General features: G+C 36.9%; 2 protein-coding genes across 3 annotated transcripts in view; one reads left to right on the top strand and one right to left on the bottom strand.

Annotated features, from left to right (window-relative positions):
- Positions 1-17,250: 17,250 nt before the first annotated feature.
- Positions 17,251-49,245, bottom strand: Smp_031040.1 (putative zinc phosphodiesterase; the record flags this gene model as incomplete). Of its 2 annotated transcripts, none has more annotated exons than XM_018800045.1 (18): positions 48,836-49,245; positions 48,733-48,795; positions 48,635-48,699; positions 46,784-46,838; positions 46,617-46,640; positions 44,589-44,656; positions 43,168-43,226; positions 41,260-41,332; positions 39,318-39,544; positions 38,449-38,641; positions 33,794-33,897; positions 31,806-31,936; positions 29,758-29,863; positions 27,881-28,022; positions 25,453-25,728; positions 20,210-20,469; positions 18,364-18,505; positions 17,251-17,475 (listed from the first exon to the last, which is right to left on the bottom strand). In XM_018800045.1, exons 2-18 carry the CDS (start codon positions 48,761-48,763, stop codon positions 17,251-17,253), a joined length of 2,181 nt encoding a protein of 726 aa, XP_018653896.1. In that variant the 5' UTR covers positions 48,764-48,795; positions 48,836-49,245. The 2 variants fall into 2 exon arrangements, with proteins under 2 accessions (XP_018653896.1, XP_018653897.1); XM_018800044.1 differs by having other exon boundaries at positions 48,733-48,803.
- A 15,742-nt stretch (positions 49,246-64,987) lies between these two features.
- The window catches only part of Smp_031050 (hypothetical protein), a gene marked incomplete at its 3' end in the record, with an annotated part of 20,406 nt that continues 13,304 nt past the window's right edge, over positions 64,988-72,089 (top strand). The window contains exons 1-3 of the mRNA XM_018800046.1: positions 64,988-65,104; positions 65,148-65,231; positions 65,265-65,388. Of these exons, the coding sequence (XP_018653898.1) occupies positions 65,064-65,104; positions 65,148-65,231; positions 65,265-65,388 (249 nt within the window). The 5' untranslated portion in view covers positions 64,988-65,063. The remainder of the gene's footprint in view (positions 65,105-65,147; positions 65,232-65,264; positions 65,389-72,089) is intronic.

A 72,089-nucleotide genomic window follows, 5' to 3' on the forward strand; every position in this document is an offset into this window, starting at 1 on the left:
TAAAATAAACCTAGCTAATTATGAAAATTTAACATTGTTTCGAAAATTCGCGATGAATTTAATGTGTGTGTGTGTGTGTATAGAATATGCACAAAACAAAGGCATAAGAATTTGTTTCATGGACATACACTTTTCATTATTTTGAACAAAACAAGAATAAAGATTCAAACGAAGTAATATGAATTCATTTTATTTCATTAGGTTCTCGTCAACTGCTCACAATCTGTAATATTTCAAAATTGAAATTACCAAGTGTGGTAATAATACTGACATTGGTGTATATGGTTGGAAGTTGCTTTGACCAGGCATCAGTATGGTATAGAAAAGATGAAAGTAAATTTAAAAGACTAGATAATATATTGCAAATATATATTATAAGTGGGAGAGCATTCTACAGAATTGGTAGTAGCAAAAGACTTAAGGACTATAAGTAAATAATTTCTTGCCAATACAGTGTTTAACTACACACTGATTGTCCTTGAAACATCATCAATTTTAAATTTGATATGGATGGTTGGTTTTTGTTTAATATTTATAGCAACAGTTAACTTATTGTCTTTAGTTTTTCCACATTTATCAATAGATTTGTGTGGGCACTATTTTCTTATCAGGCACTTTCAAAAGTCAGAAGTTCTTCCAGTCTATTAGTGGTACATAATCTTTCTTCTCTAATAAAATAGCGTTTTCACTAAATGCTCTTTAGTAAATAATTAGACAAAACTATTACGTTTAAAGTATAATCCATTTAAATTAATCTTCCGATGAAGAAAACGATCAACTATATCACTTAATGTCCGTTGTTTATTTATTCAAACATATAAATATTGGTACAATGGGGCACCAGATATATATGCGCCGCACAAATCTCATTTCATTTGTGTGAGGGCTGTGATACTGCCTGGGTATCCAGACCGAAGCAGGTGGTTTTCTTAGGGGACCACACCCCGAGCCTTTGACCTAAAGATCTGATCCACAATGCAGTGGAACAACATGAAGAGATGGAGTCCCATGATAGCCGGTGACCAACAATAAGTTCATGCGCCATTTGTTTCCTCAGGATACTGGAGCCCATGTGCACCATTGGTTTGGAATGAGGGTTTTTCAACTCCCCTAGGTGGACTCGCCGTATCCACCAACCTGGTTAAAGCGCCGGAAATTCACTTTTCATCCTCTCAATTTCTTAAACAACACCCCGCCACGAGAAGGCAGTGAGTAGGACTTTCCTAGCAGAGGCTATATACGCGTGGCTGTGTGAGACAATTTCGAGAGGGAGAGCGAACTCTCCCCATTCTCTGACGTACCAGGGCATTCGGGGGCCTCTCTAAAGAGAAAAAACACCTCATCTTTTGGCAGAAACCCTTAAAATGAAAACAAAAAAAGAAGTGAGCCATCCTCTGTTAAGTCTACTGCTAAATACTGTAGGGCCAGTGAAATGTTACTGAACCCTAGCCAAATCATCCGGCAGTCGGGTCACTAAATATCAAACAGATCATCAATCCCCGCCAAGGTCAAGGACAATCAACGCGCATCAGTTAATCATACGCCATGGACTGGCCCATGCTTCAGTGGTTTTACTTTCGCTTGTATCTACTTTAACTAATATATTCCCATAATAACGTCTTTTGTGTTGTACAGTCTTCAGAGCATCCATGGTCCCTTGATACGTCGATGGGGCAATCCACGTAAGGTGGTGATCACGAGGTATGACTTCGAAGTTAACTTGTTCGTTACACCATTCCCGTCTAACTCGAGTAGGCCTCCAATCATTCGACATAGATCATCAACGTTGATGGTCTACAATACTTTTACAATTTCATTCTAATTAATGACAAAAATTAATTGACTATTGTAAAATTTAAGTGAATAATTGACTGAAATGAAAAAAAGAATCAGTTTCAGTAAACAAGTAGTATTCGTTTTAATTTTTTCTCTCCCCGATATATGAACTTTATTATTTATTACTTGGTAAACTTATTTAAATACAAGAGTTGAACTTGGATATTGACTTAGGGTGTTATTAAACATTTTAATCGATTTAAATAAATCTTGGTGGCGGCATCACTTTCTGTTTGAAAAATCACTCAATGGATTTTATTGCATTAATAATAGCTAAACAATTATATATAAACTTATTTATCTAAGGGAAATTGAATTTTTATCAGAAAGGTAAACAGATGGAATATGTATATATATACATATGTATATTGTAAGCAAATAGGGAATATTGTTAATATGAAATTCAATCAAACCACTCGATTGCCACATCCAGATTCGGTCGAATGAGTTTGAACTTATGACCCAATTGTTAAAATGTAAGTGATTTGAAACAGAGAGAGAGAATAACAGGCTTACTTACAGTGTTAAATATTATATTCAGTAGAGTGAATGAATAAATAAATAAGTTAAAATGAGAATAAAAGATCCCAGTCGCACAATTCTAGTGGGTTGCAAAGATATCTTTGAAAAACATGGTTTTTCCAGTAATAAAACGAAAGACGGAGAAAAAGAGTTCATATTTCTTGTTTATTTGTCAGTCTCTTTTCATGAGATGTTAATGAAAGAATTTTCTAAACTGAGTGATATGGAAGTTCAATATATCTAGTCCACACTTATATAAGATGAAAAGAAAGAACTCTCAAATACATAAATTTATAGTGACAACATAAATGTTTGAGTTTATTGATACAGCTTTTCTAGTTTTGCGTTAATTTAGTGTCTGGATGCGTCATCGAATTATTGAACAAGAGTAAATTCCTTATGAACTGCAAACCATTTTGCTAATGAGTATCTTCATAGTTGAAAGCAGGAATCAATTGAAGCTATACCACCAATGAAAACCTGCAAGCACTAAACGGCCGTTTCGTCCTGTTGTGGGACTCCTCAACAGTGCGCATCCAAGATCTCGCCTCGCGAGATTCCAACCCAGAACTTACTAGTCTCGCGCCAGAGCACTCAACCGATAAACCACTGAGCCGGCATCTGGTGGTGTTAATGTCTAAATTCAACTAATCCACGAAGTTGAGCAACTGTTCACCAATTGTCTTCAGTGCGTTCCTATCTCACAATAGACGTGGTTGAACTCTACTGGTCACTGCCTTTCACTAGAACTGCAGGAAATACCTCTTGAAGTCAGCCTTTAGTGAGCATATGATTATTATTATCAGAAGGGGCTTTTGTGGAGATTTCACTATAGGACGAAACGGCAGTCCAGTGCTTCCAGGTTTTCCTTGGTGGTCTAGCTTCAATTGACTCATGCTTTCAACTATGAAAATACTGAAATCTCCACAAAACCCCTCCTGATAATAATGAGTATCGGCATGGATTAAACTTATGTTTATGGCTTTTTGTATAAAATTTTCAGTCTGACGAAGTTAAGTTTTAACTTATTTACCCCACTAATGTATTAGACGATGAAGGAATATAAAATCATTAACGTGTAATTAAAGTACTTTCATTTGAAATGTTTTCAAGGAGATCATAGCAGTAATTAAATTCAAGTTGAAATATACTAACTTGATGAGGTGATAAATAAGTTTCTAGTTTATGAAATGATCAGTTTAATTCAGCATGAAAGACAGAAAAAATAATCCCACTGATATGAACTCATCTGTTCATAAAAAAGGGATAATTGAATTCTACATATCAAATCCACAACTGCGTAAACTATTGGTTAATTAGTAATTTGTTTGAATCCTATAGTACTGTGACCTTGAAAATAAATTATTTAATCGTTAAAGATAGTCAAGTAGGAATTGTTACAGTCGCGATTGATATAATAGACAGTAACTTATCAGTATTCAAATAGAAACAAGTTTTTTCTGTATAATTGTTAAGTAAATAAACTGTGTAAATTCATATTCCTCTTATCATAAGCTTTATTTAGACCTACAGACTATTATTACACGATTTACCGTTCTAAAGTTATGCCCAGTTTATTAACTTCAGTCCCCCGCAACCCACTTTTGGCTAGATCTTATATAATATTATTTTCTATTTTAAGGTATGCTGTGTTTGATTTTATTGTATGTAAATCGAGTATGTTTGAAATACATGATTCATATCTTGGAGGCTGAGATTGGTGTTGTCGACTCAACAGGCAGGGTTAGGTACGAAAAAGGACCGATAAGCACTCTAGACTGCTCTTACAGGTTTGCGCATCATTGTGTTCGGTCGATAAGTCACTGTTCTCTAATCGGCAGTATCATTAAGCTATATGTTAATAGGCCATAAGTCGTAACATTTGTTTTATTGGGGATTTTACATTATTTCAAAGTAAACTAGCACTAGTTAAAGGATCGTCTTCAATCAAAATGTAACAGACATCTGTTTCGTTCTAGATTAATGCTTAACAGTATTAATGACGATCGAATTCAGAAAAACGTAAGTAAAAAGCTAACAAACGTGGTTGTAAGCTAGTCACAATAGAGGAATGGATTTAGTGTTGAACAGTAAGTATTTTTAAATCCAGTATATTAACAATACTAACTAGCTACTTTCATTCAATGTTATTGAATGGTTACAACATTAGTAGTTAATCAATTAAACTTTAAAAACTTGCAGACAAAGCTGCCACTAAATCTGATTAACTTAAAAGGAAAACTGATAAGGTGTATTGAATTCAATTGAGTCTGGAGGGTCATGTGATTTTATACTGCTAATGGTAATGAAATCACTATTTTCGTCGATTTTGATGGTACTGTTTATTCTTAATTCAATAGGTAGGTGCAAACATAATATGCTAGACAAAATGGGTGGAAAGGTAATATTGTTTTTTATTGATGGGTTTGTATGCTATACTGTATTGCATAATAATAAAACCTATATGATTGTTTTTATTCACAGTAGAGGTGCGTGGAAATCGTCTAATATTAATGAGATTTTCAAATGATCTAGGTTGAATAATTATTATTAAAAACCAGGAGGCAATAAACATCTGTTTCTACCTATAAGTCTCTCGATCAGCATTTAACCTTTAGACCACTGAGGTGGAATCCACTCATTCACGTGTCTGGTTCAAATCGATTTGCGATTTTGGGTAACTATTTTTATTTGTCTTCGGTGGATAACTGTCTCACACTAAGCACGATCGAACTTTACTGATCATGGCTTTTCACAAGAACTACAGGAATTACATCCCAAAATAATTCACCCGTGACCATGTATCAATCACCAGTATTGAGGGTTTATTGATTGTCATTGTAACTAGTGTGGCTCGACCGTGTCACGAATGAGATAGTTACACATCAATGACATCGGAGGATAGTTGTGCAGCATCGCAAATGAATTGAAGCTAGAACTGTAAACCAGTGGATACCGACCTAATGATCTAAAGATCAAGTGCTCACTGCGAGATCTGAAGGTATTGAATTCGATCCCTAGTGTGGCGAATGAGCATTAGTGATAACCTCAATACTAGGATGAAACCGTTTTCCAATGTTTCCTGACATTTATTTGTTGTTTGACTTAGTTCAGTTCGTGACCTCAGCACTTTTACTCATTCAGTAATAAAGTATATAGGAATTCACGCACTGTAGCTGTAAATAATTCCCCAAAATCAATAGCTCTGTAATTGTTCAACGTTGGATGCTGATTCATTTAGCTGAAGGCGCTCGGTCATGCATTCGTACCAGATCACGTTACATAACGGCGTGGGGAGCATTTCCTACGATCATTAGACAGATTAGATCAGTCACTTCTCGATATATTGATAACCCATCAAATATATCTTCCAACCTCCTCGCTTCTGACCTTTGATTTAACTGGGTGGGCGCGATTTGATTACAGGTGTCACTGATAAAGAGTTGTCAAACTACAATACTGGTGGTATCTTCAGCACTATTAGGGTAATACTGGAACGTATTTATTACTTAGTGAGATAAATTAACAATACTACTAATAATAACAGTAACAATAATTTAACTTATACACCAAGTATAAGACTTATGCACTCACCTTTAAGTTATACAGTTTTAACGGGATTCAATGACATAATTCACCTGTTTTATTTGTTTGTTACATTGCTTAAACTGTTGGGCAATATATTTATAATTTACTGAAATATTTATGAGAATGATAGTTTCTTATTTTAATTGATGTCATTTATTATTCTGTTTTAGTTATAAGCTGGATTTGAATCTTCATTTTAAGTTTGTCTTGGTTAAAAGAGAGTACAAAATAGAAATACTAATAAGAATTATAGTTATGGACATACTCTTGGAAAGAAATCCAGGACTCATAACAAGAAGGTATTTTTCAAAGTATAATAAATTAAAGTATCTATTTAGTACTCTATTTTTTTTCCAGCGGTAACGTATTCAGTATTCATTTCTGCTGAAAAAAGGAACTTATTCAGTGTATTTCTTGAAAATATTGATTTTAAAAATAAACCATCTCTTATAACTAACTTGATCTGAGGAATGCATTCTCGAAGTTTCGATTAAAACTTCCAATTTATAAAGCCAAATAACTTTAGGATCACAGTTCATAGTGAACAGTAAATATTGGTGACATTTCTATACTTCGGTACTAATTAAATCATGTTGATATATAATTACTTTTTCGTTTAGCAAAATACATTTTTGTTTTAATTGAATTCTATATAGAAGTAAAAGACATATATTGCTGAAATATAATAAAAAGGTGAATGAGCTATCGATTGCTGTATCCTACTAAACAGACCTTCAAGTGGTACATACTCAGGTAAACTATCCACTTGAAAGAAAATTGAAGTAATTCAATAAAAACAAATAATATTATCGTCAGTTTTTTGTAGATTCATCAATTAAAAAACAAAACATTTGAGTTATTAGACAGTAAAACATAGTTTTAGTCATTGCACAGAAACAAATATAAAATTAAAACATATCTTCATAGTTGAAAGCGTGGGTCAATTGAAGCTAGATCACCAGGGGAAACCTGGAGGCACTGAACGGCCGTTTCGTCCTATTGTGGGACTCCTCAGCAGTGCGCGTCCACGACCTCGCCTCGCAAGATTCGAACCCAGGAACTACCAGTCTCGCGCCAGAGCACTTAACCGATAGACCACTGAGCCGGCATCCGATAGTGTTTATGTCTAACTCCAACCAATTCACATAGTTGAGCAACCGTTCACCAATCTCCACAAAACCCCTTCTGATAATAAAAACATATCTTGTTTGTTATTCCGTATTAATAAAAGAAATGGTGACAGTGAAACCTCCGCATTTTTAAACTTCCATTATATTTTAATAAAAAATTATTTTATTTGTTACTTCATTAGGTTTTTATACATAAGTTATCGTATACTATATCTTACACCACGGGCTAACCATAGACAATCGCTGAGAACTATTTAGGACTAGACAGATATTTTGTTTTAGAATGAGACTCCTTAGCAGTGAGCACCTCAACCCAGTATCTTAAGGTTTCTCAGCAAATGCTTGACCTTTAAATTACTGAGTCAGCACCTAGTGATTTACATGTACAGTTCCTAATAATGTGATATTTCGCAACCACTATCTAATGCCATTGATGAGTAGTTGTCCCACTTCCAATATAGTTGGACTCCATTGATAACAGATTCTGACCAGAACTTTGAGAATTACTTCTCACACGATATAGAAGATATGTGAGGTTGAAATTGTAGCAAGTATTTTCTTTCATTTTATTTATTTCGATTTCAATTCACGTATATATTTAGCCAAAAACCATACTTTAGTGTCTATGTGCCAGTGGTGCTGTTTAGCTGACCAGGTTAAAGTTAATGAATCAGTGTTTAAACAAGGAACCCAGTAGTTAGAAATCAAATGCTTTAGCGAATAAGTTAACTAAATCACAATAATACTAGGTAAGCTATTAACTTGAATAGGTAACTTGATATTTTAAAGTTAATTGCTTTTATTAATAAGCTGTTACTTCATAATAAGAAACATTTCCTGTTGTACTATTGTTAATTATATCCTATATGAACATAAAAGGTGTAGTAAACTATCTTCAAGATAATGCCTAAGACTTCGTATATCAATAGTCCTGATAGCTGTTATTGAATGAATCCCAACGGTATACAAATTTCAGGAGACAATACGAAGCGTGAACTACAGTTTAATAATGAACACCGTAAATCACTGAGCTACAAGCACACAAAGCGAATTCGAGAGGAAATGCTTATGCAAGCGAGCAAATACAGAGTCGAATAGTTTTATAATATATATATATATATATATATATATATATATATATATATATATATATATGATGGCGAATGATTGATCGAGCGATTTAAGCAACTAATACCTAGGCTAGTAAGGGGGGTATGTGTATATGCTGTAACATGTGATCTGGCATGCAGACATAATAACAATAATCATATAAAAATATACAAATTGTTACTGTTCTAATGACGCTGTCTGTTAAATAAGTTAATTGAAGGACTTGATGGAATTAAACGTAAACAGACTTAAGTGTAGGTGAGATGCTATCAGGGGATAAATTACGTAAGTGCTTCTACGAATTACAATTACATTTCAGTTACAGACTATATTGTCAAAATAGAATAAACCTGTAATAGATATTGATATGATACTAGGAGTAGATCGATTTACTGTAAAATATCAGAATTTGCAATAAGACTGTATAAATAGACAACAGTTACTGATATACTTTATTACGATGCATTATATATCCACTGTCCAACAGCATTTAATAAGTTTTCAGGTTGTATTAAACTGTATTAGTAAATTTTTTATACCTTAGCTACTACATGAAGACAAAAGTCGGATAGTGGCTAACAGTGGAATGTATTACTCATGTTTCTTCGTATTTAGGACTAGTCAGATGGATGAACCTGCATTTCAGTGTTTAATGGTAACATAAAAACTCATACAAATATACAGAATTCAGTTACAAAACACATTGTCGTAGTTATATTTGTTTGTTCTGAACTGATAAAATCCTTTCTGAAAGGGAAAAAAGCTAGGAATGTAGAGGATCATTCATATCAATAATACCATCACCAAATTTCAATTTAAGATTTGAGGGCATTAACTAGTACATATTGTTGTACAAATAGCTAAATAATTCGGTCAAACATAAGAAGTTCCACAGAATATTAAATGTATAACTATTATTAAGGTTCTGCTCAATTAACTAGTAATAATTTTTGAGTAGTTTACCGCTGCTTAAATTTAAACTGGATTTCTTAATATGCAGTTAATTACTACAACTCATTTACCAAGTACAGATCTTCAGTACTATTTTAATTCATTGTTTGTTTGCATAAGGACTAGGTGATGCTATTACCCGACTAAATAAACTGATTTATATGACCATCTAGTTCGACCATGAGACTTGTTAACTGGGATCTAAATGATTTAGTCACTAAGCTACTGTTTCACAAAGATAATCTAATTACTTTGTTAATAGGATTTAAACTACAGAATACCATTAATTATTTCCCTATTAGGCTGAAAATAATAATATTGGAATTTGATTAAAAATTTATCTCATTCACTTAAGAATACTGGATAAGAACATCAAGTTAGACTAATAACTTCAATACAATATGTCTGTGAAAATTTTTCTGTCATGAAGCATCAATCAAGCAATCATTAACTAAAAAAATATTAACAACATAGCGCTATTTTCCATATGATATATTTCAAAATACATAAATTTATGGCAAACATTCTACGTTTCATTAGTGCGTCCGAATTCTTCTATGCAAATAACTATGAGGAGTTCCACACTGGGACGAAACGGCCGTCCAGTGCTTCCAGGTTTTCCATCGTGGTCTAGCTTCAATTGATTCATGATCTCAACTATTAAAATAACTATGACTTAATAGGTCCAGAAAGGTACTTTACAAGTGTGTAGTTTTCTATAGAGTACAAATTTAATTATCAGTATAGCGTTAGGATAGTATCCTACAGTTTAAATATTTGTTATAAACATTTCATTTTTTTGAAAAAAAAATATGTGATAAACTATAAATGTATATACAACTGATTTGAGGAAACACTACTAATATCAGTTCGGGCACCTGGGCAATATCACGGCCCTCACACAAATCAAATGAGATTTGTGCGACGCATATATATCTGGTGCCCCTTGTACCAATATTTATGTGTTTAAATAAATAATATAATTTAAACATTCAATAAATAAAAAAGACCTCTGTCAGCTTACTTATTTAATCACATTTATACACGATGAACTTCAATTGTCAGCAACAATATGCAGTTTCTTGAATTGTTTGTTCCAATTAGAAAGAAACTGGGGATATATGAATCTCAATTAAAGGTAAGTGTTTGATCAAATCAAACTTTATAACTTTTACTTATGTGACTGTTATGTATAATTTTGATTTCTGGGTAAATAATAATAATAATAAATACTTTGTATTATTTGAGCCAGATTGTAAAATGTAATTTCCCTGAGTCATGGAGTTACCATAAATATTTCTGATTGGATATTGCAAACGAAACTCTGATTGGCTAATTTATTTCCTTCTAGTTAATTGTGAATTCCGTTACAGATAATGTAAACGTGATGTCAGATAATTTTATTGGAAATCTGTCAGTTATGTTTATGTTTACTAATTAATATATTCAGATATGTTAAAATTAACTAAATTAGGACTGTATTTGAAGAGATCTTAGTTGTTTCAAAGAGTATAACTCATAACAGCTGATGAATTTGAAATTATGATAAGCGGTTCAGGAAAATCCTAAAAGTATCCATCTTTCAGTATAATTCAGAGTTGTACATATGATGTATTCATCTCAATCAATTTATAGAATGGTTATTCTGTCAAGCGATGTAAGCATTCATACTTATATAACTCACATAGAGTTAAAATAATTGATCAGGATAGTTTTAATATAAAATATGACGACACTGATGCAAACAAGATACAAAAGCGTCTTATATTAGAGGAGAAATACCAAGAAGTGGAGTCGATATTTGACGGTGTGCTTTCACCTAGCTAATATCAAGAATGAATACCAAAGAACATTCATTTCAGAGAATTACATGGATCTACAGACAAGTCTGGAATATTTTGGAAAGACCAATTAATTTGAAAGATATATGTATCTGAAAACTGTTAACAAAAACATGATCGCTTGATGTTAAACTCAACGTTAAATGTGATAGATATCACAATCAAGAACTAAAATGAGTAAATTCCAAAAACAACACAACACTGGATTGATTGATTATAATAAAAGTAATATATGTGCAATAAAATAGTGTATACAAAAATTAGCACTGTGCGAATACCTATGGTCGCTTTTTAAAGAAATAAATGAAATTTTCCAGTCAAGGCTAGTTCGAAACGATCCAAACTAGTTTTGACTAAGAGAATATAATTAATCCCCGAAAACGAAGATAAAACTATGGACAACGAAACGGCCGTCCAGTGCTTCCAGGTTTTCCCTGATGGTCTAGCTTCAATTGACTCACGCTATCAACTATGAAAACAATCAAATTGTCACTCAGTAGTTTTCAGGTATCGTATATAATAAGAGTTTTAATATCTCATAATCTACGTCATATTCCATCCTGGATCTACACTGTTGCGACATAAACTGTAGTAGCTACACGGGGACCAACTTAAGCATTTCGGCCATCGTTTCTTCAAACGTTTATCGAATGTTATTTGTCCCTGTTTTAGATTTGTTTGGACTAATATCGCTCTACAACAATAAGTTACCCACCTTCATAAAATATTTACCTGACATAAATCTAATTACTAATAAATTAAAGAAAAACCACTATAGTTATTGATATATTTTCCTTCTTCTCTATCTTTTGGAGAAGCAAAAAAGATCTACTATGAGATGTCATGAGAACAAGACCTATCGTGAACATCTATGAATGGCAATAAGTCGACATTTAAAAACTCTCGATATGTATTTCCTGAATAGTCACAGGTTGAATGTATATAAAAAGGGCATTTTGTTACGGTTTTGAGCATTTTGGCTTTGAGAATTATTTACTACAATCAAACATCTGCTAATGAATGAAGTATTATTTAGTAAACAGAATAACATTAAACATGGATGATCATCGAGATCATGATTTTGTTAGTTTTCTACTGTATTATTAATAAACAGTAATACGTACTTCTAAAATGGACAAAATCCGTCGACTGGCTGCAGTTTTACCGGAAATGTATCCTTTGGCATTTACGTAATTTATTTATTGCTTAATACATGGCGTTTCATCTTTTCTTACTATGTAATAAACATTTTACATTGCATAATACTCTGTGTGTATCGCATATAACCAAAGATATTGTTTTAAAGCTTAAAAAGTTTCATTTCAAACCTCAAGGGAAGGGAATGAGATACTTGTAAGTCAAGAATTCTATGAACAAATGTGTCAACAGCTAAGCCTAATTTATTGGTTGTGTTTATGATGGAAACATTTTTATTATTCTACCAAAATGAGGTGACTAAGAATTTATTATTATTTTGTTTCTCTGAGATGAAAATAGACTTAAATCTGAATGATATATACATAAAATATATAAACAACAGTTATTGTGACCTGAGGGGTAAAAGAAAAAAATCATGGTGAAACAGCATACCGGAAATCACTAATTCAGTTCTTGTGATCGATATCACATTACCAATTCTTTTTAAAGAAAGATACTGCGATTTTTCTCTAATTCCCATGAAAATATTAAAAAGAAGAAGAAAAAGCTTCAATTTAAACGAATTTATGATCAGTCTATACACTAATTTACAACTTAGCAATTAAAAATTCACAGTAATAATGCTGTTCCCTAAAAAATATATATGATAACAGAAATTGTTACCTAAAATATTAAAAGCTTTACAGGATTTTTATGATCAAGGTAGAAAACGTGAAACTAGAATGGATAGAACTCTAAGCATATATAAGTAAGGGATATGGAAGTTGAAGTGTTCATGATTTATATGACATTCTATGGCACTAAGTTGATATTGCATATCGATTACCAGAGTGAACATCAACTCTGAGATGCAGGTACATCCAGCTGACGAGTACCAAATAGGACGAAACGCGCCTTCTGGATTCCACTGTTAGCCCCTATTCATCTTTGATTATATTAGTGTTCATCGGATCCTATCAGCCACATTTATATTGTGACCACTAAATTAGGTAAGTATCACAGTGAACTTGGTTTGAAATATTTAAAAGCTCTTCATAGAAATTACCGGAGTCAGACAAGACTTCTTACTCTATCCCTTCCTCTTTCTTCTGATGGTCCACGATCTTTATGAAAACCTCAACATGTGATAGAAAGAAAAGAATAAAATGGACAGCTTAGAATCAATTAGAAGATTTGGACTTCGCAGATGACCTGACCCTCCTATCCCATACACACGAAAAAATGCAGATGAAGACAACTAGTGTAGCAGCAGCCTCCGGATTATTACGCCTCAACATACACAAAGGAAAAAGCAAGATCCTCAAATAAACACAGAGAACACCAACTCAATCACACCTGATGTAGAAGCTCTGGAAGAGGTAGAATCTTTCACGTACCTGGGCAGCAGCATCATCGATGAACGTGGAGGATCCGATGCAGACGTAAAGGTAAGGATTGGCAAAGCAAGGAAGGCATTCTTACAATTGAAGAACCTATGGAACTCAAAACAACTGTCAACAAATTTCAAAGTAAGAATCTTCAATAGAAACGTCAAGACAGTTCTAGTGTACGGAGATGAAACTTCGGGAACTACCACAACCATCATCAAAAAATTACAAGTATTTATAAACAATTGTCTACACAAAATAATCAATATCCGTTGGCCGCATACCATCAGCAACAATCTACAGTGGGAGAGGACAAACCAGCTTCCAGATGAAGAGGAAATCAAGAAAAGACAATGGAAGTGAATAGGACATGCATTACAGAAATCATCAAACTGCATCGAGAGGTAAACGCTAACTTGGAATCCTGAAGGGGTACGGAAAAGAGAAAGATCAAAGAGCACACTGCGTCGAGAAATCAAAGCAGATATGAAAAGGATGAATAAGAACTGGAAATGATTGCCCAGGACAAAGTTGGATGTAGAAGGCTGTTGGGTGGCCTATGCTCCTCCACGAGGGGTAACAGGCGTAAGTAGGAATTCGTAAACCTAACTTTTGTACCTTAGAGAAGAAATGCGACCTCGAGCGTTTCTCACTTGATGTTGTATTTAGAGATATTATGTGAGTGAATTATGGTGGTGACAAACACTGTAACGATGTGGCGTTGTCTAATTATACGGATAGATATACGTATATGTAGCAGGACTAGGAAGTGAAATGCTTATAGGCAGATTGTAATAAACAGAGGAGAAAGAAAAACAGAGAGCAATAGGAATAACAACAGGAATGGATGAATGATGGGGTATGTGAAAGACAACTCAAGGAATATATGTAAATGTATTTAGTATATGATTTTCATATTTTACAAAGGCAATGTGTGATTTTGTACAATAAATCAAAGTGCGTCACCGCATTTTAGTCTTCGTTTACTACGATCCTACAATACAGGGCTATTTACAACCACTGAATCATATAAAAATGGGTAAGTTGGCGAAAAATAATTCATGTTCATTTCAAACTGAAACCCTTATGAACATGGGGCAAATAATGGTGAAAAATATAAAGCATATCCAGTTAATAGTGTAATCGACGAAAAACAAACAATAAATTATAGGTAATAGTGGTAATAGAAAAAGACTAGTTACATTCAATAACATATTCCAGAAAAAGTAGAATTTCATACTGATTTAGGCTTTCTTTCACAAGCAAAAATTTTCAAATGTATACAAAAATAGATTTGATCGTAACTGTTGGGGAGACGAAAATATCACAAAAGGGCCACCAAAAAGCCGGGAAACATCTTACCCCATCAGCATTCAATATAAGTCCCTTAGAGGCATCTAGAAAGTGAAGTCACGTGTCACATTTCTGATTGGATAATTGCCTATTCTGCTACTATGTTTAGAAGGTTTTCAGAACTTTCCGGAAACCCAAGGTCATCTGAAATGTTATAAATACCCTAGATTTTCTGCCCATTCACTTCCTTTGGAGTAAAAAGTTCTTCCTGTATTTCGTGCCTTTTCTCTCGTGTTCAAGTTGCTTACATTTATGAAAATGGATTAATGGTAAGTTTCAAGGCTTTCTTCCTTCATCTACCGATAAACTCAATAACAGACCATTGAATGTCGTGATATTTCAATATCGTTGCCAAAATTAGTGTAATTTAACCTACCTGGTAAATGTATTTTAACTACACACATGCGGTGACACAGATAATTATAATAGTAATAATGAGCCGAAAAACATAAGACTAGCTTTTCTTAATTCAAGCAGTCTCTTTGTGATGGTTGAAGATACTTAGAGTTCGAAGAGTTACATTCACCGCAATTACGAACTCGGGGTCAACCAACATCAAAAAACTGTTTTAGCCTCTTAGAGTATTCATATAAGAATAACAAATGATTTTACAATCAGCAATTTCTAAGCTACATCTAAGGCGATGATCTTAAAAACAACAGTCAACTCTTAACACAGCAAAGCAAAAAATGATTACTTCAGTATAGGCAGACAAAAAAATTGCATCAACCATTAAGGGAACAGTAATTACCAAATAACAGATGCAATATATATGAGAAATTGTATGGCAAAAACGTGGCTACTTATGAGTAATACTGTTTTTAAACACAAATTTCAGAGTATCAAACACGGTTGTACATGTGATAAAATATATTATTATTTGACTAGACAAACAATGTGTTATATAACAATAGATTAATGAATCTGTGTTTTAAAAAAGTCGAATGTTCAAATCGATCATTATAACACCTTGCTAATATTGAGACCCAAAAAACTATATAATTACTGAATTCGCTAGAGGGTCGTAAACTATTCTAACTGATCCTCAGTTAAACAATAGAATCATCTTAAAGCTTTTTCATGACTAAATTGTAAATATTCACTTGTTGTTTACTTGTATCTTCCCATTGTTATTTATGACTGCAATTGATCAGTCTCTTGTTGATATATGTGTATCCTGTGCGGACTGCCTCGATATCGCCTGAAGTCACAAGCTTTATAAGCAATGATGGATAGTGGCTAGCAGTGGGATCCAGGACGCGAGTTTCGTCCTAGTTGGGACTCTTCAGCAGGATGTACCTGCATCTCAGAGTTGATGTTCACTATGGGACTCGAACACCATTGCACAAGCAGGTGTCAGTAGGTAAGTGGATAACGCGATGGCGTTTGAAGCGAACGGTACTTGGTTCGAATCCCAGAGTGAACATCCATTCTGAGACGCAGGTACATCCAGCTGAAGAGTCCCAACTAGGACAAAACGCGCGTCCGGGATTCCACTGCTAGCCACTATCCATTATTGCTTATAAATTGTGATCAGTTACATAATTGTTATTTCGCTATTAAACAACAGTTACATGCCTTATTTTCGCTAAAACTACCGCAGTATAATTATACATCTCTTCCTATTCATGTACGCGATTTCCGATCAGAATCGTTTATCTAATTACATTTTTTTGCATAAAATTATACAACTACATATACTGACTAACATTTTCTCGTTTAATAAACAACAAATAAATGTTATCCACCAAAGTTGCAATACGTTATTGCATTTTTGGGGCCAGATGAAGTGTGATATTCTTAAAGAAAGTCTTTTTTAACCACACTTTCCTTCCGTTTTGAGAAAATAGTATCGCTGCTTGAAGGAAACACTTTGCTGCAACTACAACCCAGAATTGTCAGTACTAAAACTTTGCTTGATTTCGAGATAAACGCTCTCTAACCGATCTTCCTACGATCATGGAGCTTAATGAAGAACAAGTGTTCTAAACAGAACAACTCAACCGTATTATCACATCACATATGTAGTGGAAATGAGTGTAACCGTGATTACTTTACAACAATTTACTGATCAGTACCGATTCGAATTAATGAGATCGCTTAAATGATCACATTTTAACGTCAAATGTGGAAAAAGTTTGATTCGATCTCTTTCTTTGCATAGTCAAATGAGTATCAGCGATTAGAAAACTCTGTTTATTTTACATGTAATAATGTGATGAATATATGATATTTAATGTTAATAAAGGAAAAACAAGCGAATTCAACATAATGAAAAACTGAAACAATCTATTTTGTTACAAGGATGTGATTGAAAGGGAAATAAAAAGAAAAAAAACATAACGAAACAACCAGGAATCAAATAGGTTTCCGTTATGTTCATTATCTTCCAATTTATCCTTTCACACTTTGTTCATTCAATAAACGGTTATAATCGTCAACACCATCATTAGTTTTTGCACAATGACCATCTTCACTTTCAAGCAATTCATCAGCTTCACGGAGTTTACGATATGTATAAGAATCTGCTTTAGTTCTAGCCATATTCCAATGTTTAGCGAATGCATACTGATAATATGGAATATAATAGGGTAGTCGTTGTAAATCAGAAAATTTCACCTATTCAGGGAATAACGAAAATTCGAATAGTTATGTATGAAAGTGAAATGAATAATACACTGTCAAGAGATTGTAATTTTAAAACTGTAAATGAAGTCAGATATGACATTTTTAGAAACTGGATAAATGTACACTTAAAAAAGAGGCTGATGGAAATCTAGTGCGAAAGTGTCTATTTGATCGAGGTATGATAAAGCTTACAAAGTCAGATACGAACAGTTGGGACAAGTAGTAGTCACTATTCTTAGTGTATAAATTTAGAACTTTGCAAGTAGCATACACAAGACAGTGAATGCAATCTAGAATATGCAGTTTTTCAATGAAGATCCACATTATAGTAAATAAATATGTATTTTTTTATCATGAATAATTATCTAAAGACTAAATGAAAATATCAGTTTATGGGCTGATACAATTAGGATCTCATATTGCTGCCTATTTATTGTGTGTGTTGTAAGCTATAGTTAGTAAACCGGTTTAAGAAGATCAAAGCTATTGAGTATTCTTAATTTTTGTACGATAAAGCGGAATGAGTAGAAGAAAAATTAGTAAACCTAATGGGAGTGAATAAACAAAATCACACATGCCTACACTGTAAACGATTGTCTATTCTTAGCATATCTTGAAGAAAAACCAGATTATTAATAAATGTGCTTCATTTGCTTAAGACTAACGAGACATACATCCCATTCTCACGTATGTTTTGTTTGGTAATGTTTCATTGCAGTTCGAAATTATCTTACAACCTTTAACATTACCAAATTGAAGGAGCAGTGTTTCTTTTTTTGACTGAAATAAAAATTAATGGCGATAATCCTGCTTTGTTTCTTCTTAACGAAATATTGGGGATAAATTTTAAAACACGAAAAGAGAAAAAAAGATATGTACCGTCATAAAATCAAAAGATGCGGCCACATCCGATTTAAATTCATCTATCGGTGGTACACGTCCATATCGCTGACTAAAATGATTCAATAGAATGAACGAAGCATTCATATCACGTCCAGCTTGAATAGCTTGACTCGTTGTGCTTTAATATAACGAGAAATCAGAAACAAAAAAGAAAGATCAAGCAGACTGAAGCGTTTATTGCTAGATATTTAGATAGAAAAATCATAGTCATAGGTTAGTTTGCCGACAACTTGACTACTTTTCTTGATGAAAAATGTTGGATAGCCTGTTCGAATGTCTAAAATGCACATCCTTTATTGGGTTAAAAGCGTAACGTGTGATGAATATCGTCTGACGATAACTATCTGTTCATAATGTTTGTACGGTGTCCAATTCTAATAAGTGGTAAACATGCTTTCTGTTAGTGAATCCAACCAGCTATCTGGATGGGAATATAGATTTTTAATAGCCAGCAGAATCAATAAATAACTATGCACTCATTCATATTATATATATATATATACATATTATATATATATATATATATATATCAAATAGTGGGGTATCTTGATCCTTTGAAAAGGAAGTTACACCTTAATGTGGGGCATATCGTATGGTCGATGTCTAACTAGCCTACTGTATCAGTTCACAACTTGACACGTGAATTCACGTTATATCGTTTGACCGACTGTTACAAATTCAAGTTTATTAATCACCAAGTCATCCAACTCTAATGAGCGTGAGTTACAGATACAGCAATATAATCATTATAAGGGTATACAATTATGCTCATACAAAAAACGTAACAATATAACGGCCATATAACAGATATCTATACATGCATGCTTGGTAACAAATCTTACTCAACCTATCAAAAATGAAAATGCAGATAAGGAATCTAAATATTTGAATACATTTCATTGAAAGTTTTAATCCGTTATATAACTTTTTAAGAAATTTACAGTGTTATTTTCTTTAATATATTCCAATAGTAAAATAATAACAACTCTAGAGCTAATTAATACATCTTGTGTGTAGAAAAAGTTGATCTGGAAATGTCAAAATTCATGAACTGCTACCTTGAGAATCATATTGTATTTTGCAAGAAAATCAGATAAGATATCTAAAAAGTATCTCTATAGCTTTCAAGGCTCTAGGTTAAAATAAAACGCACGTTTTTGTGAAAGTTGAAAAATGACTAGCAGAGGAATCCAGGTGTCGCGCTTCATTCTATTTGGGACTGATTAGCTGGGTGTATCTGCATTTTTGCTGTACACAATAGAACTCTGCAATGTTCGAAGGATTAAGATAATACGTACGACCGGCGAAAGGAACGAAAGTCAGCAACACAACAACATGATAAGCTAAGCTATTTCACTGCGCCTCAGTCCTGCTAACTGAAGGAACAAAACCAGATTCAGCCAGGAAAATATATAATGCCCCAAGCAACCAAGAAAAGCGAACAACAAACATACAACTCATGAGTGTATATACAGTCTAGAAATGTCCTGGAAAAAAGTCACAAATAACGTACTAAAAGAGAAGACGAACCAATAACATTTAAGGCTCTTCCATGTGCTAAACACAAAATGAAATTAAAAATGGGAAGTTTACCAAGTGATTTCTGAGGATTTAGTATCTCCAATAGACTTGAACCCAGTACCTTTAGCTACAAACACTAATGCGTTATCCCCTGAGCTATCAAGTCAAAAAACCACTAACTCTATTAGTTATTCAAAACAAAACGGGACAAATCCTATAGCCAATATATATATTCATTTAGGTAGGAATAACAAAATGATCATACAGAATATTACAGAAGAGTGAACATTAAAATATCTACCTGTGCTTTGCTTTAACTGCTAAGTCTACATATTCATCATTTACAGTAGCTTCGTGTATGAGTAAATCACAATTTTTTCCAGCTCTCACAAGTTCAGGACATGAAGGGGTATCACCAGAATAAACAATAGACCATTTTCGTTGTATTTCAGAACAATTTTCGGCAATATTTTTACTGTTTACCAAATTTTTGAATGGATAAGGATTATCAATAATAAACGCCCATGATGAACGTGTGTGCGGAACCTTGACCGGTCGGATCTAAATAACAAGAAAATAGATTTAAACAAACTTTCATGAATTACATTTCTGCAGTTAGATGTACAACTCAGGAATTACTCAATAAGATCGTTTATAAATCTGTGAATATCAAATAGACCAAAAGAAGGACGTATATATTCGATAATGCTATACAACACTAGTATAGAAATAGATCAGACTGTAATGTAACCTATTTACTACGAATATATTTGTGTATTCTGAGTCATACTATTTTTGTGAGAAGTGGTAAGGATACAATCTAGTTTCATAAACTGGAGTACGTAACGTGAGATTGGAACCTAAAACTTATTAGTTGATAATCGACTAGTTCAGCTATTAAACTATAAAACAGCAGAGGGAAAGTGGGCTTCTTAATCAAGAGTATTATCATATTGTGGTGTATGCTACTTATGTAACATCAATCAAAAGTTGAATGGCTGGCAGCAGAATGTTAAGAAGATCGAGTTGAAGAAAATAGAAGGGGACATAGAAAAAAATTATGAACTGGAGGAATCATAAAGAATGTGAAGGACAAATGATGGAAATTCGCAAATAAAGTATTTAGTGTATGAGTCTCATACTTTACCAAGATATTCTGTAATTTTGTAATAAAATACGTTGGTTGTCCCCACCTATGTTTTCGTTCATCACAATACTTCTTACGAACATAGCTTTAAAATAGACTTTCAAAATGATGTTTGACAAATGACAACAGCAAACAATGTTTGCACAATACCATTATAAACGTTTCGGACACTAGCAGAGTATGTATGTGAATACTTATTCTTTTAGACTAGACCCGTTAGAATGCAAATATTAATGTGAATGAAAGTTTGTGATTAACCTTTAATCACTTGATTCTAGATTCGAATTGACTTTGTTGAACTTCAACAAAAAACATCAATCTTTGCGTATATAGCCTCTACCAGGAAAGACCTACTCACTGCCTTCTCGTAGCGGGGGTGTTGTTTAAGAAATTGAGAGGATGAAAAGTGAATTTCCGGCGCTTTAACCAGGTTGGTGGATACGGCGAGTCCACCTAGGGGAGTTGGAAAACCCTCATTCCAAACCAATGGTGCACATGGGCTCCAGTATCCTGAGGAAACAAATGGCGTATGAACCTATTGTTGGTCACCGGCTACCATGGGACTGCATCTCCTTACGATGCTCCACTGCCTTGTGGGTCAGATCTTTAGGTCAAAGGCTCAAGGTGTGGCCCTCTAAAAAAACCACCTGCTTCAGTTTGGGCACCTGGGCATATCACAGCCCTCACACAAATGAAATGAGATTTGTGCGGCGCATATGTATTCGGTGCCCCTTTGTACCAATATTTATGTGTTCAAATAAATAATAAAAGCGAATACCTAAGTTTATGTTAAAATAAATACTTGATACATTCTTAATTTCAATACAGAAGACAAAATTAACAGACACAAAATAGATAGCAATAATCATAGTGATAATAAAAATTCAATCATAAGAGTAGAGGGAGGTTGTATGCATTCAAGAAACGACAGAAATATGGTGAAGTCTGTTATAGTAAAACTACTGATAGAAGTAAAGTATAGGGATAAGTCAGTTAGGATAGAGAACGAGACTTACAGGTTTTTGCACGAACTTTAAATATCACATATATCGGAACGGTAGAAATACCTTTCTATATTGATTAGAACGTTACAGTTGATCGACTCTGTTTCAGCAGATTACTTATAAAGGGTAGATCGACATTACCTCTGAGTCCTCACCCCCAAGCCCGTTTATTTTGAAAACTATCTAGCAGCATAACATTTTGTAAATGAACTAATCTGGTATCATCTTTTGGGGTTTTGCGAGAAATTTATTTATTTATAGGGCTACAGAGCATTTATGCATTATAGCTAATGTCGGATTGTGATGAAAGCCTTGACTCTAAACACCTCATTTTTATATTAAAAATCTATTTCGGTCATTTTAACGTTTTGAGGAGACGGTTAATCTATATAAATAAAAACAAATTCACAGCCAGAGTAACCCGCAGAAGACTTTAATAGATTTATCAGTCATTTAAAACCTATCTACATTCTGAAATATTACCGTATTCTGTTCCACAAAAAAATCCGTTTAAATATGCTGTTTTCTGATAGAATGAGTACCAGCTAAAAATTTGTCACAGTTTTTTAAGCTTGTTCGTATACTCTTGCCAATTACTCTCCCTTTTGTTTTCTTGGCAGTGTTTATACAGTCCTTTGTAGTAGGTGTAGTGGTAAGAGTAAAGATAACATTTTAATCAAATTAAAGCAGCAACATCTGGTAAACAATAATGAAGATGCAGACAATGATGATAGTAATTTTTTTCAACTATTGCTGTATTTGAAAAAATTCTGTCCCAACTTACAATAGGTTAAACGATCAACACTGTGATAATTTTATTTACTTATTTATTCAAACATATTGGTACAAGAAGGCACCGAATACATATGCTTCACACTTAATCCTTCGATTTGTTTGAGGGCTTGGATAATGCCCGGGCGTGCAAACCGAAGCGGGTAAACACTGTGATACATAATGTTAAAGCAATAGGAATAAGGGGAAAAATAAAACAGTGCGATTCATTGATTACAAGGTACTTAGAAAAACGGAATAGATTTCTGAAAAAAATAGACAAGAAATTTCACGTTTGGTACATAAGATTCCTTGTTCTATTCGGTATGTTTGAGTCAGGTTCTCCCGGGTATTTCTGTATTTGAATCTCGAACGGAAGACAAAGAGCGGAAGGTCCCTTTTCAGGTTAGTTTAGGTACAGAAAACAAGGTTTGTGCTATCCGAAATCCTGATATTCTAAAAACATATTAAAATTAGTAACGAAATTGGCAAGTATTCAATAACGACAAGACAGAATTTGTTGTTTGCTTGTGACCTTCTAGGAAGGTTCTATGTAACGCTGATTGGATAAAGTATTTTTAGCCACTACTCAGCTTTCACAGATTTTCCTGAGGAATTTTCAAATACCTCCTGGTATTAGTATCTATTATTGATTTTTTATTTGGTTTCCTTAAATAAAGCATTTTTAATAAATTTTAGTGCAATTAATTTGCAAAGTATAAGGTTGTTAAGTACTCGGTTTTGAGCTTAATTGTTTGTGAGGGAGCTAAAGATACTACCTAGTTTCCCGATTTGAAGTAGACGCAATGGAACCCAAATCTGCTATGGTAATCTGTGGCTAAAATGAACTGATACGCTAGTTTGGTTTTATGTTGACCAATCTATCTATACACGAAGAGAGTTAAGGTAGATTAGATGCTTAGAAACTGTTATTCGTGGTTATTGCGAGTTCTACCTGTGCATTTTACCTTCTCTTTTTAATTATCTAATTATTTTTTGTCCATTATATTATAGTACTAGTAGTCAAGGTAAACTAATTTTGAACATATGGCTTACAATATCCCTCCGTCAAGTGTGGTCTTTCAAAATATTTACATGAACCTGTGATACTCAATCCATTTATCATCATATTTGTGTTCCCTTAGAATTCTTAACAGTTTATTTTGATTTTTTATGTGGGTTTATTGAATATTTGTTTAGCAGTTACGATTTCCATATTTTCTGTGCATAGTTTGCGTTCCTATGTGTAGGTTGCCAAGGCCGAATCGATACAGTCACTGAAGGTTACTTATTTTGCTGAAACACCTCATTTTTTAATCATACATTGATGCATGTAAACGAATTAGATAACTCACAAATTCAGATTTGTAAAACACAATACTTATGTTGTCATTTACCGCGCTACAGACAAATCTTTTGTAGAGACTTTGAATTTTATGTGTGACTCAATTTTTTGGTCTGAATCTTTAAATGGATTTTAGCATTCGCTGACAAAGATGAGTAAACTGTATGGATTGCTGACTTGCGTAGAATCATAATATGCATAAAAGTATGTTCAGCTGAAGTTTTACAAAAACTGACTACTCTAAGCCCTAAGTTAGCTTAAATACTACTTATGTTATTGTGTTATAACTGTTCAAGGTATGAAATAACTTGAATTGTTTGTTGTCAATATAGATTCACATAAGTTAGAGATGTCCTTGTACTACTTACTAGATTCCCCTGATAGCTGTTATTTAAAAATATTCAAATTTTATCGAATTCTGCCATTTCATACTTATTTATAACATTTTCCTCACCAGTAAAAGGAATTAATTTGATGAGTGCCACTTCATCATTATAATATACGTTGTCTGGCTATAACAACTGTCCACATTTATTAGTTAGCTTACCTTGTTTTACAAGGTACATATGAACTACATTGCTAAAAAGGTTTATTTTAAAGCAACGTAACAGTATTTAATCAGTTATAATGTAGGCATTTTCAGTATAATTCTAAGTAAGATATTACACCAGGACGATTTGCTATCTAATACTCTTATCCGGAAGGGGTTTAAGGGACAACTAGAACAATATAACACATCACTTCACCACAAGGAATAGATTTTTAATTCAAGGCAATTCTACAAAATCTAGTAAATTTGTAACTGTGTGTATGACTGATTGCATTGTAGACGTCCATCAAGGTATGTGGTTATTCTACAAAGTCAAACAGACCAACAGTATCAAATTATTTTCTCTTTTGAATACACAATAACTATACCCTCTTTAATGCATTAATTTCACAATACTTATAACATTCCTGAGCAGGTATATAACATATATTTTCCTAAGCAACTACACTGTATAACCCACGTCACTTAGCATAGCATAAACACAAGGGAATACTTCATACAAACAATAACAGAGTTTAAAAATACAAGTCAAGTGATACTTAGTAGGATTAAATGCATAATTAATAATAAACGTATGCATTTCATAAAGTAGACCTGTAAAAAAACAATAAGATAGTAAATAGTGTTTTTCCTCTTACATTAGATAATAACCCACATAAGATAGATCCATGAAACCAAGATGGAACTATTAGAACTTAAAGACAAAAAAGGGATAAAATTTACTTACATTAATATCAAGCTGCTCTAATAATTTTAACCAGTTTTCTGTTTCATTTCGTTTCATGTTTAATACCCATGAAGGATTTGAATTCTTATCATGTTTATCGTAAATAATTGGTATGATGAATGGGTCAACAATTTGGTCATAATGGAAAAGTTTATTGAAATTAGTTAACCAATGACAGAATTCCGATGGAGTAAGGACAGGTAATAAACAATTGGATTGGTCAATACCATCTGATTTAAGTAGATTGGAACGAACTAGAGCCACTGTGAAGACACCCTTGAAAAACAGTATAAAAATATTTTTGTAGAGAAGAAACATATTTGCTGTGCTAACAGGATGAGGTCCTTCTTCATAACTTGACTAACTGACCTTAGTTAGACAACGACTGATAATCAAGAAGCGCTAGACAGTTATTTCATTTTAGCATGTGACTCCTTAGTAGCGAGCTTATACGGCCCAACTGCTAGATGAACCTAGAAGATCCAGGCTAGCTCCGAACTTATTAGACTACTGAGTTAGTACTTAGTGGTTTGCATTTACGGAGAAGGTTCTGGCTACCGTGAAGATCGAATCTCATAATGTATTGAAATAATTAGAAGAAATAGTAAAAAGAACACGAGATAGATATTTCGATCTAGTTCGGAATATTAAACAGGTATGAACCACTAATTTATTCAGGGATTAATAATTAGGACATTTAGCTTCTACTATAGTCAACAAGAACACGAGTGAGGACAATCGAATGCACTTGACACGGAATTACAGAATATCTCACTAAAATCTGACAACCATACACTAAACACTTATTTGCAAACTATCAATCCATTATCTCAATCTTGACTGTTCCTTCTGTAAATATCAGTCCATAGTCTCAGATTTCATTGTTCATACATTTTCACACCAATTGCGTTCCGTTCCCGTTCCTTTCTTATCGACCTTCCACTGAAATGCATTCTATGCCTGACCATCGTCATATACTACTTATGTGGATATAAGTAACCCACACTAAACTACCACTACTTACCGTTAAATTGATATTTAATAGTCAGTGGTTCTTCAGTTAGCCTGAGTGATGGAGCGTTTCTGAAACTTTATACCAGTGCATGAAGTTACTGACCGTTGGACTGAACCATGTAGGTAAATTCAGACTACCTGGTTGGGATCCTCACGATTATCGTAATTAAATGCTCCGAATCGGTCACAATGGCATAGAAGGATTTACTGTCTTAAAATGATTATTCTTTCTATTTCACGAATTCATTCTCTCCTCTTGAATCATACTACTTGTGTTTAATGTTTTCTTTTACTATAGATACCGTTACCACCTACTACTACTACTACTACTACTACTGCACTTGTCTTGATAATCATATTGTGTTGTGCTGATATGGTAACTGTACAGATATGAGTGAAGTTCTACATTGAATAAGGTTTGCTGACTTAACAATGAAAACATTTGTAATGATTATATCCTTAAAATGAGTAATTTACTTTAGGTTGGAACTAAGAAGATGCATTTAGAATACGTTCATTTTTCAGTTAATAAACAACTGTCATCGGAAATAATACATTTTATATAGCCCAAAGCCTACTTAACCAGGGGAAATTGACACCCACCACCTTTATATAGATTACACATCGCGATGACTGTTTCTTACATGGAAGCTCCTTTTCATTTAGTATCATTTTCGAATAATTTATTAAATGCAAGTCAGATGGAATTATTTACTACATTATCGGCATATGTACGGATGATATACCAACGATGTACAGGTTAACAATATGTACTAGTATAGATTTTTATTTATAGTGTGGTAGCTAAGGATGTTCTATCTTGTTTCCAATACTTGTTGTTTTTACTGACTCATATATTCTGTAAAGATTCGTGTACTTGGCTATGAGTTGCATTCAGTTAGTGGAGCAAGATTCGATTAGGAGTTAAAATATAGATTGAGAACTTACCACAGTTTTTTCAATGCAAAGAAATAAAATGAGACTCAATGGTTTAAAAACTGAACTTCCAACTACAGAATAACGAATTTGCAATACATATTTAGCTTTTTATAACGTCAGTGTTATTCGAAGCATTGTGTAAAACCATGTACTTAATTATAAAGTTGTTCATTATTTATTTGTAATTGGCTCACATTTGTTTGCGATGATGCAGAAGTATCCAATCTTTATCTTCTCTTGTGGCTTTGGTTTTAAAATTATCCAGTACTTTTTATTCTGCGAATTTATTCCTTTTTCTAGAATCATACTGTCTATACCTAATGTCTTCTACTACCACTGATACTGTCACTACTTCTACGACTTAAGCATCCCGCTGAGCTGTTTGTGTTGTGGCATCTTGAACCGACGCAAATATGATTTGAGCTGAGGGAATAAAAAAAGACAAAATTATACATCTGAAAATGTGAAAACTCACACCATGATGATCGGCGTGCATATGAGTAACAAGAATTAATCGAAGTTTGCGCAAAATATCATTTCCTTTTTCGACACCATGTAGTGCATATAGTTGACTTAAGGAACCTTCTCCACAGTCCAACATTATGTAGTTATCTGGACTGAAACGTCATGAAGAAAATTTGTTGAGAAATAGTGCAACAGGTAACAAACAAAAAATCCATTCACGAATAATGTGTAATATGTAATATGAAATAAAGAGACTATTTACGAATAATTACATTGAAACAAATGAAAAACAAAGATGCTTGCGTATAAGCTTAAAATTATGACAGGACATATCGTTTAATTTTAATAAACAAAGTGTAAAAGCTGTTAGATTAACCAATTCTAATGGTTTTCCTAATTGAAAATCTGTTAATTTTTGAGTTTTCCAGGTTGGAATGAATGATGTTTGGACATATGACCAAGTATATGATTTCTAACTACTTGACCGTACATTTAAATTCTCCTCTAATAAAACAGAAAAATCAGTGGCAATGGATTCCCTCCTGGACAGTGACATGTTAGTTAAGACATGCCTTTCAACTGCTGTCATCGACGGTTTTAACTTGTAAACCCACCTATTTGGGTTTGGAAAGCCGGGCAGTAAAACTAGCTCTTACACAAAATTGTGCATGACGGATGAGTAATTTATCTTAACACGTAATGACTCCTTTAAATATAGAAGAATGGAGAATAATTCAATAAATAAATGTTTCAACCGGAAGTAAATATTTAAAGCCAAGATCACATTCTATGTGAACTTTCATATAGATAAGAAGCCATAGTATCATGATAGTTAGGTATCGAGTTTACAGGAAAACATCAAAGAGGAAATTAGGTCTCCAAAATTTTTAGTGATTAAAATTTAAAATAACTTTAACATCAAACTGCCGATCAAAACGCTAAATTCGTTTAGAACTTGAATACATCACTTTGAAGAAACTGTAAATTTATTTTCAACTAATTAAATCATAGAGATGATGATATCAGTTTCCAGGGACAATTAATAACGTTGTTCATAGCAATTAGTCATAGAGTCACCGGTTTAAGTAGAAAATTTAATTTGTAAACTGTCATTCATCAAAAATAATTTCAAAAATCTATGAAGATATATTCTACGTTATTTATAGTTGACTGTAGTCAAAAAAAAAATCCTTGAAAAGAAAATCTTCAATACGAACGTCAAGACAGTTCTAGTGCACGGAGCTGAAACATCGAGAACTACCACACATCATCAAAAAATTAAAACTATTTATAAACAATTGTCTACACAAAATAATCAATATTCGTTGGCCGCATACCATCAGCAACAGTCTACAGTGGAAGGGAACAAAACAGGTTCCAACTGAAGAGAAAATCAGGAAAAGACAATGGAAGTGGATAGGACATACATTGAGAAAATCATCAAGCTCCATCACGAGGCAAGCGCTAACTTGGAATCCTGAGGGGGAAAGGAAAAGAGAAAGATCAAAGAGCACATTGCGTCGACTGGAAGCTAATATTAAAGGAATGAATCGAAGTTGCAAATGACTGGAAAGAATTATCCAAGACAGATCGGCCTATGCTTCTCCACGAGGGGTAACAAGCGTAAGTAAGTAGTCGAAAATCAAGATGTTGCAATTCGGAAAGTTTATCAATGATAGTTGACGTTTCTAAGACAAAAAAAACATGTCGAACTATTTAAATCTATCTTATTTATTAAGACAGATACAACCATATAGATAGGTGAAACATTGAGTTGCAGTCTGAAACTCCTATCTCACAATATGCATTAATAAAAAGCCGATTACATTATACAAATGAAAATCAATTAATAATTGAAACAATAACAAAAAAGAGGTTAAAACTAACTCTAGCTGCATAAGAATACAACTGATATTACGATATTTATTAGGAGAGGAAGATGCAGTGCCAAGAAATGTGATTTCAGGATACGCCTCTGATGCTAATCTATGAGCTAAATAATATGCATTAAAAGAATTCCATATTAACACTTGTATATGGTGTAAATTAATATTGTTAGAAATTATCAAAGCAAGTTCTTTTTAGTCATTAGAAATCTGAAGTACATGCTGATACGGATATATTCATGACAGGATTAATAAGTTTAGTTTTCCTAGTGTTTATGAGAATTAATTTCCCAATTATGAAATCTATAAGAATATATTAGAAGAGTATCTAAAAATGGAAATTTAACCACGGAATATACAGACTGATTTTAGTTAGACAGAAGCACTAGACAGTTGTTTCGCCTCATATGGGGCTCCTCAGTTGTATAAAACCATGACTATACTAGGAATTGAATCCAATATATTTTGATCTCACAAAAATTGCCTAAACTTTAGACCACTAGATGTTAACCCAGTGTTATTGAGCGATCATCTTCCGATACGCGGCTAGATTTCAAGTGGAGTCGTAAGTGCGCACGACTGTCTGATACTTATTTATTCATTTGAACACAAATATTGGTACAAGGGGGTACCAGATATATATGCACCACACCATTTCATTTTATTTGTGTGAGGGCTGTGATACTGCCTGGTTGCCCAGACCGAAGCAGGTGGTTTTCTTAGGGAGTCACACCCGCCGCCTTCGACCTAAAAGTCTGATCCACAAGGCAGTGGAGCATCGTGAGGAGATGCAGTCCCATGATAGCCGATGACCAACAATTGGTTCATACTCCATTTGTCTCTTCAGGGTACCGAAGCCCATGTGCACCGTTGGTTTGGAACTAGGGTTTTTCAAATCCCTTATGTGGATCCTCTGTATCCACCAACCTGGTTAAAGCTCCGGACCTTCGCTTTGCGTCCTCTCAATTTCGTAAACAACAGTAGTGCCACGAGAAGGCAGTGAGTAGGACTTCCCTAGCAGAGGCTGTACACGCGTGACCGTGTGAGAGAGTTTCGAGAGAGAGAGAGGGCGGGTCCTCCCCACTCTCGGACGTACCAGGGCATTCGGGGGTCTGATACTTCCTGGTTTTCAATAAATATATAATATCAGTATGTGATATAAACTATGAAATTTAACAATCTCCACAAGCCACTTGTGGTAATAACAAAGAATATAAGTTGAATAGTTTTTTGGCTATTTGAAAATTAAAAGTAATGGTTTTCTTATTCAATGATAAAATTGTTTTTATGCTCGAATAGTTCTGTAACGCATACTCGAGTTTACTTTTATAAATAATCTACCTATTTCTAATCTAGTACAAATTTTATGAATAAAGTCGGATTTACTTTGAAGGAAAGGCAAATGTTGTCTATTCCAAATGATATGGGATTTAAACAAAACGTGAATTGACGCAAATTTAATCTCTCCTACTAAAAACACTTCATTTAATATTACCAGTGGTACTAAATTGATCGTCTGAAATTGTTAAAATGCCAGGGTTTTGTTTCTGTACATTTATCAACTGCAACATGCTGACAATCGTACAACAAACAAATAAATAAACTTGATATAGAATAAATGAAATATGGCTAGCAATGGAATCCAGGACGCGCATTTCATCCTATTCGAGACTCGTTAGCTGGATGTTCATGTTCACTTCAGAACTAGAACCCAGTACCGTTTGGGATAATCTAAACCACTTTAAATTGAGATAAATAAACTGTTTATGATCACATTAGTCAGAGATAACTAAAAGAAAATGATTAAAATCTTTACCAGTCTCTAAAACTCATACTTATCGTAACCTTATTATGGTCAATTATATTCTCTTCTCTTGTTAATTCTCTTTTTTTTTTCCTTTCATGAGTCGATCAATTCTAATGCTTGATTTAGAATTGATATCAGTGTAAAATTAACATTAGATGGAACATAAATCAACCTGCACCCACTAAACATGCAATGTTTCAATAAAAAGCATTTGCAGAACATTATCTAATCAGAAAATTCACCTGGTGGTTTGTTGGATTCAATGGATTCTCTCATTTTGACAAATTGTTCTTCTGCTTCTTGTAAACTCATATAAATTGGATCAAAAATTTGTGACACAAATTCATCACCATTCAATTGTGGATAAGTAGGTCTAAATTATGAAGGAAATGAAAACTTACAAAGGTTGAATATAAATCCTACTATATTATTATTTCGAATAATAAATAATTCATGCCAGGATATGATGTTAATTGCGACAGAAATCAGGAAAAAAATATTATTCAGGTTACATGCGGAAATAAAATATTGAATCCTAAATTACTGTTTTAATCGTACAAAATGTACAATGATAAAAGCGATTAAAACAGCAATTCATAATCAGTGTAGCAAATGAAACAAACTAACATTGACCCAAATTGCCAAAACACATTAGCATAGCGAAAAATTAACGAGATCGAAAGATAGAGCCCGAACTAAAGCAGTATTGTTGATAGTAAAAACTTGACATTTGACGAAGACGAATTGAAATGGAACAACTCTTTATATACAGTAACCGGAAATTACGGTGACAGAAAAATTTGCAAATTAAAAGTAGTGACAATCAAAAAGAAAATAGAAAAGATTGTGTGGAAATACAAGTTTCAAAGATTTTACTCGTAGTTATCATTACAAAAAAGAACTAACACTTATCGACATAACCAGATAATTGAGATTTTCTTTGCAGTTACCTTAGGTCTTCAACCACTGAAAACGATTATGGAAATGACTTCAGATAATGTGTCTCTTGCGTCTATTGGCATGATTCAGTTCAGTAGACAGTGATTTCGTGGACTGGTGTCACACCTCAATCTGTATGCCTAGTATTTTTCCAAACTACTCTTACTTCATGCAACATTCCATATCGAGGTAATTCGTAGCTGCAAATATGTAACATGTATCACAGCCGCCTCAATTAATCAAAATTCACGACTTTATTAAACAATTTGTCATACTTGCCTAGTAGCTCTACGTTTGATCTCAGTATTAATCACTCGGCTGTCTCATCATACATGAGCAATGCTCCGAGGACACTTGTGATCAAATAATTACAGCCTATGTTTATCTTATACACTCAAAGGCCTTGTTCCACGGCCGTACAGTAACTTGAAGGGGACTGCTAGGCAGTATACTTACTCCTTGGTTGTTAGATGGATACTTCGCCCACATTACAGGTGATTTGAGTTCGCAAAAATCCAATGAGCTTTATAAATCTATGCAAGAATATCTTTATAAACTAACCATGTAGGAGTGAGACTTTTAGGATGATAGTTATCAGTGTGCTCAACTAATTTACTTCATATAATCAGAGTAGGTGTTGATGCAGAGCATTCCTGAAGTTAAATTTTGAACTTATAGGGAGAAAAACTTATACCAAACTTTCTCGGACTTTCTGTTGGAGATGCTAGATCCTTAGAAATCACTTGGTAAACGTCTCATTTTGTAATTTTATTTCGGAAATTTAAATTTCTCTTTTTCGCGCCAACAACGCCCACTTTTACCTTCAGTTTGTATTTCCCACTTGGAAGGGTCTTAAATGTCATCAGTTTGTTTCCTTTTTAGCACGTTATTTTGTGACGTTTTCCAAGGACATTTTTGTATTATATATATACGCATGAGTTGTGCACTTGTTCGTTCGCTTTTCCAACTGCCTGTAGAATATACATATCCCTCGGCTGAATCTGGTCTTTTTCCTTTAGTAAGTAGGGCTGGAGTGCAATGGAATAGCTTGGCTTGTCCTGTTGTTGTGTTGCTGACTTTCGTTCCTTTCGCCAATTTAGGTGATATCGTAATCTCTTCAAACGTAGCACTTTTGCTCAAGGTATTCAGAAAACTCGACACAACCAGAATCTCTACATAAATAGAGGTATTTGAGTAATTATTACTAAAAATTCGGATTGGGTTAATATATTAAAATTTTCGTTGTTTTTTTTAAACTTCGCAAACTCTGAAAGACAGCAGGAAATCTTACTTGTTAAACCCTGTCCATGGTCTTAAGGAAAACTGTAAATAAGGTTCAGCAGTTACAACGGAAGAGAAAGGATCAACATTCTTCGATATTGTTTCGTTCCGTTTCTGATTAGATGATAAAATAAAAAAATTTAAAATGTGTAGTTGAGAGGAATATAAACAAATTAATCAAGATGACCTAATAACGTTGGAAGTAATCAAATGTTTACTAAGAATATGTTGTAACATTTTTAACGTTGTAACAGTTAACAGTGATATAAATATGCTTATTATTGAGTGCATGTCTTTTAACCTGTTGTAATCAGTGTGGAGTTTGGAGCAGATGTGCATTTACTAAAGTCTCCAAAGCGCATCAGCACGACGAGATGACATTAACATGATGAATAGTAAAGGAGTCGAGACAATTGTAGTAACGATGGTAAGAAAGATTGAAAATTGAAAATATGATTCAAAATGACAATGAGAAGCTAATAAAGAATACTGGAACATAAGATCCAGAGAAGAATCAAAAGTAGAAACATCTGTACCTTTAAGGCTGATATTGAATCACATGACTTGACGTCTCCAACCATCGATTACAAAAATCATCCTAATCAGATAGACTGGATCTAAAAACATGGTTCAGTCCGACAATTAGTGACTTCATGGAGTGAAATTACGTTTACCAATCTACTCTTACTTCATGCAACATTCCATATCGAGGTAATTCGTAGCTGCAAACATGTAACATGTATCACAGCCGCCTCAATTAATCAAAATTCACGACTTTATTAAACGATTTGTCATAATTGCCTAGTAGCTCTACGTTTGATCTCAGTATTAATCACTCGGCTGTCTCATCATACATGAGCAATGCTCCGAGGACACTTGTGATCAAATAATTGCAGCCTATGTTTATCGTATAACTCTGCCTATAGCTCTTCTAGAGTTACTGCCGGTCCCAAGCCCGGGTAGAGGAGGAGGGTTGGGCATGGGGTTAGCGACCCCATCCCGTAGAAAAGCTAACTCGCTAAAAAAAACGCTAACCAGAAAAAATAATTCAAATCATTTAAACTCTGCCCTGGGAGTTGAAGGAATAATTATGACGTCTCATGATGAAAGCCGAAACTCTTCGGAAGTCACGAGACCGATGCACCTTCTAACAACCAGAGCAACACTCTTTATAGGTACATGGAACGTACGGACAATGTGGGAGACAGGAAAGACCAGTCAAATAGCAATGGAAATGAGGAGATACAACTTGGCAGTACTCGGAATCAGCGAAACCCATTGGACACAAACTGGACAACAAAGGCTAGGTACAGAAGAGATGCTGCTGTACTCCGGTCACGAAGCGGAAAATGCTCCACATACTCAGGGAGTTGCTCTAATGCTATCCAAAGAAGCACGAAATGCACTTGTGGGATGGGAATCTCATGAACCCAGGATAATCAAAGCATCATTCAGAACAAAGAAGCAAGGGATCACAATGAACGTTATCCAATGTTATGCACCCACCAATGATAGCAACGACGATGATAAAGATCAGTTCTATGAAAGGCTGCAATCAATTATAGAGAAGTGCTCACGAAAGGACCTCACCATCCTGATGGGAGATCTAAATGCTAAAGTTGGAGTGGACAACACAGGATATGAAGATGTAATTGGACGACGTGGATTAGGAGAGAGCAATGAAAATGGGGAGAGACTTGCAAACCTATGTGCATTCAACAAATTGGTTATAGGCGGCACAATATTCCCACACAAGCGCATACACAAAGCTACATGGATCTCACCGGACCAAACCACAGAGAACCAGATAGATCACATCTGTATCAACAAAAAATTCCGAAGATCAATGGAAGATGTGAGAACCCGGAGAGGAGCTGACATAGCTTCAGATCACCACCTGGTTGTAGCCAAGATGAGACTGAAGCTAAAGAAACACTGGACAACTGGACAAACAGCACTACAAAGGTTCAATACAGCCTTCCTTCGAGATACTGACAAGCTCCATGAATTCAAGATAACTCTCAACAACAGGTTCCAAGCTCTACAGGATCTACTGAATGAACAAGAAACTACTTTGGAGGACAACTGGAAAGGGATAAAAGAAGCACTAACTTCAACGTGTCAGGAGGTTCTTGGTCCTAAGAAGCATCATCACAAGGAATGGATCTCTATGGGAACCCTGGACAAAATTCAAGAAAGGAAGAACAAGAAACTAGCAATTAAAAACAGCCGAACACGAGCAGAGAAAGTCAAAGCACAAGCAGACTACGCAGAAGCAAACAGGGAAGTGAAGAAAAGCATTAAAGCCGACAAGCAGAAATACATGGAAGAACTAGCAACGGCGGCGGAAAAAGCTGCAAGAGAAGGGAATATGAGACAACTATATGATACAACGAAGAAATTGGCAGAGAGATATAGCAAACCAGAGAGACCAGTCAAGGACAAAGAAGGAAAGACAATCACTGAGATTCAAGGACTGAGGAAAAGATGGGCAGAATACTTCGAGGAACTGCTGAATAGACCAGCTCCATTGAATCCACCGAACATCGAAGCAGCCCACACAGACCTTCCAATAGATGTCACTCCACCAACGATCGAAGAAGTCAAGATGACCATCAGACAAATCAAAAGTGGGAAGGCAGCAGGACCTGACAATATACCAGCAGAAGCACTGAAGTCAGACATTGAAATAACTGCAAATATGCTTCACCTTCTATTCAAGAAGATTTGGGAAGAGGAACAAGTGCCAATGGACTGGAAAGAAGGATATCTCATCAAGATACCAAAGAAAGGAGATCTGAGCCAATGTGAGAACTACAGAGGCATCAGTTTGTTATCAGTACCAGGAAAAGTTTTCAACAGAGTGCTACTGAATCGGATGAAAGACGCAGTAGACGCCGAACTTAGGGATCATCAGGCTGGATTCCGTAAGGATCGGTCGTGCACAAACCAGATTGCGACACTACGGATCATCGTGGAACAATCAGTTGAGTGGATCTCATCACTATACGTCAACTTCATCGACTATGAGAAGGCGTTTGGCAGCGTGGATAGGAGAACATTATGGAAATTTCTTCGACACTATGGAGTTCCTGAAAAGATTGTCAACATTATCCAAAACTCATACGATGGACTACAGTGCAAAGTGGTGCATGGAGGACAGCTGACAGATGCATTTCCAGTAAGGACCGGAGTCAGACAAGGCTGTCTACTCTTCCCATTCCTCTTCCTTCTAGTGATTGACTGGATTATGAAGAATTCGACATCTGAAAGGAAATACGGAACACAATGGACAGCTCGGAATCAATTAGATGATTTGGACTTCGCATATGACCTAGCCCTCCTCTCTCATACACACGAACAAATGCAGATGAAGACCGCAAATGTAGCAGCAGCCTCCGCATCGATAGGTCTCCACATTCACAAAGGAAAAAGCAAGATTCTCAAATGCAACACGGAGAACACCAACCCAATCACACTTGATGGCGAAACTCTGGAAGAGGTGGAAACATTCAAGTACCTGGGGAGCATCGTTGACAAACAAGGAGGATCAGATGCAGATGTAAAGGCGAGGATTGGCAAAGCAAGGGCAGCATTTCTACAATTGAAGAACATATGGAACTCAAAACAACTCTCAACCAATTTCAAGGTCAGAATCTTTAATACGAACGTCAAGACAGTCCTGCTGTATGGAGCTGAAACGTGGAGAACTACTACGGTCATCATCAGGAAGGTACAAGTATTTATAAACAGTTGTCTACGCAAAATACTCAACATTCATTGGCCGGATACTATCAGCAACAGCGTTTTATGGGAGAGGACAAACCAGCTTCCAGCTGAACAGGAAATTAGGAAAAGACGTTGGAAGTGGATCGGACATACATTAAGGAAATCACCAATGTGCATCACGACTCAATCCCTAACTTGGAATCCGGAAGGGAAGCGGAAAAGAGGAAGGCCGAAGAACACACTACGCCGGGAAATAGAAGCCGATATGAAAAGGATGAATAGCAACTGGAAAGAACTGGAAAGGAAGGCTCAGGACAGAGTTGGATGGAGAATGCTGGTGAGCGGCCTATGCTCCTCGACGAGGGGTAACAGGCGTAAGGAATGTTTATCTTATACATTCAAAGGCCTTGCTCCAAAGACAGAATAATGCAAAGTGGACTGGGGTTCAAAATTCTGGTCCTTTTTAGTGGGAGAGTGTTTACCGCAAAAGTACAACTGAAGATAGAAATATCATTAAGGCAAGAAAATCTATGATTGAAGAGGTTCACTTGTAACTCTTAGCACGAATGGAGTCCATGTCAAACAAAGAATGTACAATGAACAAAAGTTTAACAAGAAATTCGGATTGATAGACACACACAAAATCGCCAGAATAAAGCCTGAAATCTCGAGATTTTCTAGTAACTCCATGACAATACCTTCCATAATTCTCAAGCATACAAGGTCCATCGACTACAAAATATTTAGTTCTACCATGTAGCCTACAATCAGGTTTTAGTCACTTTAGGTCAAGAGAAAAATTGACCCGGTAAAAATATGAATACAAGCGAATGTAGTAGAGCGAAAAATCATTGATCAAGTGAGAAGCGTTATATGGTTTTACATATACAAAAATAAGAAATGTAGATTTATGAATAAATTGTATGGTCTACTTACAGAAACAGTATCGGAATCTGCCATATCGAAAAGCAGTGGGTAGACCTTTGAGTCGAAAAACCGATTCAGGATGAATGTTTGAGAATACATACCAACACGATCAGTTACATAACCAGTACCATCAAGAACCAAGTGTTTCAGTGTTGTAGTTGGATCCTCTGTATCAGATTTTCGCAATGCACACTCTTCCAACCTAAATATATTAAAAAGAATAAAAATCCTTTAGATCAATGGCCAATTTTTTCGGAACAAACAAAAGCGTTTGGACACTACTCACAGTTAGACGAAATATACGCCCAAAGAACATATATAACAGCTTTAAAAATAGGGCTAATTATCATAGCAGGAACACATATACAGCAAAATAAGAGTGCTAGTTAAGTTCCCGTTACATCTTTTACAGGATTTATGAACTGTCATACCTTTTCTCTTAGTTAGCATATTCCGACGACTAAGTAATGATAAGAAGAATCAGAATCAGCAATAACCTTAAGCTAAAGTATGCAAAGGAGGAAGTAGACTGTAATAACCAGGATAAAGATTAGGAGTTCTTAAAGCAAATAGAATTATATCGACGTATAATATTAATCGCCTACATGGTACACATATTACTAACATTTGACTTGATAATTTCGAATAAATTGAGCATTGGGTAGGTTGTTTTAAATAAATAACATATTTGTAATATCCCAATGAGTAGAAAATCTAATTTTTCTACTTATTGGGATATTACAAATAAATTATTTATTTATTGCACTGTAATTAAGCAAATTTTCATTCGCGTTGCCCACGAAAGGTTTACTTTACAATGCGCCTACAATTTTCATAGAATTTGTTATCATAACTAGTGAGTGAGAGTTTTAACTTACTTCTGTACAAATTTCTGATACTGGTTTGAATAGAACATGCCAGGTGGTGTAAAATGAACAACTAAGGATACACCAGAGGTCAGATTTTCATTGGACTCTTCAGCTTGAATAGAATTGAAAAACTCTTCATTGGATATAAATGCAGGAATGTAATCAGAATTCGGACAGTCGATGAAAAGCATATTTTTTGATGGCGGTGATGGCGCAGTTACTTCATCCGGAGATATCTAGATATGAAACAAAAAAAGACTAATATATATAGTATTAAAAATAAATACAGTGAGAATCCGATTGATAAATACATATTTATCTTGCCATTATTATAATAGCCATTTGTATAGCCCCAAAATGCCCTGGTACGGCCGAGAGTGGGAAGGACCCGCCCTCTCGAAATACTCTCACACGACCATGCGTATACAGCCTCTGCTAGGGAAGTCCTACTCACTGCCTTCTTGTGGCACTACTGTTGTTTACGAAATTGAGAAAACGCAAAGCGAAGGTCCGGAGCTTTAACCAGGTTGGTGGATACAGAGGATCCACATAAGGGATTTGAAAAACCCTAGTTCCAAACCAACGGTGCACATGGGCTTCGGTACCCTGAAGAGACAAATGGAGTATGAACCAATTGTTGGTCACCGGCTATCATGGGACTGCATCTCCTCACGATGTTCCACTGCCTTGTGGATCAGACTTTTAGGTCAAAGGCTCGGGGTGTGGCCCCCTAAGAAACACAACCTGCTTCGGTCTGGGCACCCAGGCAGCATCATAGCCCTCACACAAATAAAATGAAATGGTGTGGCGCATATATATCTGGTACCCCCTTGTACCAATATTTGTGTTCAAATAAATAAATGGTCACTTAAATCAATAAAAGATTTTTATGAAAAAACTAAAATGTCTGTGTGAATAGACAATTTTTATCATCGCAAACACTGACTAATACCCATGGACATTTGAAATAATTAGTATACGACTTTTACAACTAATACTTGCTTTGGCCCGAATTTCCTGATACGGTCGAGAGTGGGGAAAGTCAGCCTTCCCTCTCGAAATGCTTTTACATGGCCACACGCATACAGCCACTGTCGGAGAAGTTCTACTCACTGCCTTCTCGTGGTGGGGGTGTTGTTTACGGAATTGGGAGGACAAAAAGCGGATGCCCGACGCTTAAACTTGGTTGGTGGGTTCTCATGATCCACGTAAGAAAGTTGGAGTATGTTGGTTCCAAACCAAGGGTCACATGAACTCCGGGATCCTGAGGGAACAAATGGCGTATGAACCAATTGTTTGTCACCAGCGAGCATGTGACTGTATCGCCTTGTGGATTAGACCTCTAGGTCAAAGGCTCGGGAAGTGACCCCGTAAGAAAGTCATCTACTTCGGTTTGGGCGCCCTAACACAAATCGGATAATGAAGTGTGGCGCATATACATTTGATGATTTTTATACCAATGTTTGTATGTTTAAATAAGTATATAGATAATACTTCCAGTAGTTATTTCAATTCACTAGATATTATAAAGTATAGGAATAATTATCGGACAGTTCAACTATTTCAGTTGGTGTTAATTGACAGCTCTAAATACTTTACATTTTATTAGAAAATCTGTTGACTGCACATTAATACTTTTTTTTACAACAACTTTTGATTTATATATTTTTGTAACGAACCCACCAGAGTTCTATATATTTGGCTTTGAGCCACGTTATTTGTGAGGAGTGATGATACAAACCAATGACCAAAACCGAAGTACATGGAGTAGGGTTCGAAGATGGGACTTACCGGTGCAGTGATTTGACTATTAATCTACCGCTATATCTATATGTCTGGTTAACAGATAAATACTTATCAGACAATTTGCTAAAACGACAAGCTACCAGTCTGATTTATGCTTAGAGTAAGTTTAATTATAAATCACAAGAGTCTGAAAAAATTTACTCACTATACGTCCATCACTTAAAATTAAATTTTCTCCATTTATAACAGTTTGTATTTCCCCGGATTTCAGAACAGATCTATAAAATGAAAAGTTGGAAACAATTCAAAATTAAAAATATGAACAAACTGAATATCTCTCGCAAAAAAATGAGTAGCGAAAGGTAAATTAATTGAGGGAAAACTTTAGCATACTTAAGCCAATCCGATGAGTACACATCAAAGAAGTATAAAATAATAAACCATTGTTTAAGCCACTGTACATAAAACAACAAAAGTAAGCGATTTGGTGGTGAACACAGATTCTCATCCTTGTAAAGTGTTCAATTTTAGGTTCCCATAATGATGATGAATCAGTTAGTTCCGAATGTCTATCTTGTTGCTATTATTTTCCAAACTATAAAATCTAAATGACTTGTCATTTATGTATTAGAAGTTACTTTAAATGTAAAGAATTTGATTTAGATAAGTGCTCAAAGTATTTGCTATTCTCCTTAATATTATTAAGAATTCGGTTTATTTTAAGAATGAATACCGTTCATCAAGCAATGATTAACTAAGAAAGCGGTACCATATTTGTACCGCAACAAAAAGAATTATATGACTAGTTTGTAAATGCTAATTGTATTTTAAGAATTTGCACAGAAATTTTATTGTTGGTAAGAATGATTAAAAAAATGTCAGTTGTGAGAATTAATATCATAGAAAGTAAAGAAATTTGACTTAAAGATCAAGAATGATCTTCGATAATCACCAATTCTTATTTAATGCTACCGTGTAGCACGATATATAAAAAAGATTACAGTAAGCGGCTTTTCAAGTGATCCGCTGATAAAGATATCAGGTTATTGATGATTTCGACAGGTTTTACTTATGAAATCCTAGATTAAGTAAAAGAAACGATCTGCTTTTTGATATGGAATTGTAGGATAAAGGATACTTTTGTTTGGTTCGTATATACTGAAACATCACAACTCTTTAAATCAGTTTCCATAAATTGGGTAATTCAACTTTTCGGAACAATATCTTGAATTCAAAGACAGCTGCGATTTTACTGCAGTTTCTTTGTATTCCATATAAATAGTAAAATTTACTTATAAAATAATTCTAGGAAATATCTTACATTATCATCAGCCCATAGCAAAAGTATGACGGTTACTGATGAAAGTCATCACTTGTCATAACATTTATTTTGCACAATAATTTACAGTTAAATCACTCTAAGATGCATAAATATTTATCTCTATCTACTCAGAATAAACTATCTCAAACTCTGAGATTAAGGTGTAAGATATTTTTCTCTGCAACTAGACTATCAAAGGAAAATTACTACAGTTCTGATAAGCATGAAGATTGAGTAGTAAGATTTTATTGAATTTCAACACAGCTTAATTATGAGTAGCCAGCAGAAAGTTGACCTGTCGATTTTTTCGCATTATTTTGTCATACAGTGACGGGTTTCAAAAAAACTTTAAATGTAATTTTTAAAAATTCATTTTGGTAGTCATTTCCCAATGTGTTTATTATAATTTGGCATCCCATAAACCGTATGAACTGAAGGGTTGTTTGTTATTAATAATGTAAATTTTATACCAATTACGAGTTAGTGTGCTTGTTTTTAAGTTACACTTTGTGTGAAGTCCAGTGATGCAAACCCGCTGTTCGAACCTCAGTAGTTAGAGCGGGATCACAAACTGCTTGACCAAATAATGATAAAACTCATTTGTCCATTAAGGACTAGTGTACCCGGGTTTGAGGCACAAGTGTGAGGGATAGTGATACTACCTACCCGCCCAGACCAAAGTAGGTGGAGGGAGACTCAAACCTGCAACTTAATGGTTGAGAGCAGAGCTCTAAAAGAGTGGGATTAGGAAGACGCGGTAGAATTATATTTAAAAGGCTACTATCGACTTACGCTGGTATACATGCTTCATTGAATTTTGACATAATCAACTTACGACGTGTGCGAAATGGCTAATGAACAGCAATAAAACAGAGAAATTAAAATATAATTACTGTAATTGAATATGAATTGAAATTTGTCATGAAACATGACATTGAAATGGTTGTGAGTGATAATAGTAGAATTTTACTTAATTTGATCATTTCAAAAATTAGACTGATGTGAAAGTAGTTCTTTTTTACTACAGAAGGATATCGACTAGATTTTCGCTTATAAACAAATTGAGATTTTACAGATGCGAGTCAAACAATGCAGAGAAAGTTTGACAGACAGATTTGTCAGTAGTTTCGATATTCCATCACATTATTATTATTATTTATTTAAACACATAAATATTGGTACAAGGAAGCACCAGATAAATATGCGCCTCACAAATCTCATTCGATTTGTGTGAGGGCTGTGATACTGCCCAGGTGCCTAGACTGAATCAGGTGGTTTTCTTAGGGGGCCATACCCCGAGCCTTTGACCTAAAGGTCTAGTCCACAAGGCAGTGGAGCATCGTGAGGAGATGCAGTCCCATGATAGCCGGTGACCAACAATTGGTTCATACTCCATTTGTCTCTTCAGGGTACCGAAGCCCATGTGCACCATTGGTTTGGAACTAGGGTTTTTCAAATCCCTTATGTGGATCCTCTGTATCCACCAACCTGGTTAAAGCTCCGGACATTCGCTTTTCGTCCTCTCACTTTTGTGAACAACACCCCCCGCCACAAGAAGGCAGTGAGTAGGACTTCCCTGGCAGAGGCTATATATTCGCGTGGCCATATGAGAGCATTTCGAGAGGGAGAGCAGACTCTCCCCACTCTCGGCCGTACCAGGGCATTTGGGGGCTTAGGTTACAGGACTTTTAGCAGGCAATGTATATTAGATTGAATTAACATACAACAACATCCAGTTTTTGGTAAGTTAAACAGAAAAAAGTTTTCCTTTGACCCGTTTCCAGTCAATCAGCACTGGCGGACAACTGAAGATTATGAAACCTCGTGTATAGATATACTGTTCTTCTTATAGTGATTCCCGTCCAACTTGATTTATTTGGAATATAATTACGTACCTGTCCAAGCCGTGTTCATATTTTGGGCGTGAGTGAAGTGATGTCCGAGGAATACTAAGCAATTAGGGTACCTAGGTCTCATGTTGTGGCTGAATGGGTTGGATAACAACAGACTTAACACTTCGATCTCAAAGTATTTAAAAGTTGTAAACTTTACCAAACAAAAAGATCAAGTACGTTTGAAAGTTTTTATATAACAAGAGTGAATTAAAACACTAGATCTTTATGGGTTTTAATATAACCTATACTAAAATGATGGTGAACTATAAATCGCGGATGAGACAAAAGTGTGGATATCTATCTCTTAATTTGACTAACCTGGAAGTAGTACATAAAAACACTAGATTCTGACACATGATCCAGATTTTCTTTTCGTCGTTTGTAGACTACAAGATAAAATATCAAAGAAAACATCAGTCGCGATGTACGCAACAACATAGTGCTCGAATTTGGCTTATGATTTTAGATACAGAAATGCTTTCGACAAGAAGAATAACGAGGATTGAAGTTAACAAGGAAAACAGATTAAGAAAGGTAAGATGCCCAAAGATTAGGCTTAGCAGTCAGGTTTTAAGTGATGAGAGAATGAGTGACCTACCAGCTAATTTCTTTCAATAGCCTATAACATTTTACCATGTTTATTTTTGTTATGTCGCGATAAGAATAGTGAATGGTAACTTTGGGATCCATTTATGAACCAATACTATGCATATATTTTTGTCGTATAATTGCTAAATAACTAAACTGTTCATATTCATATCCCCCTTATTATGAGCTTTATTTTGCCTTATGAGCTGTTGTCATATGATTTACCGTTCTTGAATTATGCCCTGTCTATCACTTACTATCTCCCTTATTCATAGCCACATTTGGCTGAATATTGTACAAATGTTATTTTCTATTTTATGGTACGATGTGGTCTGTTTGTTTGGTATATAAACCCAATATGTTTGACATATAATGATTTATACCGCAGAGGTTGAGATTGGTGTTTTGAACTTAACTGGATGGGCTAGACAGAAAGCAGGACCGATAGGTACTCTAGACTGCTCGTACGGGTTTCGTGTGTCATTGGTCTGATCGATAATTTGCTGCTCTCTAATTGGCGGTATTATCACGTTATGCACTAACAGGGCGTCCATTCGGCCACAAGTTATAACAATTTTGTGTTCATATTTTGTAGATAAGTGTTATTTTATTACATGAAAAACTATTCGTCTGACTAGTGGTCTTGTCTTTGAGTCCTAACCATTAAGGAGTATGAGCTAACTATACAGTGTCGTGAGAAGCCATCACTCAGTCACACTATATTATTACGTTCATCTATCAATTAGCATTCTGTCCATCAATTCTAATGGCGGAAATTCCATCCAACCAAATCACAGAAAACCTCCTAGATAACAAGGAATCCCCCAAATACCCTGCCTTCTATCGCAAATCATGTTTTTGAATATTTTAACTTCGATCCCTAGAGACAACTTTCATATTAGTACATTGACTTTCATGAGTTTTCTATAGATGAAAGAGTATGTGGGGGCAAAGATGGGTAGGCTGTTTAAATAAGTCCTCTAAATAAAGCCCCTTCAATGAAACACCAACATCAGTTTATGATAAATGTAGTTGCAGAAGACAGTAAATTTAGCCTCAAGCCGTTTATTGTTAACCGTATATTACTATTTGGATAAATTCAACTGGTGAAAATAGTCGAGCCTGATCATTTAAAACTGATTGATAAACACAAGGGCATAAAAACAAGGCTCAATAATGATAATAATAGTGATGGTATAATGGTATGTAATTTAAGGTAAGAAGTAAGCGCAATCATTGAAATGCATTTGATAGAGGGAAATTTAATGCCTTGAGTCAGTCACAAAGTAGAACCTGGTACGTATGTACATCGGTTCAAGTTTCCATACTCCGTTAGCACAGAGATAAAGTTTTCAGGTCAAATCCATGGATAGTAGAGGTAGTAACAGTATCAGTGGCTATTGGAAGGATTAGGGATCAAAGATACGATTCGAGAAAATTTAAATTAGTGAAATAAAAAAAGAAGAAAGTTATGAGGAACTTAGAATTTTAGAACTTAAGGGAAGGAAAAGAACGAATGCACCTGAGTCATTGCAAACGATGTCTTCGAAGAGATTGCTGGCATATGGCATGGTAGAACCTAAACGAACATGTATTTCAGACAACAGGCTGAGTCGGGGATATTGGTTACCAAGTTTTAATGTAACAACTAAACGTTGGGAAAATGTTCAACAAGTAAAAACTTGCCTGGTTCTTCATTTACGTTTGTTGGCTTGAATATTTGGAAAGATTGTACGCGAAATGCATCATCAGTGTAACACTTCTTATGAATTTCACTCATGACTGAAACGAAGAGAAAACACCAAACTAAGTCAATTTTAAAAGGTACGCAAAAAACTGGTTAAAATGGAGCTAGTCGATTAATAGAAGAGAGAGCTTTTAATCATGAAAGAGAGCTATTTGATTCAAGAGCATGAAAAACTTACCGATATCGGTTGTTTTACAATTAGTAAACGGACGAGTTAATTGCATCAGGCGTTCCTAAGGGCATAAAAAAATTTTTAAATACAAACAATGTTCATTAGGTAAAGGGATTTCAATTGACCTAAAGACTTATAAGTTAACATTTAAAATGACCTCATAATGATTTAGATTTGTAAATTTGTAAGGACTACTTAAGCATAATTACAAAACGGAATTACTAATCATCAAATATGCCATAAAGATCAAGACTTGGTACACATGAAATCGAACACTCAAATAGTATATTTCTAACACAGAACTATAACGGATGTACGAATTTAGATATATTTCAACATCTAGGGTGTTAGGATCAAATGTTAAGTGCATGTATAACTATTACTCATAATATTGAAGGCGATCCATTGAACACAAAGGTCTAGAGCTGATTGTAATGTTTGGTTTGAGTAAGAAGACAAACTATTCCTCTTAATGAAAGAAATAGAAAACCCAGTATTATCAACGACAGCCAAAGTATGGAATTCGGTTGAGTTGAGAAAGAAACAATGAGGGAGAAAGAATTCCTTTCAATTACTAAGAACAGATTTCTGTGCCAGGCTTTGGGTTATAATTGTTTCAGACAATGCCTAGACATTTGAAAACGGAAGCGAACTGGTCCTTGCACTAATGGTCCGATAGATGAGTGTAAAATATTTAAAATATCTCAACTGCATAATACAAACGTCTAGAAATATTACGAAGAACACGAAATCAATAGACTAGAACATAACCCCTGAACAATAATTATTACCAACTCATCTTTTCTACGGAAATAGTCTTTATATTTACTTTGAAGCTAAACTTAAGTTCCACACAGGCTAAGTAACAGTTCCAATTGTTGTGAACAACTACCGGAACTGTCACTAGCATATACTAGGTTAACACCTAGTATAAAGTAACAGTACACTAGATTAGTACTTGGAGTTACCTGGATTTTAGGAGCGGCTGGAAGCTATAACCGTGGTGTTGTAGTAAAAATGAAAGTATATCATTATTTGCACTTACAATCAGTAAAATCAAATACTAGGTGGCTATTAGCACAAAACCATACTCATGATAACAGTTTAACCAACTTGACAATATCTACAAGATCGTGAAGCATGTCCATTTTGTAAGAAATGAAAACTAATGTTAACTTGAAATTTACCGATCGTTCACTTACGTCTAGACTTAGACGACCTATCTGGTCCTAAATGTTAGCCGTATTTCGGTTGTGACCCTTTCAATTTTGGTAGCGCGTTATCTTAGCGTTGCTATTTTTTAACTTAAACCAAGACATGGTATCGGTAAAACTCTCCTAGGAACCTCTAATTAGTCTACTTTGAACAGTACATATATATGACTACCTTACTAGTGGGTATAACCAATGGATTGCGCTAACATCGTCAAATTGCTTCTTCAAGTTTACAGGGACAACCTTCAAAATATTTTCGAGATCGCCTTTGATTTAAGCAAAAAGTTTTATCCAGAATAATAGTCTTAGACGAGACTAATCTACACTTACATAGTTATGACCTACTTTCTTTTACTTACTAGAAACAAGAATGAGTTTTTAAGTTTTCCCATATTCTGTGATCATCATTATGTCTGAGTCGACTAACGGTGCGGACAGTGTAGAAAATGGACTTAGGATATTTAACATTGTACATAATGATATCTGAGCGACGCGAAATGACCTGTCTGTAAAAGATAAGTTACTATTACTTTTATCCGAACATAAATTTTCAATACTTGCTGCCTAATAAAAATTTCCTAATAACATTGAAAGTATATATTTTGCTGATAAGGTATAATATTTCGTATGGTGGATAACTTACTAGTTCTGGCGGTCCATGTATAGTTAACTTCTTAACTCCTGCGGCCTTTGCAGTCAATGCCACACCTCAAAATATGTTCAACTATAATTTTTACTAACCTAGTAATCCAGAAGTGCAATCCCAAGACATACGCGTGAGAAAAACATGTTGTATGCGCGAAGCTTTCATTCTAATGACTAGATAAACTGAGAGCATCATTACCGATATTCCGCCAGGACTCTTTGTGTTGACTCACCACAGTTGACTAGATAACGACATACTCCTGTGTCAATGAGCATCGATTTCGAGGAACCAGCACGTCCATTGCCAACAACGGTTAGTGATATTGAGTGTGGTGGTGGTATCATCCTATCTTCAGGGCGTTTATGTTTCAGGAACCGTTTAGGTGTTGTTATCAAACGTACGTAACACAACGAGGGACGCAGCATTCACTCACTGCAAGCTTCAACGAAGTTACCTGTACCCTTGGAAACGTGATAGGAAAAGATATTTGTAGCCAGAACAAAAAATATCAGATGAACCTCAACAGATTTAAAAGTTTTGGATCTAGTGGTTTAAGTGTAGTATCACCCGTAAGTTAGAATGACACATACACAGATATGCCAGGTAAATCACGTCAAGACGTAGCACACCTTTTGATGGTATCACCAAATTACCTCAATGCCAACTTAATGTCCAATATTCACGAGGTTTTATAAACTGATTTAATTATTTGGGCTTGTTTCTTGTAGACTCTGTACGGTTCCGGGTTTTTGGTTATGTTCAATGGGTAGTCGTTTGGCAACTCGAATGTACAAGTTTAGTCAGTTTGATAATTGTGGATTTATATATCTTGAACCTTGAGTGCGTGTTTGCTTCAGGGCAGCAAATCTTTTGGTTGCCAGCAGCTATCGCGTCACCAAGAAGGAGGTTATTTGGTGGCAATTCAGGAAACAAAAAACCAAATTCTAATGCTAAGAGAAGACGATTGTTTTGATAAATAAATAACTAGGTAATTCCAGATAGTATGAGGATACAGAAATGTAAGAATAGGAGGAGAAAAGGGGATGGTAATAAAACAGACAGGCATAACTGAATGTTGTGTGATGATTATAGCAGTAGCTAAATCGTAAAAAATGCATCAGACACAGCTGGTCCATGCGGGAGATATCAATATGTGGACGGACATATGTTCATCCAGTGTCCTCTTGAAGCTGTCCACTAAGAGTGCTGTAGTTAATTTTTCTTAGTGAGCGTTGCAAATAGAACAGCTCTTAATGAAAAAAGTGTGGGCGTACCTTGGTTTTTTTCTTTCTGGTGTGATTTTTCAGTAGTCTCTTTGAGGGACGTGGTGGTGATGTTTTCATAAGTTTCTCGTATTGTGTTGATGATGCAACGGATATTCTAGTTTTACAACTGGATACCAGTAGCACCTTCTATGTTCGATCGTTCCCAGTCAGATAGAAATCAGAAGTCAGACGAGAAGAGGCAGGAAAGATATATTTGATTCGTTACCAATATATCGAGGACCTTTTCTATAAGCTGGCTAATGAAACGTAGGAGCTGTGTCCCACGCTGTGTTGAAACGTGATCTGGTGCGGATGCATGACCGAAAGCCTTCAGCTAAACAAGTCCACTTAAACAACGTGGTCAGCATCCAATGTCGAACACTTAATGAGCTATTGATTTTGGGGAATTATTTACAGCTACAGATCACTCCCCCCCTAGTGAGGTAGTGATGCCCCTAAGACGTGACCAGCCAGAAGTTTAAACCCAACGAGTTTGTCGTTGGTAAACACTCTTCTGATAGCTTGCTTCGTTTAGCAGCGTCTGGTCGTCTTTCCTTAAACTATGGGACCAAAATGTACAACGTAGCAATAAAGAAATATAGTACAATGAAAATTTCGGTTCCTTGCGAAACTTCGTCGTTCTTTTCCAGCCGTCCTGGAAAAGAGGAAAAATAGAACGTGTGAGTGAATGTCGAAAATACACTCGTACTTGCGTAAGGACACAAGATGAGCGGAAAAAAAATAAACTGATACACTTACAAACAGCGTAAAAGCGATCGGGAAAAAAAGGTTTTCTTTTGGGTTTTTTTTATGTATAAAAATATATATATACGCTCAAAAAAAATAAAAATGTTTTTTTTTATATAAATAAAAAAATGAGCATATTAAAAAAAATTTTATAATGAACTATGAAAGGGTAATTCAAGATAAAGCTTATGTCCTACGTGCAATATTCGTTAAGATGTTCTGGAAATCTTACTCGTCTTCCAGAACGCGTTGTTTTAGGTTTTTCTATCGACGTTGACGAAGTATCAAGTTGTGTGTCGGTTGTCGTGTAGGGTACTACGAGTGTAGTAGCTGTGTCGTTTGCTTGTACCGAAGGAAAATCGACGTAGATAGGGTTTCCTTCTAGGTACGCAGCTTTGAGTCGATCGATACTGATGCTATCGTTCGTACCGTTCTTATCGACTACATAGTACTTAGGTTCGCGTTGAAGAACTTTGAAGGGTCCTTCGTATGCTGATTCGAGAGGTCGTCGATGTGAGTCTTGACGAACGAAGACATGTGTACTATGTCGCAATTCGGGTTGAACGAAAACATCAGTTGTTTGAGGTCGAGTTTGAGCAGGTTTAACTGAACGCATTGCGTTTGTGGGCTTGCTCGTGTAAGAGTTTAGATCCATGTTCAATGAAGAAGCTGAAGGATCCACGAATTCTCCTGGGAGTCGGAGTGTCGTTCCGTAAACGAGTTGAGATGCCGTGTATCCAATGTCAGCTTTCACTGCATTGCGGATACCTAGCAAGACGAGTGGAAGAGCGTCTGTCCACTGTGAAACGTTTGAAGCTGATAATGAAGCTTTTAGTTGTCGATGAAAACGTTCTACCAACCCGTTTGCTTGTGGGTGGTAGGCGGTCGTTCGGAAGCGCGTGATTCCTAATAGTGAGGTCAGACAACGGAAAAGTCCAGATTCGAACTGGCGTCCGCGGTCTGTAGTGATTGTGGAAGGGCAGCCGAAATTTGCTGCCCATCGTTCGACGAAAGTGCGAGCCACTGTTTCAGCAGTAATGTCCTTAATCGGTACTGCTTCTGGCCATCGAGTAAAACGGTCTACGCATGTTAGGAGATATGAGTATCCGTTCGAGTCGGGTAAGGGACCTACCAAATCTAGATGGACGTGGTCGAAACGAGCGTCAGGGGTTTTGAAAGAACCTAAGGGACATTTGTTGTGTCTGATCACCTTAGATTTCTGACAGCTTACACAGAAGCGTGCCCACTCCCTCACGTCTTTATTCATGCCAGGCCAACAAAAGCGTTCGGCTATAAGTTCGATTGTTGCACGAGCACCTGTGTGAGAAAGATTGTGCAACGTATTGAAGACGTTGCGGCGATAATGTTTTGGTACAATTGGACGATCCCTACCTGTAGATGTGTCACAGAGTAAGGTTTCCTTACCTGTTCCCATCTGCCTAATACTTAGTTTAAGAGTTGTCGAGGATAACTCATGCTGAAGATCAATGTCTTCTTTTTGAAGCTGAGCGAGTTTAAGAAGGTCGATTCCTTGGAAACTGTTCAAGGAGCTAATTCGAGACAAGGCGTCTGCGACTACATTGTTTGCTCCAGAAATATGTTGTATGTCTGAAGTAAACTGCGAAATGTAGTCGAGTTGTCGAGACTCTCGCGGTGAGTACTTGTCTGAGGACGAACTTAAAGAGAAGGTAAGAGGTTTATGATCGGTAAAAAGCGTGAATTCTCTTCCTTCGATGGAATGTTGGAAATGCCGTACAGCACAATACATAGCTAGGAGTTCCCTACCGAACGTGCTGTACCTAGATTCCGCGTCTAGCAACCGTCTCGAGAAAAATCCTAAAGGTTGCCACGAGTTGTTAACCCATTGTTGTAAGACTGCTCCGATTGCTGAGTCGGATGCGTCTACGGCGATACTAATGGGCGCTTGAGTGTCCTGATGAGCAAGCAAGGTTGCTTTAGCGATGTGTTCCTTAACTGTGGAGAATGCTTTACGGGCTGTGTCGTCTAAACTAATTGATTTCGCATTTCCACGGAGCTGATCGGTTAACGGTTTCATAAGGGATGCGCATTTAGGTATGAACCGTCTGTAGAAACTTACAAGTCCGTTAAAAGTTCGCAGTCGCTTGATCGTGGTCGGTTCTGGGTAATCCAGAATGGCCGCCACTTTGCTCCTAAGGGGTCGGATGCCTTGGGCATCAATAGTGTGTCCTAAGAAGTCTAAGCAGTTAGTTCCGATTTGGCATTTCTGAATGTTGACAGTAATGCCATGCCGTTGGAGTCGATCGAAAACAATGTCCAGATGCTTGAGATGTGATTCTCTGTCCGGACTTGCTATTAGACAGTCATCAACATACGCATGTACGAAGTTGAGACCTCGGAAGACGTCGTCTATAAACCTTTGGAAGGTTTGAGCCGCATTTCTTAAACCAAAAGGCATTCGTAGAAATTCGTAAAGACCGAAGGGAGTGATGATGGCGGTTTTAGGAATGTCGTCAGGTGCCATCGGGATTTGGTTATAAGCTTTAACCAAGTCGATTTTCGAAAAGACAGTTGTACCTTTCAAGGTAGCTGTCAAATCGTGAATATGAGGCAGCGGGTAACGATCGGGAATGGTTTTAGCATTCAGACGCCGATAATCACCAGTTGGCCGCCAATCATTGCTGTCCTTTTTAGGGACCATGTGCAATGGGGATGCCCATGGACTATTCGATGGTCGAATTATCCCTAGGTCCATCATGTGGTTGAATTCGTTTTTAGCTAACCTAAGCTTTTCGGGAGCGAGTCTTCGGGCTTTCGAAAATACAGGTGGTCCTGTAGTCGAGATGTGATGTGTAACATTGCTGGTTACACAACTTAATTTCGATTGCGATTGGTATATCCCGGGGTATTTGTCAAGTACTGCTTGGTACAAGGGGTCTATGGCGTGCTTAATCGTGACTGGGGATAACCTGCAACCAGAACAAGGAGTTACGCAAACGGATAACTTAGTGTTTCCGTCTATTAACCTTCGTGCGCGTGTGTCGATGAGTAGATTGTGGTGTTGTAACAGGTCTATACCAATGATTGGCATAGAGACATCTGCAACCACGAAAATCCAGTGTATGGGTTTGCGTAAACCCACGTTAAGGTAGACGTACCTTTTACCGTAAGTAGCGATCGGCTTTCCGTTTGCCGCCTGTAAACTTAAAACAGACTCGCGAAGTCTGTCGTCGAGATTTGCTGGAAGAACGCTAACTTCTGCGCCAGTGTCGACGAGGTAGCGAACTTTCGTAGTCACATCCGTGACATATAAGAGACGGCTGTGTTCGCCGGCTACGGTTGCCGTTAACGCGTGCCGGCTGGGAAGTTTCCCGAAATCTTATTCGTGTCAGTCGATTTTGAAGTCGGATAATTGCAAGGTTTCCTGCAATTTCTGGAAAACTTACCGTACTGGTTATGATACCAGCACCAGTCGGGATTGTCTGTCTCTCGTGGTCGAGAGCCAGATCGCTTACGTGAGGCGCTTCTACGCGGGGTTTTTGACCGACTACGGTCATTGCGAACTCTAAGATATCGTGTAAGCGTGTGACATAGTTCGGCCATGTCAGTCGAGGTCGATTGGGGTTTTTCTTTGATAGTAAAAACCTCGGCCTTAGAAAATTTGGTGATTTCCAAGATTCGATCGGCAGATGCAGCTAGTTCATCTATGGCATTGTTTTGAAATGAAACAAGCACTGCCTGCACCTGTTGAGGGAGTTTAGACAAGAAAAGTTGTCTAAATAGGCCATCATCGAAAGTTCGTTGGCCGATGACTTCTCTCATTCTAAGCAACATGTCCGTCGCAGAACCATGTTGTAAGTCGATATTGTTAAGGAGTTGGTCTAACCGTTGTCGATCAGTTAGGTCTCCTCGTTTTAAAATCGATAGCTTAAGCGATTCGTAAGGTTCGGAAACATCACTAGTAAACATACTAGGTGTTACGTACCTGTTAAACTCGCGCGGTAACGCCTTAACTACCGCGAGGAAACGTGTGCGCGAGTCCGTGATTCCGTGCATGCAAAAATCGGCTTCTGCATAGCAGAACCAGGACTCGATATTGTCGGGCCAAAATGGCGTTAACTGAATCGAAATAGGGGGAATAGACTTTAACTTAAAGACCTTGGGTGAGTGTTCCGTCATAGTAATATAGATAACGAAAAATGTCTAATTAAAATATATCCGGAAAAAAAATTCGCGAAAAAAGGTATATCACAATATATAAAATTCAAATAAAGAATAACAATGAATAATAATGTTCCAAAATGGAACAGACTCACAGTATATTGACTTGGTGTACCAGATCACGTCGGTCTCACCAATGATGATGCAACGGATATTCTAGTTTTACAACTGGATACCAGTAGCACCTTCTATGTTCGATCGTTCCCAGTCAGATAGAAATCAGAAGTCAGACGAGAAGAGGCAGGAAAGATATATTTGATTCGTTACCAATATATCGAGGACCTTTTCTATAAGCTGGCTAATGAAACGTAGGAGCAGTGTCCCACGCTGTGTTGAAACGTGATCTGGTGCGGATGCATGACCGAAAGCCTTCAGCTAAACAAGTCCACTTAAACAACGTGGTCAGCATCCAATGTCGAACACTTGATGGGCTATTGATTTTGGGGAATTATTTACAGCTACAGTGTAAATTGACATATTTTATCATATGGGATTATCATATCACTTCTTATTCTCCTACAGCTCATTAGGAATAATCCTGCCTCTGAGTCCGTATTCTTAAAATTTGTTCCCTAGTCCTGTCACCCACTTAATTGCCCGTCTTTATACTTTGGGTAAGGGATCTATATCTCCTTTGAAGACCTCTAGGTGAGACCGTAAGTTTTTAAACAGTGTCGTGTACAATTCCGGGGTGATTGCGCCAAGTTGTATTCACACAAAAGGTTTGTACTTAGCTGACAAGTAAATGATTCTAGGTTGGTGAACATTTCAGAAGAGTCTTCAAAACTTTTCTGTTTCGGAAGACAAGAAACATGAAGGTACTTGAGGTGATAACTTATCATTAAGTAGTTTGGAGATTGTCATTTAATTACTTCTAGTCCTTCTGTTTGACAAACCAAATGGTTGTGGTTTAGCCAGTATTTCGTCGTTTGACAGCATCGAGATCTAGAGAATATGCATATTTGTTGTCTGTTTGTGATGTTTAAATAAATCAATGACTTGTTTGTATTGATGACTGTTGTAATTTTGAATTCCAAATACAATACATTCGTTCGGGCTCATCTAATACTTCTCGATTACATTGAGTTATTCCTGGGATTACTAGTTTATACTACAATTCAAATACTTCTGATCATCATACTGTTACAATCCAACATGAACTCAACATGGCAGGCAACTGCTGCAAACGCTAGAGGTTGGAGCTCAACATAGAGAAATGCGGCTGACTATGTATTGAAGACACGTTTCTTAAAATAAATCATTCATTATATGGTAAATGTAGGACCTATCGTTGAATACTGTTCGTTCTTATTTTCCAACTTACGCTTATATGATATACATTAGGTGGAAGGAACACCAGATTTCACCTGCAAAATACTTAAGATCGACTCACACATTGACTACGGTTCCCGATGCCATGTCTTAGGACTAGAACTCCCATGGGAAAGAAGGCTTAGGTTCAATTCGATTCTCTACTTCAAACTTCCCATAAACTTTACTTACTCCACATGTAATATAGCTATTGCCCAAGACTCACTTGAACACGACCTTCGAGACAAAGTATCTATGGTCAAAGTTGAGAAATACAGATCAGAAACTCGGAAAAACTTCTTCCTCATCAAGTACGCAATAGTGTGGGACAGTTTTCCCTCTGAACTACACATGGCAGATGAATTACATACGTTTGTAAGACTTCTTGATCTAGCCCTCGCTTGCAATGATCTAGCACGATCGAACACATCTGCGTAACACTCAGACATCCTAGGCTCTCTACATGTATAGGCCAAATTAGACTCAAAGTTCAGTTTGCTATAATTTCATACTTTGCAGTTGCATTACATACTTTTTCATCCTTAATTTTTACTTGAAGTAGACAGGTAACTCACTGAACCTATCGATGCTGATAACTGGAGTCGGTCACTAATGGGCGCTCACTACTTCCCTAAAAAGTCAAGAGAACCGCATAATCGATCACCTACTACTAGCAGTCTTGCATCCATGGAGCCTGTAACTCACCGACTGGTTAGGATAGCACAAAATAACACCAGCACCAAATTAGCGTGAGTTCCTTCTTGTCTATTCTTCATCAGCTTTCTACTCTCCTGCACACTGTTTTGACTTACCATTGATTTTATTTCACCACTCGTTACCTTATTTATAAGCCATATATTCCTCCACCCTTCCGCCTACTTCCGTATACAACTATCCTGCATTATACCCTCCTTAATGTCTATACCCTGATTGGCAACCTATACTCTATACTATAGTCAATTTAAGCATTGCATCGATGCCTTATCCACGGTCCATAATTTGTAACTGTCTGATAAGCTTGTCAAATGCCACTTATAGAAATAGCGTTTTACAACAGTATGTGAAACACAGAGCATAGTATGAGGTATGATATATATCCCAAAATAAGCTTAAATGAACCTAACATCAGAGAAGAAGGGAGGGTGGAGTTGCTGACCAGCAAGCATTGGTGGTGAGGGCGATGACTTCAATCCACCCATGTTTGTGGGGTACAACATTTTGTTTATATGAGGCTCTTCATGATTGAGAACAAGTCAATCAATCTGTGATATTGATGTTTTTCTTCTACACTCCATTCAGACTCACGTTTCCAATTTTGTGCCAGATTAGCTATTCTACTAAGATAATCTATAACATGCTAACTCTACAAATATACATAATAACAACTATAAACTTAAAAAGTTTTAGTATACAAATACTTTGCAAGACCGGAATTCTAACCCGATCATGCAGGCTGGGATCTGTTGTGTAACATGGACTCAGTGCCTTTTTGGAAAATATTTCGATGTCTGTACTCAGTGTAATACTAAGGCATCAACCTTATCAACAATGCTCCAAGAAATCTTCACAAACGTACAATTATTCACTTTTGTTGATTTCATTTATTTAACGATCCTATTTGTAAAGCATACTGTAAACCAACAAATGTTGTAATTTGCAGATCATGCCTGTGAAAATGGTGCGTTTCTCACCTTGCAGAAATATATTTTTATTAAATATGAGTTCAGTCGTGACTTCACAAAAGTTAGGACAACAAAAAACGAGTTATGATAATTTTGACGTAAAAAGGCAGTCGTTTTCGAATACTGTATTTTCCTTACTAAATTTTAGAAATACATATAATCCTAAACTTTTAGACCTTTTTAATCCCCTTCATTTGCACATAACCTTATTCATTCAACGCCATACTGTGGCTTGTTTTCTGTAACCTGATGAAGTATACTTCCTTAGAAATCGACCGAATGAAAGAGGATGGGTCTTAGTAATCATACCCTTATAGTTCCAACACGAGTAGCCGAACTTCACTAGTAATGAACATTGTCTGTTCTGCTTCACATCCTTCCCTTTTTCTCGCTCATTTTCATCGCCGTCATGGTAAACTACCGAAAACATTCGAGGAACATACGACTTTGTCTTGTGTCATCATATATACCTCTGGAATTTATCTGCGATCACTATCGAGAACCATAAACTAGTAAGTCCAAATTAAAGTCTTCAAGTGATTGCTATCGCATCTAGTTCCATGCCTTCTTGGCCGCCAATTGCTTATCTCAATGCGACCCTCACAAATCGCGCCAACTATCATACTGGACATTAGGGTCATAATAACATCAGCACCCTAACATGTGAAAAGTCAGTACTTGTTTGTATTGCCCATGTCCCCTAAAACATATAAAAACAATTGACCTAAAAAAGTGAAGCCTGTAGCATTTTTAAAAACTTAAATCTTGTCTGTAAACTGACATGCTTCATAAAACATATTCCTGATTGAGAATTTGTCATTATTATCCAGGTAACTGGTCCATGTATTATTAAGGATGCTGACATACTCCAGCATGTTTAGCGTTTGAGAACTAAGTTAATGAAGAGTCTTTCCAAACTGTCCTATGATGAGCGATTAAAACGCCCAGAGCCTTACCGTTTATTATTATGCTATGGTAGAACGTGATGTGACCTTATGTTGGTATTCTGTATCTCAAATAGCGATATGTTTTGGCATGTCTTAAGGTTTCGCTCCAGCAGAACTAATCATCTGTGATTTTTTGGTGCTGTTCACTTTATCCTGTATTCACCTACAGGTAAGGTTCCTGAAGAAATCCGTTGCCAGTGATGTTGATGGCAAAGTAATCACCAATATTGAAGAACAACGAAACAGGTGGATAGAACACTTCAAAAAACTCTTGAATCGACCAGCTCCACCGGAACACCCAACATCGAAGTTGCACCCACGGACCTCCCAATCGATTTTGGCCCATCAACAATTCAAGAGATCAACATGGCCATCAGAAAAATCAAGAGCAACAAAGCTGCAGGACCAGACAACATTCCAGCAGAGGCACTGAAAGCAGATGTAGCAGCAACTGCAAAGATACTCCACATTCTCTCCAGTAAGACTTGGAATGAAGAACAAGTACCAACAGACTGAAAATAAAGACTTCTGATCAAGAAAGGCGATCTCAACAAGTGTGATGACTACAGGGGCATTACTCTTCTCTTAATACCAGGAAAAATCTTCAACAGGGTGTTGTTAAACAGAATAAAGAATTCCATAGACGCCCAACTTGAAGACCAATAGTCTGGATTCCGTAAGGATCGATCGTGTACAGACCAAATCGCAACTCTACCGATCATTGTGGAACAATCGACTGAATGGAATTCATCACTCTACATCAGCTTCATTGACTACGAGTAAACATTTGATAGCGTGAGCAGGACAACATTATGGAGGCGTCTTCGACACTTCGGTGTGCCTGAGAAGATAGTCAGTATCATACGGAATCCCAATCATGGATTAAACTGTAAAATCGTACATGGAGGACAGCTCACTGACTCGTTCGTGGTAAAGACCAATGTCAGTCAAGGTTGTTTACTCCAACCTTCCCCTTTCTCCTGGTGATCGACTGGATCATGAAGACGCCAACATCTAGAGGGAAGCAGGGGGTACAGTGGACAGCTAGGATGCAGCTGGACGATTTAGACTTTGCAGATGATCTGGCTCTTGTATCACACACGCAACAACAAATGCAGGAGAAGACAACCAGTGTAGCAGCAGCTTCAGAAGCAGTATGTCTCATTACAAACAAAGGGAAAAGCGGGAGTCTCCGATACAACACAATATTCACCAGTCGGATCACACTTGACGGAGAAGCTTTGGAGGATGTAAAAAGCTCTTCATATCTGGGCAGCATCACTGATGAACACGGTGGATCTTATACAGATGTGAGGGCGAGGATCGGTCAAGCAAGAGCAGCATATTTACCAATGAAGAACATCTGGAACTCAAAACAATTGTCAACCAACACCAAGATCAGGATTTTTAATACAAATGTGAAGTCAGTTCTATTGTATGGGGCGGAAACCTGGAGAACTACGAAAGCTATCATCCAGAAGATACAATTGTCTTTGCAAAATACTTCGTGTCCGTTGGCCAGACACTATCAGCAACAAGCTACTGTGGAAGAGAACAAACCAGATTTCAATGGAGGAAGAAATCGGGAAGAAGAGCTGAAAGTGGCTAGAGCACAAATTGAGGAAAGTACCTAACTGTGTCTCAAGGCAAGACCCCACATAGAATCCTTAAGGCCAAAAGAGAAGAGGAAGACCAAAGAACACATTACTCAGAGAAATGGAGACAGACATGAGAAGAATGGACAAGAATTGGATAGAACTAGAAAGGAAGGCCAAGGACAGAGTGGATTGGAAAAGGCTGGTCAGCGGCCTATGCTTCATTGGGGGTAACAGAAGTGAGTGGTGGTGCTTTTCTTTTTATTCTGTTTTTAGAGACATAAAATCTTACTCAAATGTCTGTATTATTTTAACTTTGAGCACTATTTTTAAAATATCGCGTTGTTTCTCCGACCCTAGGATTACTTTTAAGGTTCAACATTTTCGTCGGTCTTGAATATCAATAACGTGTCGAATAACTGAAGGCTTACTCGAGTCACAGTGAAAATGTATGACCAACCAGATAATGCAAAAGTCACACATCTCGGTCGGTACGAAAAGTGGAATACCCCTTCGTTTCATCCAGGTATTACGACTGCTTTGATGACCGTGGAACATAAACGACATTATTACAGAAATACAGTAGTGAGAAAAGGTACAGGAAACAGAGTTCAACCACTACTGCATGAGCCATTCCATGGTATATGACTGACTGATGCGTGTTGTTTTCCCTTGACTATGACGAGGATCAACGAACTGTTCGACATGCATGGACCTGACGGTGGGACGATTTGGCTAGAGCACAGTGACATTTCACAGGTCCTACAGTCCTTTTACCTATTCTTGCCAACATTTTGCCCTGATCTCCTATACAGTTAACCGGTGAGACACCACAAATAAATGCTAATTTCTAATTCTTGGATCAGGGTAGGTTGATTCTAGAGACCAATCTACAATAATATTTGTGGGGGTCAAGCTTTTCCCAGCCACACTCGAGTTAAGCCCTGTCCTAATTTCAGACTTTGGTAAAGTATTCCGTGACGCAGAATGGGGGTCTACCTAAGAGTGATCATTCAAGGAGGCGCTATTCTTGACTTTTTCTTTCTCCTCACTGTCGTCTGTTTCCCGTCACCCATGACAATCATATGGCGACTACATGAAACGGTGGCGATCCTATCCGGGTCTTCAAGTACTACTTTAGGAACGTAACCTCAAGCAGACAGTGACATTTTACTCTTTGTTTGCTGCAAAGGAGATCTTCCTTTTATATGATTCACGATCAGGTGTCTGGCATACATCATAACAGAGCGTATTATACAGACATATTCTTTGCTGTCAATACTAGTGTTCCTAGCGCAGCCAACATCAATTTTCTCGCGCGCCAAAGTCAGAAGGCTCATAGCTTTCTGGGTTAGTATTATCTTACTCAACTAGCAAAACACATAATGATGCAACAAGTATTCGGCTATGTGATACAATATAGTAACGAAAAACAGGCACAATGAAAACTTCGATTCATCGTAAACTTTGTCGTTTTTCACCTTTTCCAGACATCCTGAAAAAGAGAAAAGGATTTCCAAGTGCATGTTGAACTACACTCGTATGTGCGTAAGGATATAAAACGATCAAAAAGGGGAAATAAACTAGCATATATGTGTTTGGTAAACATGCAATAGCAACGATTTTCGCACAGTTACGTTTTCTAAACTTTCGATTTTTGGTTACAATCATTTATAAAAAATATATGTGAGCATGTTGTAAAACTGTTTTGTTTTGGTTTCTTTTAACACATGATACGAAAAAAGACAGGATAAAACAGAATATTATGCTGTTTTACGTGCTGTAGTCTTTCAAGTGTCCCGGAAACCTTACCCTTCTTCCAGAACGCGTTTAGGTCGGTTTTCAGATACAGCTGAAGTTTTGTCGTTACTGTCAATTTTCGAGTAAGGCTTCGTAAACGTGAGTCTTCCGTCGTTCATTGTACCGGATGAATATCAATATGATTAGGGTCTCCTAAATATGAAGCTTTGATGCGACCGACGCTGATGCTATCGTTAGTTCCGTTCCTATCGATTATATAGTATTTAGGTTCAAACTGGGGAACTTTGGAGGGTCCTTCGTTTGCCATTTCGAGGTGTTATCGAAATGAATCTCGATGTACAAAGCCGTGTGTACTATATCGTAGGGCAGGTTGAACGAAAACATCAGTTGATTGCGGTCGAGTGTAGGAGGTTAGGTAGATATTCATTGAAGATGGAGGACCCATAAATTCTCCTGGAACTTAAAGCGTCGTTCCATAAACGAGTTGAGCTGCACTGTATCCAATGTCAGCTTTCACTGCATTAAGAATACCGAGTGAAACGGTCTACACAGGTTAAAAGATAAGAGTATCTATTTGAATCTGGTGAAGGTTCTACCAAATCCAGATAAACATGGTCGAAACGAGCATCGGTAGTTTTGAAAGAGACTAAGGGACATTTGTTCTGTCTAATCACCTAAGGTTTCTGACAACTTACACACGATTGTGCCCACTCCCTCATATCTTTATTCATACCAGGCAGGCAAAATCATTCTTCTATGAGCTTGATGGATGCACGAGCACCTGGATGAGAAAGTTTGTCCAACATAATGCGTCAATAATGTTTCTGCACGACCATACGATCCCTCCCTGTAGATGTGTCACGTAGAAAGGTTTCCTTACCTGTTCCCATCTGTTTAATGCTCAGTTTAAGGGTTGTTGAGGATAACTCGTGATGAAGATCAGTGTCTTCTTTTTGAAGCTGGGCGAGTTTAAGAAGGTTAATTCCTTGGAAACTGTTTAAGGAAGTTATACGAGACAAAGCATCTGCAACTGCGTTGTTTATCTCACAAATATGTTGTATATCTGAAGTGAACTGCGAGGTGTAATCCAGTTGTGATCAGTGGAAAGAGTGAATTCTCGACCTTGGCGGCTGTAAGTTTAAAACCAGTTCGTGCAGTAGGGAGTTAGAAGTGTCTGGAAAACCTTAATTCCTGCACCAGTGTCGACGAGGTAGCCGACTATATTCGCCGGCTACGGTTGCCGTTAATGCGGGCCGGCTGGGAAGTTTCCTGAAGCGCTTTTCGTGTCTGTTGGTTTGGAGCCCGAGAAATTGCGGGGTTCTCTGCAATTTCGAGGAGACTTACTTTGCTGGTTATGGTACCAGAACCATTCAGAGTTATCTGTCTCTCGTGATATATAGACAGATCGTTTTCGTGCAGTACCCCTTCAGGGAGTGTGGGAGCACCTACAGTCATGACGAATATTAAGGTAACGTGTCAGAGTATGACAGAGGTCTGTGGCGTCTGAGGCTTTTCTTTGAGTGCATTGACCTCGGCGCTAGAAGTTCTAGTGGTCTAAAGAATCAGGTCTGCAGATGCAGTCAGTTCGTCTGCAGCGTTGTTTTGTAATGTGACAAGCACTGCATGCACCTGAATGGGAAGCTTAGACAAGAAAAGTTGTCTAAGCAAACCATCGTCGAAAGTCCTTTGACCAATGACCTGTCTTACTAGTAACAAAATGTCCTCTGCTGAACCATGTTGCAGATTGTTGTTATTAAGGAGTTGGTCCAACCTTTGTTTATCGGTTAGATTTCTGTGTTTAAGAATAGACTTTTTTAGAGTTTCATAACCTTTCTAAACATCACTAATGAGCATACCAGGTGTGACGTACTTGTTGAAATCGCGCGGTAGTGCTTTCGCCGCTGCGAGGAGTTGTCTGACACTCTACCCTCGTGGGAGGCAGCTTGTGAATGACAGAGCCATGGATATAAAGTATCTCGATGAACGAGAAAAAATTATCCGAGAACATGAAAAAAGTATCACAATCTGTAAAAAAACAATCAGGAATTAATATATGATGTTCCGACAAGGAACACACTTAAAGTTTACGAATAGGTGTACCAAATCACGTCGCGCTCACCACTAAAGACGCCACAAGTGTTTGTAGTCTGACAACTTTACCAATTACATCCTTATATCCGAAGTATGCCAACCCCGTCAAACCAGACGTCAAAAATGAAGTTGCTTGAAGATATATATATATATATAAGGTTATCGGTATGTCAAGGAATGTTTGGTCTAGGCTGGCTATTAGTTGAAAAGGATGTATAGCACGACGTACCCACTCATGATCTGGTGCGGATGCGTGATCGAGCGCCATCAGCTAGGGTGTGTCCAGTAGAACTAATGCGGTCAGCATCAAATGTTGAAGACTTACGGAGCTATTGATCTTGGAGATCTCTTTTACTGCTACACACACAAAGCCAGTAAGAGTTAGACCTCTTTTGTATGAGGTGGGACTTAAACGAATGCACCTCTTGTGGAACCACTTTTTGCACGCATCACATTGGATTCCATGATATACGGGGAAAAAACTTTGACTGTACCAATTTATTAGTACTCTTGACCATTGTGAATATATTGAAAGGTTCAAAAAGTCGACAAAAATAAGCAATATAATCACTAATGTCAGAATCAACTAAAAAAAGAGTACTACAAGACGAACCTGAAGAAAATTTCAGACGTTAACGGAAATAATTCAAGTTAAAGTTGTCTAATTTTGCCTTTGATCCAATAAATACACAAAAGTAAAGTTAAATCACAATAAGCCCCAGATCTCCGTCCTTTTTTGAAAAGCGCGCCAATATTGTACTGTTTGAAGGGACTCTGTGATGTTTCAGTTTAATTAGTACTGAAAATCTAGCTAAATACATCAGAACATGTTAAAAGGATATCTCAAAGGTGTTGTAGACCTAGTGAAGTAAATTATGATGATGTAAACCTTTATATTTATTCATTCTTAGCAATCTAACTGAACCAGCTGATTCTGCCGAGAATCTAAATTCTGATGATAATGCAGAAGTTCTTGGGGAAGGACGTAAAGATCAGTAAGTGTCGATGTTATTATGCCGAAGACTCAGGAATAACGTTAATTCCGATGAACCAGGAACACTGGATTCTGTGGCCATTTCGCAGAGCGTTGAAAATTCAGAATCAAGCAGTGTACTCAGTTGGATTCCAAATCTACTAGCAGCTAATGGTGAGGTGAGAGCTCTCCTTCAACTCTTTCCCATAATTGACTAGGCAAGCTGCTAGTGTCTTGACTAGTTTTTCTCAGATTTAAGCTTGTTTGTCTTTCAGCTGTAGTTTTGTAAAGCTCCAGACTTATTTAGGCAGGAATAACGAGATGATTATTCCTCAGATTTTGCTTTTTGACAAATCCTAAAGTTTTCATCCTATTAGGGTGGTGGGTCACAGTATGTTAAGTACTTGGATTATGCAACAAAATGCAGTAGTACTTCAGACAGTTTTTAGTGAACCAGGCATAAGTCTAGTAATCTTCTGGTTAAACTGTTTAAGGTTACATTTACAACTTTTTGCGATAGGAATAGTCTGTCAAACTCACATTTAAGGCAGAATATGAACGATTAAATATCCCATCATTATACAAGTGGACCAGTTCCCTATTAACGTTCATGCAAAATAACGTAAGGTATCTGTCAAAACTTATTATAATATTGCCAACTTAAATTCGTTGGATAGTATTGATTTTAGGTCGTAATATGTATCCTTGGTTGCTCGGTGTGTGTTTTTAAGGGTGTCTATAAAGGTATAATACGAAGAAACCATAATAAGCATTGTTTTACGTATTTCATGGTTGTCTGTTAAGGCAAATTTGTGTCATTCCGAGGCAGTCTTCTCAAAAAGGTGAACCGTACTGTCAGGTGAACGAGAAAAATACACAGATTATATGTTCTCGTTGCTGATTTTATTCCCCTGCTTCTATAAAGAGGAACTCAAAAATGGAATATATCCCATAATATAGATAAAAAGTTGTTTAATTCGAGGATGCAAGAAAAGATTGCTGGTATTTCATGTAAATAACCTAGCGGTAATTAGACCTTACAAATGTGAATTTGTCTTCATTGGCCTTTGATTGATGATATAGCCATCTAGTCTTCATGTTTATTCTCATATAAATAGCAATCGTAATCCTCCAAAATAGAAATTGCATTGCATAGCAGAAGATCAGCATTTTAGACCCATTAATATATTATTTTTAAGAGAACTTGTTACCATTCTAAGCAAATAATATCATACTGATCTTAGTGTGCTCCGTTTAGTTTTGTATATTACGACATGGACATGTTCCAGTCTTTGTAATTTGACAGCAAAGTGCGAAGTTCGAACCAGTCAAGACAGTGTTCCTCCGTGTTCAGACACCTAGCCTTCACCCACTCCTGCCACATCCAGAAAACATATCTGGTTGAGATAACCAAGTTTAGAGGAATGATATTCGGCTGGGACTAATTTGCGATAGGTGGGACCAGAGACATGTAAACATTATTTCCCTCCTCAAATTCTTACTCTACATGAGTATTTCAGTTCAACAGTACAAACAACCGTTATTAGGAACCAATTTATGGAGTGCTATGTCCACAAGATTGGAGCAGACTACCTGTGCCACACTCCCTATATGGGCGCAAGGTAAATAATTTAGATCAATAAGCAACTTTTTGTAGTTTGTCACCGGAATATTAAATATTAGTGTATGAGGTTTTCAGAAACCCAGCCAAAGTTTTTGTCGTCTGATCTATGTTAAAATGCAAAATGTAAATGGAACAAGTTTAAGTTCCATACACGTTCTTAGAATAGTTGGATGGGGTTTCAAATTACGTGAAGGTTTATGGAAAGTATCCGTTTAGTAACTGTAAACGATATAAGTAAGCGGAAACTCAATAGTCAACTATAAAATGAAGTTGACAAAAATGGGAGGGCAAAAAAACTATGTAAATTTATAGGAAGATTTAATAAATGAATTGCATTTTAGTTAGTGTTAGGTTTCAAAAAAGCCACATGATTGCTTCTAAACCCTTATTTTTCATGCTATCGTAATTCTTTTATGGACTCTGACGCTGCTGAAATATTTTAATATTTCATAAAGCATTTAAAGCTTTGGTTTATAAATTTCGGGAGTTTTTTCCTCGTAATATTTAGTGATCTGTTGTATTGAGCTATGTATTTCGGCACTAGATTGTGTAATCGCAATTTTCGTAATCAGTGATTGGAGATAATAAAGGATATGATCGAGGATCGGTCACAATGGCCCAGAAACTGTCACTTCCTTTAGGTATCAAGTCTCATTTTTGTCATAAGATCATATCATTTGCGTCTAATCTTCCCCACTACCACTGAAGCTGTTACTGTTTCTATTATAGCATTTGTCTTGATAATTTCATCGCTCTGCGTTGAAATGGTGTGACAGTTTAAATCGATGCACATATGTGCCATGTTTTATTTTACTTATGACTGACATTTAGTATTCAAAGAAGGTTGCTTTTGGATGCTGTTGTCTAGTTAGAAAGTCGGGATTTTACAGTTCAAGGTAAATTGATGGTACTTAATTACTTGGTTGAAGAGTTTAGTCTACCATCTCTCTCCCTCCACGTGAAGAGAGTAATTTTTCCTATTTACAACTACAAATCAGGTAAATAAGTGTCTAAAATGGTGATTCATCACTACCCTAGGTTAAAGACTAGACGGCTCATGTTTTGGGGTCGTTATTTTCTAGTGTTGTATTTTTCCGGTGTTAGTACTATTCCCTTTTGTCAACTCAGCAAGTGTCGTTTAGCAGGCTTAACAGTTCTGATCATCATTTGATTTATGTGGGCTAGGGTACTGCCCAGGTGCTCAAACCGAAGCAGGTGGTTTTCTAAGGAACCGCTCCCGAGGCCTTTAGCCTGTAGGTCTAGTCCATAATCATGTGGAGCAACGTTAAGAGGTATGATCCCATGGTAGCCTGTGACCAAGAATAGGTTAATACTTCATTCCTCCCCTCAGGATCTTGGAGCCAATGTTCACTAATGGTTCGGAATCAGGGTTTTCCGACTCCTCCAGGTGAATCAACTAAACCCACCCACCAGGTTTAAGCGTCGAGTATCCGCTTTTCGTCCTCCCGATTTCGTAAACAACACCCTCATCGCGAGGAGGCAGTGATTAAAATTTCTGTGACAGTGGCTATATACGCGTGACCAAACTAAAACATCTCAAGAGGGATAGGGGCCTTTCCCCACCATTAGCCGTACCAGGGCATTTGGGGGCTGGCTTCCGCTCTGGGAGTAGGACCCGGCCCCCGTTGATGAGAGGAAGAGATCCTAACTTGTACTCACTCCTGATAGCAACCAGTTAGGAGTAGTCAAGAATTTCAATGTATCTAGATAGCTGTGTAAGTGCTGGGGGTGGCGCGAGTGATCAAATCAATTCATGAACAGTGAAAGCCAAGGTAGCTTATGCCAATCTGGACCATCTTTGACTCCCTCATGATGTTGGTTTGGCTGTTAAAGGTCGGATCTATAACGTGTCGGTGAGAGCAGTTTTGCTCTACGCTTGTGAAACCTGACTACTCTAAGTTGATGATGTTAAACAAATCACTGTGTTTGATCACCATCGTCTACGACGGATTGTTTATTTTCACTGGCAACACCATGTTAGTGATGCAGAGGTTCGCCAACGTGTGTTCGGGCACAGCGATGACGACTCAGTTGGTATCACCATCGTGAGACACCGACTTCGATGGCCTGAACATGTCCCACTTCTTCGGTCTGGGCACCCGGGCAATACCACAGCCCTCACATAAATCTAATGAGATGACAGTTACTTCCTGAAATGCTATACTCGCTTCAATTAGAATTCAGACAATTCACATTCACTTGATAACACTCCTTTTTATTGTTATTACTATTATCATTTTTTTTATATACTACGTCACTTATCTTCCTCTATTCCCACTTCGTGTACTCCCATTTTTTAACTTATACAGCAGCTCGCCCATGGTGGAGACTTTGTTCTAGCTAAACGACTTCGAGTCACTGTCTGGTCAAAAATGAATGCTTCCACCGAATACGAATACTGAACCAGTCTTACTGAAACCATATACATCATTCAAACTGACTTCCTTCAACGTTCGCACACTAATGCAGATCGGACAACAGATAGGGCTGGCTATGTCTTTAGAAATTCTTAATATCGACGTTTGTTGTCTATCTGAGACCCGTATTCAAGACTGATGAAGTACTACAAATTTGCTCACCATCTGTCGCTTGAAAAGGCTTGTTCTACGTGCGTTTATCCGAGGACCCTGTGGCATCTTCGTCCGGTCTTGCTGGCGTTGGTGTCTCACTAAACGCTAGAGCTGAGGCAGCACTAATCGATTGGATCCCCATTAACAGTCGGTTATGTGCTGTTAGATTAGAAAGTTCCATCAAAGTGAGAAGAAATCGGCATGAGAAACGAAGTCTTGTTGTCATCTCCGTCTATGCCCCGACAGATTGCAGCCCGGGTCCAATCAAGGATGAATTCTACCACCAGTTAACTGTTCTCCAGAAAGTGCGTTCGACAGAAATTGTAGTACTAGCCGGAGACTTGAATGCACAGGTCTGGCGTCTAGGCACAGAAGAGAGTCGTTTAGGTGGCCGATGGGGACTTGTTGGTCTCAGGACAGATAATGAGAACCGTCTACTGCAACTGTGCACAAACTACAATCTGTTTCTGGCTAGCACTAACTTCCGGCACAGTCATCGCCGATGTGCCACCTGGCGTCCTCCCTCTGCATCTCAAGCCTGGACTCAGATTGATCACATCGCGATCAGCTACCGCTGGCGTGGTTGTGTAAAGACTGCCGCTCTTTTTGGAGTACCTATCTGGACTCTGGTCATGCCATGGTCTGCGCCAATCTTACCTTACTTTTCAGTGGTCAACGACTTGATTGTCATAAACGGATTGATGTCAGCAAAATGGTTGCAACTTCTGTTGCAAGTAATTATCGAACTGAGCTAGGTTCAAGGCTAGGTAACATTCCACCGAAAAGTAAAGATGAGCATTGGTCGGAGAGTGTTAATGAGCTGGAAGCAGCAGCTGCATCTGGTAACTACCGGAAGCTCTTTCAACTCATTCGGACCACTGGCAGCAAGAAGTCTGGTGTAAGTGAAACAATCTACGAGGATGATGGGATGCCAATCACTAACATCTCTCGACATCTTGGACGATGGGTAGTGTTTTTTGAAGGGCAGTTCAACTGGTCTGCTGTCTCGGCAACATCGGTCAGACTGTACTGCCCTCCATGGCCTGTGACGACCGACCCACCAAATGAGATGGAAGTCAGCAAGGAAATCCAACTTTTGAAACGCTACAAATTACCAGGCCCAGATGACTTACCTCCGGCTCTTTTTAAAGATGGTGATGACTTCCTGGTTAAGGAACTGACTGTGTTGTTTGCAAAGGTTTGGGAGTTAGAGAGTGTTCCAACGACATGGAATGAGTCGATAGTCGTCCCTATCTTTAAAAAGGGTTCACGTTGTTCCTGTAACAACTATCGGGGGATAAGTCTACTTCCGATTTAGTCCAAACTATTGGTTTCCATCATACTTCGTAGATTGTTCAAAGCCCGAAAAAGATTGACTCGCGAGGAGCAGGCTGGTTTTCGTTCTGGTCGGGGATGCATTGATCACATCTTCACCCTCCGCCAAATGTTAGAACACCGTCATACTTATCGCAGGCCAACAATCGTAGTGTTTCTTGATATCAGGGCTGCCTTCGATTCGTTGGACAGGACTGTTCTCTGGGATTATCTATTGAAGAAGGGTGTGCCTGAGAAGTTTATTAACATCTCAAAGGCCCTGTATACAAACACCTCAGGCAGAGTGAGGGCATACAACCACCTTTCTCCCTTGTTCCATCCAAGCAGTGGAGTTAGGCAGAATTGCCCAATCTCACCATTCCTCTTCAACTTTGCTATCGATGACATTCTGGAAACAGATCTGATGGATGTAAGTAATGGCGGCGTGGATCTGTTACCTGGAGAAAGACTTCTCGACCTTGAGTATGCGGATGATAATGTCTTACTGTGCGATAATGCCCAAGGCATGCAATCCGCACTTAATCAGTTGGCAATCAGTGTCCGCAGGTACGGTATGTGCTTTGGACCTTCGAAGTGCAAGGTACTCCTACAAGACTGGCAGGATTCTCATCCTGTACTCTCTCTGGATGGTGAGGAGATTGAAGTAGTTGAGAAGTCCGTGTATCTAGGTAGCTGCATAAGTGCTGGTGGTGGCGTGAGTGATGAGATTGATGCACGTATAAGGAAAGCCAGAGCGGCTTATGCCAATCTGGGCCATCTTTGGCGCCTTCGTGATGTTAGTCTGGCTGTAAAAGATCGGATCTACAACGCGTCGGTGAGAGCAGTTTTGCTCTATGCTTGTGAAACCTGGCCTCTCCGAGTCGAGGATGTTAGACGACTCTGTGTTCGATCATCGTTGTCTCCGAAGGGTTGCTGACATTCAGTGGCAACACCATGTTAGTAATGCAGAGATTCGGCATCGTGTGTTCGGGCGCCGAGACGATAATTCAGTTGGTGTTACCATCTTGAAACACCGACTTCGGTGGCTTGGACATGTTTTACGAATGTCTCGTCCCAGAGAATTCCACGTCGTGCATTATTTGCCGACTTTGGGACTGATTGGAAAAAGCGGAGAGATGTTCAGTGTATGACATGGTGTCGTGGTATGAAAGAAAGCTGTGCAGGACCGGCTTCTGTTGGTCCTTCACGGCTCCCTGGCTGGGGTCCGAGAGATGGTGCAACACAGTGGCTAGAGATGTTATCATATATGGCTCAGAATAGAAGCCAGTTGCGGTCCTGTTGTAAATATCTTTTCCTTGGTTCATATGAGTGAGAGGAACCTGTTTAACTG

This window comes from Schistosoma mansoni, chromosome W (assembly GCF_000237925.1).
Source record: "Schistosoma mansoni strain Puerto Rico chromosome W, complete genome".
NCBI lineage: Eukaryota > Metazoa > Platyhelminthes > Trematoda > Strigeidida > Schistosomatidae > Schistosoma > Schistosoma mansoni.